This window comes from Magnolia sinica, chromosome 18, assembly GCF_029962835.1.
Source record: "Magnolia sinica isolate HGM2019 chromosome 18, MsV1, whole genome shotgun sequence".
NCBI classification, from domain to species: domain Eukaryota; kingdom Viridiplantae; phylum Streptophyta; class Magnoliopsida; order Magnoliales; family Magnoliaceae; genus Magnolia; species Magnolia sinica.
The window spans coordinates 39,890,013-39,962,101 of NC_080590.1; the positions used below are offsets into that span (position 1 = coordinate 39,890,013).

The window sequence follows — 72,089 nt, forward strand, 5'->3', positions numbered from 1 at the left end:
TTTCATAGATTTGGATCCATCGATACCAGTTACTTTATTGGTAGGAGGGGTTCATTCAGTCATTATGGCTTGCCACATCGGCCTATATACATGGCGGTGTCCACAGAAGGACTGTTGATCTAATCTATAACATCAAGATCAGTTCTCAACAATGGATAACCAAATCTGCTATCACAGATCCTTACATCTAAAGCAAGAGGTGATGTTGTACTCTCCTCATAACCAGGATGGGCCTAGATGAAAAGGCCGAGCTATTAAGTCCTAGAGGAGGGGAGGGGGTTGAATAGAACTATGCCAAATTAAAAATTAACAGCAGAATTTAAATGGATATAAATACTGATAGCAATAAACAATCTCACAATGCAGAAATTAAATACAACCTCAAATGTACGAGTATTGAGAGATTGATACAGATGTTGTTCTAAGGACAACCTTACACCAAAAACCAAAGGTTTATGGTAGGACAACTTGATTCCTAGAAAGGTCTGTGTATCAAAAACTCAAACTGATACAGAGGAATAAAGAAATAAATAGCAAGGAATGAAATCTAAGCTATTACAACATTCCCACACTTGCATAAAAGAAATTACAACATTCTCCACAAATACATCCCATAATTTTAATTCACAAAAAGAAATAAACATTCAATCCATAAGACCAGAAATTATAGTGGTTCGTTTGTGTGTACACCAACTATTTTAAAAAGACAGCCATACAACTACTCTACTCCTAATATCCTTACATAGTGGATATTAGCGTTCACTATGAAAATAGGTTTTTCAAGGTTCACCTAAAACCCTCACAATTGTGTCTTTCAAGTGGGCTTACACAATTCAAAAACCCCACACTCTGAGTTTTCTGGATCACCTCAGACAAACCAAAACAGAGAGATTTTTCTGGCACAATCTCAATGAAACCAAAAGATAGAAATTTACAATAATGTAAAATACCTGGATATTCTCCTTTAGATGTAGCCCAGAAGAACCAAATCGGAGTAGAAGTTCAATGTAGAAGTTCAATGTCCACACTCACTTATGAAATGGTTCTAGGTTCTAAATTGATTTTAAATTAAATCAAGTTGGGTTAGCTCTATTTGATTTTGATTCCAAGAAAAGGGCAAGTCTCAATCCCTTCTTCAAATATGATTGTAATAAAGAATACAAAATCAAATATAATAAAGCTAAATTAAGAGAATATTAAATGAGCACAATATAGCTTAAAAAGATAACTAACTTATCTCTCAGAGTGGCGTATTGATTTAGATTGAATTAAATACCAAACTCTAAAATTCGTGCTTTATTTATAATTGTAGAAATCGCATTCTCGATTGGTCCTGAGGTCAGCACGACTGGTCATAGGAGCAACAGATTTTTGAATTTTTGAGCGCAATAGGATAAAGTCGTTCCATGGCTAGTTGTAAGCCCTACACGACCGGTCGAGTGACCTCCACGATTGGTTGTGACCTATCCACAACTGGTCGTGTGGAACCTGATTTAGTTCTTGGACTTTGAGTCGAGGCCGCAGGACTGGTCGAGCACAGGTCGAGCACTGTTCACACGACCGATCGAGCAGTCTCCAGGACTGGTCAAGAAATTCTTAGACTGGTCGAGCCAGTGCTAGGACTAGTCGAACAAAGTCCAAGACTAGTCGAGAAACAGTCAATGCACTTATAAAGTGATCCAATTTAAATTATGTATTCAAAATGACCTACCATGGTCAATCTAAGGTCATTCATACCTTATACATAAAGTATGAACATTGAAACTTCTTTTAATTCTGTTGAAAGTTGATCTTTGATGTTCATGAAGTTCGAGTTCTTTACACATGATGAAGCTTGATCTTGAAACCTTTTGAGGCTTCAACTTGAAGTATATTGAAACTTGAATTCGTAACCTTTGAACTTAAAACATCTTGAAACTTGAGCTTGAGGTTCAAAGTAAAGAACTTTGTCTTGACTTGAAGCTTGACCTTGAATTCACACTTGATGTTGTATTCGAACATGACCAAGTAAACTTGCATTTCTTGAAGTAAAAATCTTTGTTCTTGAGAGATGCATTGTCTTGAATATGTAGATGCGCTGAATAAGACACAGATTCAAAAAGGTTTTGGCACTACAAAATTTGACAATTATAGGAGCTAGAAACCATAGCACTTACAATCATGTATGACATGAATCACAAGGATAAATAAAGAATGAAATAATGTTCTCATAAGTGATGGTGCGGCTATGCTAGCTATTTGGACAGCATGTCGATTAAGGCGATTGGCTAGATCAAAGAATCATAGCCTCAAGAGTCCTTACATGGTTTTTTCATTGGCTTGGAGGTTGGTGTGGCCGAAGATAAAAGAATCTTTGAAGTTTCCTTCGAATGTCACATGGGAAAGGTTGCACAAACTTAAAGGAGGAGAATTGCTAAAAAATAACAAATGAAAGTAAAAAAATAAAGATTATAATAAAAAAAATCTTTTAATGGAGGCACTAATGGGGTATTTATAGGCTTCCTTGGAAATCTAGTAATGATGTGTCACCTTTCGATTGACTGAGAATCGTGCCATGTGGCATATGCATTTCTCGAAAAGGTCTTGTTGATGACGTAACATAATATGGGGCTAGATTAGTCCATGTGGCAGTAACATGGCATGGACTTGGGCTAGGGCTACGCCATCAGGCCATATTAGTTCTTATCATTGCTTCCATTCCTAAGCCGCACTAACGAGCTTTCTTCATGTTTTTGGGCCATGCCATTTTTAACTTTGTTCAGAATCAACATGAGCCACACTAACCACTTGCTTAGAAGAATTTTGTACCTTTTACACTTTTCATGTCCCAACACCTGTCATATGAACAAATGAAGGTACTTCTCTCTATTTTCTAATGTGTCTAAGTGTCTACATATTATCCCCCATTTATATCTTGGTTTTATGAACATGACAATGCTTAATGTTCTATTTTACTCATGTTTGTGTTGCAAGGTGAATTTAAGAGCTTGGATTGAAAAGGGTGCTAAAAGCATGGATTTGATGCTCAAGAATCACCAAGGCAGGGATGGATCTTAGGACACCAAGATTGAAGAATTCACATGCTAAAGGTCCAAGAAAATCAAGTAAGGAATGACAAGAATCAAAGATTTGAGGTGAAGAAAAAGAATCCTGAAATCATCCTGAAAAAGCATATTCTGAAACTTTGGGCCATTTTGTGAAATTGGACAGAGTGAAGTCTATTTTAGGAAACTGTGCAGAGTGAAGTCTATTTTAGCAAATTGCTTAAATTTGAGGCTGTTTCTAAAGTTTTCCAACTAAGTGCGAAAGTTGGAGTTCCACAATTATAAATAGGACTCCCTAGGATGTTCCTATGTATCTTCTAGGGTTTAAGAAGTAGAGCAAAAGGGTAGAAAAGTCGTCGCTAAGAGTTTTTCTTCTTATTCCTTAGTTGTTTTCATGTTTTTCTTAAGAGACTTTGGTCCAATCATGTCTATGGTTGGATCAACCTCTTAGACAGGGCTAAGAGGTGAAACTTGTAGCATGATGGGATGTTTTTATTGCTTTGATTCATGTTTATGTTGAACACCATGGATTCTAATTTGATATTTAAGGAATACTTTCAGTTTTTAAAGGTTTATTGTGACTCAAATTACAGTAGATTTACAATAGCTTTGAGTATCTTTTTTTCCTAATTTGAGATTGTGAAATTAGTAAGTCTTGTTGTTCACCATCATCCCTTGGGCATGGTAGGATGATGAAATCCTTCCTAATCTTCACAATTCTCCTGCTTTCAGATTATGGGATCGGTAAATCCTATTGTTTGCCATTGTCTCTTGGGCATGGTTTGGAGATGGAATCCTTGCCAATTATCATAGTTCTTCTTCACTGAGAATTAGGTCAATGGAAGTTCAGATTTACTTTTATTGATATATTTTCTAATTGGATAAGATAAGACTCCAATTCTAATTATGTCACTTTAATCAAGCAAGAGGGCTCTCTGTTCACTATAAGTGGATCCTTGACACCTTAGTTCCCACCTTTAAATTCTTAGTTTTAATTACTTAATTCACAATTACTCTTTCAAATACTTCAGAATTAGTTTCACATCTTCTTCTAGTTCTACTTCTAGTTAATTTCATAAACGTACAAGTGTCTATTCTTGTGGATTTGACTTCGATCTTACCGAGATTATTACTATATCGCGACCCTACACTTGGGGTTGTGAACAAGTTTTTGGCGCCTTGGCTGATGAATGACGGTTACGTTTTTTGGATTTGATTAGTTTTGAAATTAGGTTAAGATTATGATTTTTCTATTTTCTATTTTTAGGTTATGGTTTTTTCAGAATTATTTTAGAAACTAACTTAGCTTTTTATTTCTAAGTTTAGAAACTTTTCTTTTTTGTTTTTAGAAACATATTTACTTTTTAATTATAGGATAGAAACTGTCCTAATTTATTTTTAGAAACTAATTTTTTATTTTTTAGAAACTTTCCTAATCCGTTTTTCGAAACTAATTTCGTTTCCTTTTTCTGTTTTTAGAAACTTTCTATCTTTAGAAACTTTCATTTTTTTTTATTTTTTTTTATTTTTTTTGAAACTAGGTTATTTTCTTAGTTTACTTTTTTAGAAACTAACTTTTCTTTCTATTTCCAGATTTAGAAACTTTCTTAATTTTTTTTAGAAACCAACTTTTCTTTCTATTTCTAGATTTAAAAAATTTCTTAATTTGTTTTTAGAAACTAATTTTTCTTTCTATTTCTAAATTTAAATTTATAGATTTGGAAACTTTCCTAATTTGTTTTTAGAAACTATTTTTTTTTTTTAGAAACTAATTTGTTTTTAGGACTAACTATTTTTTTTATTTTTAGGTTAGGGTTTTTCTAATTTATTTTTAAAAACTATTTTTTTTTAAGAAACTAATTTGATTTTAGGACTAAATTTTTGTTTTGTTTTTAGGTTAGGGTTTTTTCTGATTTATTTTTAGAAACTAACATTGTTTTCTGTTTTGTAAGATCCTAACATAGAACTCTTCAAACCGATGAACTCCTTTTAACTTCTCCTTTACTTACTTTCCATATTGTTGTAGGATTTTTCTTTTATTCTATTTTAAGATTAGGTTCAGGATTAGGGTTTCACCATGTTTATACAAGAGTGCGAATGCCAGTATACTAAGCTAGTTTTAGAGAATGCGAGAAATTGTGAAGGGCCGTCAGATGATTATGTTAGGAAATAACCTATGTCTCGAATTTTTTCTAAAACCATCATCAAGAACCAACCAGAATACAATGCTCCACCGGTTAAGAAGTCTTTACGCGATCATAGGCAGGAGAATAATTACACCCCACAGATTAAGAAAACAATATGTGATTGTTGGGGTTATCATAATTATGGGAGTGAGAACTATTATTACCCATCAGATAAGAAGAAAATAATGAGAGATTATATTATGGGTGATAGTATGTACCAACAACAAATAGACTCTCCCACCTATGACCCGTACGACTATCGTCAGTGGAAACATTAACATTAGAGAGATGAACCAACAATTGATTATAGTGACTATTCTCTTGGATCTCCTACCTTTGAAATGCAAGCAGAAATGATCCAAGAGGATTCACGTTTGAATTTCATAGACTATTAAAAACAGTTCAACCAACTTGTTGAAGGCATGATAAAATCATTGGAAGCTATTGAATTGCGCCTCGATAAGGTTGAAGAGGCTAGATTATCACAATCTCAACCCAATCTAGAAACACAATGTGAGGAAAGTGATCCTAGCTTGCAGAGAGTATTAAAATTGAGAATGAAGAGTTTGATTGCGTTAACAAGAATACAACTCAATTTCCTAAAGAGTCGATCTCGATGATTGTCCAAAGAAATGATCAAGAGACATGGTTGTCTTTCAAATATAATGATACTGACACGCCTTAGTCATATGACACACTTGACTTCAATGAGGAGGAAGATGTTAGTTTATTCGAGCCTTAACTCAGCCTAGGAAAACAGTGTGAGGAAAGTGATCTCATCCCACTTGTGAACTGTACTGAATTGGAAGATGATAAATATTGGGATGAGAATCATGAGTTTACAGCCCAAGATTCATTGGAATTGATTTTAATTATGGTTCAGGAAAGTAATCACGAGAGACAAGACATTGTTGACCATAATGATCTACTCCACCCATCTGACATGTTTGATTTACATGTGGAGGAAGAGTCCTTTCCAAGTGAACCACATGACTCTTTTGAGGCGTGCATAGACCACTCCCCATAATTTAGATTATAATATGATTAGGGAGATAGACAAGTTGCCCGAGATGACTCTAGAATTTGAAACCACTCAGTTAAGGCCACCTTCTGAGCCGTCAACACTTGACGATATAAAGCCTTTACTGAGTAGTAACAATGAACAGAATCTTCACATAAATGTCACTACTAATCCACATTCTGTTTATGCAAGGCAAGGTGAGATGTATCCAGTAATAATTGACTCTCACCAAGGTGAAGAGTAAGAAATCATGTTTCCTTCTATTCTAAGAGAAGATGAAGGAATCATTGGGTATATTATCACAGACCTCAATGTGAAAAATGAGTCTCTCTGAACTGACTATCTCAACTCTCTGAAAGATAGGTTGGCATATTTTGCAGATTCAAATGATCCCATGATAAAAGAAATAATGGATGACTTTCAAAACAATACCTCGATGGTTGTTACTGACCGAGAGAACCCTTATTCTGAAGCTCTTCCTTCTACAGATCTTGAATGTTTACCATTAAGGGAGGAAGAGCTGAAAGTTGAACCGAAGCCTGAAACTTTAGAATATGTTGAGACTACATCACCTACTGAGAATTTCTCTAAATTTTATCTACTTGTAGTCTCTGATTCACCATGATGTACTAACTCTGGAACTTTTTCAGTTACAGGTGAATCATATATACTTTGGACACCTCAGGAGATTAAAAGGAAACCTTATGCTAAAGTTCATAAATTTCTTTGGAAATTCATGCTTTATGGCATCCAAGCCTATTGCAAAGATGACTTTTGTATGATCTTGTTACAAAACTTACTGAGAAATTTATCAAGATACTAGCCAGAGGAGGAACCTTGCGGCATGACTAAGTAGCTTTCCCCTATTTTCTTAATTAGATTTATTGCCTTCAAAGAATTTAGGATTAGGATAGTTTGCTTTTCACCATTTAGGATAGTTTGTTTTTTGCTGTTTAGGAAAGTTTGCTTTCTAATGGTTTAATTCTTTTGCTAACCCTTCTTCAGATTGAGATATTTTGAAAAAAAAACCTCAGAATTCTTTCTTCAGGTACTACCTTTCTACCACTTTCCTTTTCTTTTTGTTGCCTCATTTGCATTGAATGCTTATCTCTTTTACATTGAGGACAATGTAGATTTTAGATTGGGGTTGTGGATTAGGCAGGCTAATAAGTTGTTTTCTTAGTCTTTGGGCAAAGTTGTGAAAAATTGAGAAAAAATTCTGAAATTTTTACAAATTTAAGTGATCTCGAAGTTAATCCATGAATTAGAATTACGAGATACTTAATGTTGATGCCTTATGTCTCTTGAATTTTAGTCACTTGAGAGATATCAAAATTAAGTTAAGTCATTGATCCTCGATTAGAAGTTTTAAACATTGATTGAATCATGATTTCACATATCACATCCAGCTTACACATTAAAGTGTTAGTTTGATATTGAATTATTAACTTGATGATTATTAAGCATGGAAGGTACTAACCTTAGAAATTAGTCCATCATGTTCAATAAGAAGAATTGAAAAGAAAGAAAAAAATGCCCAGCTAAAAAACAATTGTCTTTAAAAAGGCCACCTATAAAAGATCTTTAAAAAGATTGATATGGCGTGAAAGCTATCGATGGAAAAATCAAAAGGTGGAAGAATAAAAGAGGGAATTAAAAGATGAACTGTAAGGCGAGTTTCGGTTTAGGTTTATCAACGTTATCATGAAAGTGAAGAATTGAACCTTTGATTGTGATAAGTCTACACTTCATTATACACCCATGGAACTCAATGTTTGGAATTGTTCTAATTGGAGGATTAATGCTTTGAACTTGATTATGAAACTTACCAAGTACTAGAGTTTAGGAGAAGGTAATGCACAACATTAATGTATTTTAGAATTCTATTATATGGATTGTTTTTTTAAAAAAAAAATTTTAAACGCATGAGCTTATAAAAATTATCCTGTAGTTCTCGAAATATTTTTCACATACTTTGTTAGGGACTAGTAAAATGCTAGTTGGGGATTGTGTTGAGGGTCAAATATTGCATATTATCCCCCATCTATATCTTGGTTTTATGAACATGATAATACTTAATGTTTTATTTTACTCATGTTTGTGTTGCAAGGTGAATTTAAGAGCTTGGATTGAAAAGGGTGCTGAAAGCATGGATTTGATGCTCAAAAATCACCAAGGTAAGGGATGGATCTTAGGAGACCAAGATTAAAGGATTCACATGCTAAAGATCCAAGAAAACCAATAGAGGAATGAAGAGAATAAAAAATTTGAAGTGAAGAAAATGAATCTTGAAATCGTCCTGGAAAAGCATATTCTGAAACTTTGGGTCATTTTGTGAAATTGCGCAGAATGAAGTCTATTTTGAAAAATATGCAAAGTAAAGTCTATTTTAGCAAACTGCGTAAATTTGAGACGATTTTTAAAGTTTTCCAACTAGGTGCGAAAGTTGAAGTTCCACAACTATAAATAAGACTCCCTAAGATATTCCTAGGTATCTTCTAGGGTTTAAGGAGTGGAGTAAAAGGATAGAAAAGCCGTCGCCAAGAGTTTTTCTTCTTATTTCTTAGTTGTTTTCATGTTTTTCTTAAGAGACTTTAGTCCAATTATGTCTATGATTGACTAAACCTCTTAGATAGGGCTAAGAGGTGAAGCTTGTAGCATGATGACATGTTTCTATTGCTTTGATTCATGTTTATGTTAAACTCCATAAATTCTAATTTGATATTTAAGGAATACTTTCAGTTTTTAATGGTTTATTGTGACTTAAATTATAGTAGAACTGCAATAGCTTTGAGTATCTTCTTTTCCAGATTTGAGATTGTGAAATAAATAAGTCCTGTTGTTCACCATCATCCCTTGGGCGTGGTAGGGTGATGAAATCCTTCCTAATCTTCACAATTCTCCTGCTTTGATATTATGAGATTGGTAAATCCTGTTGTTCGCCATTGTCTCCCGGGCATGGTTTGGAGATGAAATCCCTGCCAATTATCATAATTCTCCATTGAGAATTAGATCAAAGGAAGTTCAAATTTGGTTTTATTGATATATTTTCTAATTGGATAGGATAAGAATCCAATTCTAATTGTGTCACTTGAATCAAGCAAGAGGGCTCCCTGTTCACTACAAGTGGATCCTTGGCACCCTAGTTCCCACTTTTAAATTCTTAGTTTTAATTACTTAATTCAAAATTACTCTCTCTCACATCTCCCTGCCAGGGTATCGGATCGGTGCATGAGTCGCGGCGTTAGAACCGCGGTGACAATGCGGTCGCAATGGTATAAGTCTCGAATAAGGCCGACTCAATTCTACAAGATACGACTTAGGGTCGTGCGCAAACGTTCATTATACATCGCGGGTTGCTGGAATTCGACGGGAAGGATCGCGGAATTCGACGGAATAGTAAGGACTAGGATACGGGTCTTACAATTCCATTGGGAGGCCTTTGATGTACTAATGGATAAGGCTGAACATGCAACCCAAAGATACAAGAAAATAAATTTCAAACCTAATTAGCTAAAAGCCCATGATAAAACAGGTTATCTAGGTCTTCCAGATCACCCTTGACTCCCGGGATGAAAGAGCCAAACCCGATCACTGAGGAAGGGCACCTTGATTCTATGGAACAGTAGAAGGATGATTTTAAAACCTTACAACATCCAATTGCTATTGATGTTACACAGGAGGGGGAGTATTATCTGGGCATGAATGGTCATGTCTATTGGGGAACCGCGGAAACACCTAGAGACAAATCAAGCAAAGTACTCGCAATCGCACTACCAAGTCCAAATAAGAACAATTCAAATTTTACATGAAAAATCCTTGCAGGAAAAAACCACGGCACAAAGAGATGAGTAATGCCGTATGAAAGCAAAAATTACAAGAGATAGTGTTACCGATTCGAACAAACATTGAATCCACTTCACAAGCCATAGTTATGCCCTTGAAACCCTTAGGAGTGAATTAGAAAGCCCTCTTTATAACCTAATCGTGATTACATCCTATATATATATATATATATATATATATATATATATACTATCACAATCGGAATAGGAAACAAATTTCGTTGTTACTTAATTCTTAGCACATCATTGATGGGACCTTCGATGCCATAAACAACCCTCGATGTCATCAAACTTACTTCGATGACATTGAGTAACAACACTAAAACGTTCCAGCAACCAACATTGGATTTTTCAGATTTTCTTAATGGAATCGAGCATTTATCGATGGCATCGTCCTCTGTTCGATGACATCGAGTGGTTTGTTGATGGTATCGACAAACCCTGTTATTAACAGATTTAAGACATCAACAACAATCTCCACCATTTATTCAATCTTCATTCATCATAACTCTTTATCCTCATATCTAATTTCATCTTATATCATAGCTCTACCATCACTTCTCATGCTCACTCTGTCTTCCATTTACTCCTTCACCAAGTCCAAAGAAGTTGCATAGAACTTAAACTTCTCCGTGGGAACCACCTTCGTAAGCATTCTGTTAGATTCATGCTCATATGAATATTCTCTAGAGTCACGCCTCCTTCCTCAAGTACATGCCAGATAAAATAGTGATACACATCAATATGTTTTAGTATGTGATTAATAAACATAAATTTTAGCTAAATTGATTGTGCTTTTGTTATCACAATTGACTGGCATGACCTCCAATTGAAGCCCTAAATGCTTTATCATTCCTCTCAATCAAACGCCTTCCTTGAATGCTTTTGTTACCGCCATATACTTAGCTTCGATCATGGAAAGAGCTACCACAGACTGAAGCTTCGACATTCAACTGATTGCTCCACCCGCTAGCACAAACGAGTAACCGAAAGTTGTCCTTCTATTTTCTACACTGGCTACGTAATCAGAATCCACATAGCATACTAACTTGTCCCTGAATTTTCAAATGATAAGATGTAGTCTTGCATACCTCGAATGTATAGAAGTAGACATTTCAATGCCTCTCTTTTCAAAAAGTATATAAATAAATAAATATATATATATATATATATATATATATATATATATATATATATATATATATATATATCTGCTAACAACACAGACTGCATGTGAAATATCCATTCTTGTACAGACCATAGCATACATCAAGCTACCAACTGCGCTCAAATAAGGCACACGAGATATAACCTTCTTTTCTTCATTTGGTTTAGGACACTGTTCCAAATATACCGTAAAATGAGTTGCGTGGGGAACGCTGACCGGCTTTGCCTTATTCATCCTATACTTCATCAATACCTTTTCAAGGTATTCTGCCTGAGATAATCAAAGCCTACTCCTTTTCCTGTATCTGTATATGTCAATGCTGAGAACCCTCTTTGTAGCCCCCAAATCTTTCATCTCGAATGTTCCTTATAACTGAGTCTTCAGTATGTCAATTTCAGACATGCTATAACTGGTGATAAACATGTCATCAACATACAATACTAATATAATAAATTTCTCATCACTTAGTGTCTTATAATAAACTGAATAAATGGCGTACCTGTAGCGCACCACCCTTTACACAATTTTAGATTAATCACAACTAAGTGGGGTCCACTGGTACTCCCGATCACACTATCCAACCTTTAGGGCAATCCAGACCGCTGATCAATAAGGCCCACCTTATAGAATTCTTATAGAGCCCACTGTGATACTTGTTACATCCATACCATACATCTATTGAACCCGTTCATGTTTCGACTATCATCCTAAAAATGCACATCTAAAGCGTGAGTAAGCCATAAAATCAGAAAACATAAATGTGTCGTCCACCATCAAAATTTTTCTTTCTTCATTTATGTGTAGGCTAAAATGTGTCAAGCACACCACACACCCTTCCCTTAACATCTCAGGGTTTTTATCTCTTATACTTTCTTTGGGAGTGTGTATAGGGTTAGGATTTTGCTAACATAAAAAAAGTCTCCAAATTGTTTAAACAAAACATAGGGTGACCTATCATTGACCTAAACCATTCATTCATTCATCCAACTAGGAGCAAGCCATGGTGCAAGAGTAATACTAATCAGATGATCATCACTGTTTTGAACGGACTAATTTCTTAAAACTGTCCGTTGTTTATGATAAATCACATGGTTAGAATCATCAAATCAAATTATTGCTTTAGATTCATCGTAAGAAATACAAAATTAGATATATCTACTAGATATTTTAAGATGATGATTGAACCTATTGTGTTTCTCTTATCAATCTTGACTGATCATTTTCATGCTATTGATCAGAAGCTTGGGATCACCTAATTAATTAGCATGATATTTGTACTATGGCTTACTCCTACCTTTTGATGAATGAACTGTCCAAATCAACAATAGGTCACCCCATGTGCCATTTAAAAGGTTTAAACGATGTAACATCCCCAAATCTTTAAATTGACGACATATGGGACGTCCCATGTAGTTATCAAAAGGTAATTCAATGGTACTAGAGAGCAAGCCATGTTGCAAGAATCACGGCGAGCAGATGATCCTAACCCCTTGAGTGGCGCCAATTTATTACAGCTAAATGTTGTTTACGGACCATAAATCACCTGGTTATAATAACCAAACGAAAATGCTACTTTGGAATCATGTGCAATACAAGGTGGGATATTTTAAATAGAAGTTCCAAGATGATTGGATCTTCTTCTTTTTTTCTCCACTCAATCTCAACTCATTAATTTTTACCATTGATTGGACGTCTAAGATCATCTGATGCCGTGAGTTTTGAACCATCGGTTAAACGTGTTATTATTATTACTGTTTAATTTTCGAAACATAATTGATCTATGACAGAGCCCACTAGTTGGAAGGCCCAGTTGGTACCTCTCCCTGCTACATGTACCGTGGGGAGATGGCGCTGCCATATTCGAGTTCTCCCAGTTTCACCATATCATCTCCGGAAGGGGATTGGGCCACACGAATAAACCAATAATCATGTGGCTTGACGTGGCCCAATCTCTTTGGGGCCCACCATGGTGTATGTGTTCTATCCATGTCATCCATCTGTTTTGCCTGCTCATTTTAGGATATGATCCCTAAAATGATGCAGGTCTAAAGCTCAAGTGGATCACACCACAGAAAACAGTAGGTATTGAATGCTCACCATTGAAAACTTCTTAGTAGCTGCAGAAGTTTTCGATTAAGCCTAGATTTGTGTTTTCCCTTCATCCAGGTCTGTGTAACCTTATGAAAATATTCGATGGAAAATAAAACATCACGGTGGGCCCTAGGAAGTATTCAACAGTGGACGTTCAATCCCCACTATTTTCTATGGTGCGGTGCACTTGAACTTTGGATCTCAATCATTTTTGGGTTCATCCACTTAAAGTGATCTCGAAAAACGGATGGACGTCATGGATAAAACACAAACATCACAGTGGGCCCCACAACCTGAGCCACGTCGTGCAATAGGGATGTCCACTTCCATATTCTCCAAGAGAAATAAAAGGAAAAGGAGAAAGTCGAAAGAAAAAGAGAGAAGTACAGGGAAATGTCCCCTAGTCAAAATGTACTGATGAAATTCCAACGTGATTTGCGCAAGTTTTAAAAGTATGAGGTGCCCAGAATTCTTTTTCTTTTTAATTCATCGGGTGGGGGGAAAGCAGTAAACATTTCCTGGCCCAAAAATCAGGCCGTCCATTTGTACTCATCAAATGGGCCACACTTGTAAGAAAAGATAAATCAGTTACAAGCGGCCTATATCAAAGCAAACGGCCGACCCAATTATTTATTGAACTCAATATTGATGGGCACGGGAATGCTGACTGTGGAACCCACCAGATGAACGGCCTGTATCTTGAAGAGGTGCCACATTGGCGTCCTAGGGGTGACTGACCTCTTCCATGTTTCCTCGAGCAGATCACTATTACTGCTGGTGGGACCCACAGTCAATGCCCGGGAGAGGGAGGCATTGGTTATATATATATATATATATATATATATATATATATATAATGCTCCTAGTTGCATTGGGACCCTTAGTACTATTGACCAATCTGAACGGTCCATTTAGTTTAGAACACATTGCAATGGCTAGGGTGCAAATATCGCACTTGTAGGATGATCCAAATCATCCTTGATTACTTTGGCCTTATTTTATGCAGCCGATTTTTCCATATAATGGATGGGACTGTGACAATTGCCTAACAAAAGTAATTCTTTAGAATGACAAGCAATCAATGATGGCACTAACATTTAGATCATGGATCGAATAGTTGGTTGGACCTATTTTTGTGCAAAAAACTCTTGACTGTCCATATTAAAGACCATTAACTAAATTGGTTAATGTTTGTCAAACCCTTGAGATGTTTGCATTGGGCCGTGGAATGTGCGCTCGACCTAACCAATAGTCCTAGTTCAACCAGTGTAACTGTAGCCCGCGAGCGCACACGACACTGTACTATGCGGTCGGCCTCATGGAAGCTCCCATGAGGTCGAGCTCTGTGGGCCCAATCATGATCTATGTCTGACATCTACATTGTGAATTTGGTGGTTCCCCTCTATGTCACGGGATCCCAAAATAAGTCATATATGGAACTCAAGTGAATCACATTATCTGAAACTGTGTGAAATCCAGGGCTGAAAGTCAGACAGGTTCAACCCAACCGACCCAACATTGGGTTAGGCTCGAGCAGGATATATTGAGTTCAATCTCAGGCTTGGGATATACAAACACCAACCCGATAAAAGTTGGGTCAGGCTTTGGTTGAGGTGTCGGGTTGCCCGACCCAATCTAAACTCGATTTATATATAAAATACTTATAATTGAGTGTGGATCATCAATGTTGAAGGCACAGAAAATTCCAGTACCATTGGGTTTCATTGGTCCACGTCATTTTCCATGACCCAAGCTAATAAGATACAACGGATTTCTCTCTTCCAAATAGATTGTGCTACACAACACAACTTTTAAAGGATTAGTTGTCCTATATTTTAGCCATTTAAAAAAAAAAAAAAATTAATTTTAATTTTTTGGTTAGCTTGTTAGTACACCCACTGTAAGTTGACACTTAACTATAAGCCAACCCCTCTAGGGAATCGATACCAAGTTCTATATTTTAGCTTGTTTGTATACGAAAAATGAAGTTTGTTGATGTATGAATTTGGTTAGCCTTCCTTGGACCTTCGTATACCTACACAAGGAAAGAACAAAGGATACCCAAAATAGTACTGGGGACCATCCGATGCCTAAACCAGGTAGGAAATTTGGGTCTAGTCAAGTAAGAGGTTTTAGGCTAGAAATCATGTGTACCTTTCACCATTAGAGATGCTTTTATTTATAGTTGAGGTGATGTGGTGCTATAGAGGAGATCTCTCTATTTAATAAGGGCGTACCATAAAGGGATTCGGATCCCAAACGCGTGGGGGAATCTTCCAAGATCCTTGGTGAGGGTCTCGGGATCCCGAGCGTATTGCGGGTATCCTCCGAGATATTTGGAGAAGATTTCAACAGAATCTCTTTTAGATAAGGTCTGATCATTCGGGATCAGAAGAGATGTGCAGTAGGAGGCCGAGGTGATTTTGGCCGACTTGACCTGGGAGCATTGTGCCGACCTGGTTCCTTTGGCGGGTGTTCAAGCTTGTTGGGCAGCCCAGTGGGTCCGGACTATTCTTGAACGATTGAGTCCGTTCTTATTTCAAGATCAAACTCAGTCGTCATTGGTCAAGGTCTTTGCATAGGGCACATATATTCGACCTGTATTTTACTTAGTGGCTAATACTGTTTTTTACCCATAACAGTAAGCTCCCTTACTTCCGTGTTTGCATAGCAGGCTCGAGAAGTAGATTGGTTTCGGTTAGGTCGGATTTTTATGCCCGAGGTGTTGATTTGACTTGTCATTAATGTTGTTTTAGGTGGGGTGCACAGGAATCAGAGCGTGTCTGCAATCATGATACTCAACGCTTGAGGTGGGGTGTTGGTGGCTAGAGATCACGTGCTCTTTCAGGGCGCCCTTTTAGCACTCGGCCTATGGGACGATGCTGCGTGGTCTACTCTCGATTGTGGAGCCGAGCCGCAAATGGTAGAGGTCCACATGTCCGGGTGTGAGCGTCGAGGAGCCGTTTCGGGTCCAGGATGTAGAATATCTTCAAAGCAGTTAGAAGAAATTTCAGCTTGTCTTGCCACCTAATGAAATTCGCACCGTTGAATCAGTCCAATCTGATCAGATCCTGGTTCATTAGTTTGATTGATGCAACACTTTCGGTATCCATTTTCACGCTTTAAGATTGTTGTGAAATATGTTGAAAACATTGAAAATTAAAAATAAAAGTAAAATTATTTCTTTTGTTTTACTAGGCTGAATCATGTAAAAATTACGTTGTCCTAAAAGTGTGATTTGCCCCATTATCAATTGTTGATGGGTTATAGGCGAATTGCTTTCAGGATAAGACAACCCTATCTAGATCATATATGTAACAATCACAAAGGGTTCACTTAGGAACTATTCAACGTGGCTGATCTTCTAGCATACTCAAACAGCGGACGTATTTGTAATATTCTTAGATGGAGATGTTTTTTGTAAGATTTGATGGATGAGGAGAGAATTTTTGGAGTTGATTGGTATTTGGACTAGAATGGTCCAGTTTATATATGCACCATGATAGTGGATCGTTGCTATGCAGCCATCAATGGTTCAGACCATTTGAAAAATGTTTATGAACGTTGATCATTAATTTGGGCCATTTCAGATCATTAGATCGAAAAATTTGATTATTGGATCATCAAGGCCCGTCCATTTTCAAATTGTTATGGCTTTTAAGGTTGCTAGCTGTTCTCAAAACGGCCGACCATTTGGATTAATAATTTGATCATTTTCTGCAGCGTATAAAACCCAGGCCCATATCAGACCACTCACACCTAGGCTCATATTAGTGCACCTACTAGCGCCACTACAACCACATTACCCACGCCATTGCTTGAGCACGCGTGCGTTCCAATGAGCAACCAGAGTATCTCAATATTTAAAACTCCGAGTAAGAATACTACACACACTTCCACATATAAACCAAAAGATTTCTTTTCTCATTTTCAACACGGACAAAAGCAAAAATTGCACCTTTTTATTTGAAAATTTTTAAAATCATTTTGACGGTAAAACAAAATTTCTGAAGTTTTGACTTTTCATAAACCAAATTTCAACATAATTTATGATGAATGAGTAATGATTATTTGTCTATGTATTTACAGTAGCACTCCCAAGGATGACCTTAAGCTAGAGTTTGTTTGCCCATTCATAATTTTTTTTTTTTTTTAATCCAATCGGTAGGAATCAATAGAAAAGGCAAATCCCTTTATAGATTATATCATTATAATTTCTGTATGTAAAGGTTGTGGGGCCCACAATGATGTATGTACCTTATCCCCACCATCTATCTGTTCTGTAGCTCATTTTAGATATAAGCCCAAAAACGAGGTAGGCCCGAAGCTCAAATCAACCACACCATAGGAAATGAGAATTGAACACCCAACATTGAGAACTTCTCAGGGGCCATAGAAGTTTTGGATCAAGCTAATATTTGTGTAGACCCTTCATATATATATATATCAGTGTGACCTTATGAATAGATTGGATGATTAGATACACATTTCTATGGGTCGTAGGAAGGTTTCAATTTCAAACGGTGAACATCATTAACCCCCATTTCCTGTATAGTCCACTTGAGCTTCCAATACATCTAATTTTTTGGCTCACAACACATACATCACTGGGGAACCCACGGATTTTATGGGCACTCCATACGTCTTTGATTTTATGCATTTGATGCTATTTTCGATACATAATTAGCAGCTATTTCCCGCTCAAACAAATACCCCTCAAAACTCATTAGTAGCTATTTAGTCTCATTTACATATGTAATTGAAAAAAACAAACACCCTCCGATTAATCATCAGTTACCGAAATGCTTGCACGGTCTAACCAGTTGAACTTAAGAGTTTCAGACACACCCACACCCACACCCTTACACACGCAGCACGCACCCATATATAGACACCTACCCACGCACACAACCCCCATCCAATTGACTCGAGCTTTCACCAATGGGCTTCTTGTTCTCTCTATATCCATGGTCAGCTGTTATGGGAGTTACGCCGTTGGCAAGAAAACCACCAGGCCCTAAATATCCGGACGATAAAAAAATAAAAAAAGAAGGAAAAGTGTCCTGTCGATACAGCTATGTATTCTTCTGAGATCCATCAACCCTGTGTATTGGATTAGCAAAAGGGGTGATGGTTCAGATGGGTGCCACAGTGATTCGTCTCTTAGATCTACTCCGACCATTAGGTATATAACTCCATGTTAAGCATAAGAAAAATCAGAATTATTTGTGATTCAGGTGAGCCATACCAAAGGAAACAGTTAGGAGAGGATACCCGCCCTTGATTTTTTATGGACCCTCTGGTGTGTATATACAATCCACTCTGACCATTAGTTGGGTCATCTGTCATTGGGCATAAAAATCAAGTGACCCGTGATTCAGGTAAGCCACACGGAAGGAAACAATTGAGAGAGGAACATCCATCTTTGATCCTTTACCAAGACCATCATCATATGACATCCATTCCAACAATCAGATGCCTCACTAAAAATTATGCCTGAGGCACAAAGATTAGCACATCCATGATTTATATGGCACACACCAAAGGAAATAGTTTGGATAGTAGGAATCCCTTGCATACCTTTCTCAAAAGTGTGGCTCTAATTTTTGGGCCCTAGGCCTAGCATGGGTTACACACCTAAGGTGAAGGAGGAGCACGGTCAAGCTAGGCTTGGGTGAGCCCTAACGTAATGTGTATGTGAAATCCATTCTGATCATCAGATGTGTCAGCTCACATTAAATCCTAAACCCAAAAATCAACCTCATCCATCATTCGATTGGACCACACAAAGTAAACAATATGTGCAAGGAGATACCACCCTCTAAACCGTTCCCTTAATGTGGCCCATATAAATCACTGGGCCTAATTTGGGGCACCATGCATAAAATTTTCCGAGGATTATGGTTGGAGTAGATTTCACATATTCATAACAGTGGACCTTGTAGAAAATCAAGGGTGGATGTCCCTCTTCCAACTTTTTCCTTTAGTGTGGCCCACCTTAATTATCAGTCAACCTGACTTTTGGGCCATAGGCCTAACCATAAATGACACAACTGATGGTCAGACTGGATTGTACGGACAATCATGGCTGGCCCCGTAGGCTGGTTGTCTCCCTCCAATGTTTTAGCACACATGACTCACAAATCTGCCTGGTTTTTAATCACTACACCTAAAATATGGTCATGCACCTGATAATCAGAGTGGATTTCAGAAACCCATCACAGTGCGGCCCACCCAGGTGCACACCCCTTTGCTTGCTACATAAAGATCATACGTTCTAGTTTACTTGCAGGAGATGCAGTTGTACACACTCACACAGCCATCAGCTGTCTCACTAAAAGTATGCCTCGAACCCAAAGATTATGTGGGGCACACCAAGGGAAGCAGTTTCGAGGGTGGGCACTCCCCACATATTGTTTCCAATCGTCGTCCACCTGAGTCAGAGATGGGTCTGATTTTATAACTTCAGGAAAAATTTAAAGGGAATGTAGAGATAGAGGGTACATACAAAAAAAACTTTAATAATAATAATAACAACAGCGATAACAAGGATAACAGTAACAATAACAACAACAACAACAATAATAATTTGGTTAAAAAAGGGATGGTTGGTCTGTAAAGAATCAGGGAGGGGGCAGTTCGTCGTCCTCCCTTTTGCTTCAGTGTTTTTTTTTTCTAATAAATAAAAGATGTTTCTTTTTCTTTTCAATTTTCTATATAAAAGATGGTGCTTGTTAAAGCGGATTATAAGAGGCTTTCTAAGACTACCAAGATTTGGTATTTTCCTTTCTTTTTTTCTTTTTCTTTTGGAAAGAAGAGAACCATCTGTGGGACCCAACCGGATGGTCTTTTGTAATTTGCACCACATATGAGACATTTTCAATGGACGCCAACAACAACATATATTGGATACCTTGGCACTTGGTTTTATATCTTACCACAACGAAATATGGCATTTCAAGGTATGACACCTACCCATGGTGAACAACCAAACAGGGCAATTCAAGGTATGTCCCTGTTTCAAGGTGACCAACCTAACATGGCATTTCAAGGTACGATCCCTCCCCAAGGTAACTTACCAAACATGGCATTTCAAGGTATGATCCCTCCCCATGGTAACTTACCAAACATGGCATTTCAGGGTATGGCACCCCCACAAGGTGACCAACCAAACATGGCATTTCAAGGCATGGGACCTCCTCATGGTGGCCAGCCAAACATGGCATTTCAAGGTATGGTACCCCCCCAAGGTGGCCAACTAAACATGGCATTTCCACCGGGGGCGCCTGCCTATGGTGGCCAACCAATGGCGGAGATGCCTGAAGAAGACCTTAGGAAAACCCCGAAGGAAATGTTCCGGTTTGCCATGAACAATCAGTGGGAAGAAGTGGTGAACATTTACAAAGAAAAACCATACACCCAATCTGCCAAGATCACCAGTTCAGAAGACACAATATTACACATAGCAGTGACCACAGATAAGATGCATGCAGTAGAGAAGCTCGTGAAGGCGGTGACCAACATGAGAATCCTAGAGCTGGTGAATGACAGGGGCAACACTGCACTTCACTTAGCAGCGGCCATGGGGAATGTGGGGATGTGCATATGCATGGCAGATAGGCACTCTCCACTGGTCGCAAAACGCAACAAAGATGGTGAGACCCCACTCTTCTTGGCTGCTTTGCATGGCAAAAAGAATGCCTTCATCTATCTCCATTCCAAATGCCCCCCAACACATGGCACTGATTACTGGAGAAGGAATGATGGTAACAACATTCTTCATGTGGCCATTTCAGGGGAATACTTTGGTAAGACTTCAAATCTGAAAGTCATTTGATACTATGGTGGACCACACACATTACATACATGTAACCCAAATTAAGTAGTCAAAGTTTGGACCCCACTTCAGATTGGTCATAAAGGAAAAAATGCTGATTGTTGGAGATCCAAGTTGATGGTCCAAATTCAACAACAGATATGACCTATCTATAGTGGGTCCTACAACATGGACGGTTTAAGTTGAATTACATGTGTTGTTTACAATTTAGAGTGCATGTGTATGGACCCAACGACTGCAAGAATATCACATAACTTCCAAGTTAATCCCTTCTGTTTATTTTCATGTACTCATACCTTGATACTATCTACTCGCAAGATTTGGCCTACCAAATAATTAAAAAGTACAAAACGACCGAGTACCCAGCTTTGGATCTTGTCAACTTTGTGAATGAAAGAGGACAGTCAGCTCTGCATCTTCTAGCAAGCAATCCTTCTGCCTTCAAAAGTGGAAGTCACCTCGGACGACTTGAGTGCCTCATCTACCATTGTAAGCCATCCTCTCTACCTTAATGAAGCTTACGGTAAGATCAAGCTCTGCGGGACCCACCATGATGTGTATGTGACATCCAAACCGTCCATCTAGTAAGTCCCCTCCATGACATAGAACGTGGCAAAACTCAGCTGTATCCAAACTCAGGTGGTCCACACCATCTGGAACAATGCAAAATCATGCTTAAAACATCTAAACTCACTTCGTGGGCCAACCTGAGTTTTGAACTGGCCAGAAATTTGGTGGGATCCCTCATTCAGGTCATACACACAATGGACAGATCAGAAGTGTAAACCACATCTTTATGGGCTCCACAAACAATTAAGAAGGTTTTATTTAGGTGGGCATCCACTTTCCACTGTTTTTTATGGTGTGGCCTACCTAAGTCATAGATGGGGCTGGATTTTGAGGTCTAGGACTATCAGAGTTAGATTGGGTACTGAGCTTAGAACAAGCACAATGTGACAGGATTTGATTGGGCAGAAGGTCGCAGTCAAAGATGGAGCACACACAAACCATGTTTGAAAGTTGTTGAGCACATATTTGAGTGGTACATCTCTGAGAACGGACTACTGTTGAGTTGAGTCAAATCCCGCCATGTCATGCCTGTGCTGAGCTCAATACAGGCAGGGGCAGTACTCAATCCTAGTCCAGACTATCAGGGGTACACACCTGATGGATAGGGTGGATGTCCAACACACATCATGGGTGGGGCCCACAGAGCTCGACCTTACCAGAACTTACAGCGGTATGCACATGTGTAGATGCTCACATCCAACCAGCAAACAATTTCCATCCTGTCATCCATGTGCAACAAGCAGCATGTTATAGAAATTAGTTTTAATCAATTGCCCAAAAGCAGTTAATCAAGCAAGGCTAAACAAGCCTTTAGTTGGACGCCATTCAAAACATTTGCCGCTTCTTTTAGTAGTAAACAGTAGTAATATTGTAATTACAATGATGCTTTTGCAGGTATTGTGGTCAAGCGGCTCGAAGAGACGCCTCTTCACCGCGTCTTTGATGATGAATCTCAAAGAAAACACATTGTCAAAATGCCAGAGAATTATACAACATGCATGCAATTCTATTTGCTGCTGCGAAGGCTGGTTCATTTCTCATTAGGAGGTTGATTGTTCTTACATAGCCACCATCTTTCACTTCATGATTTGGTATTGAAAGGTTTAGGGTTTTCAGTTTGTACCAGGGCTCTTGGTTCAGTTGCCCAAACGGTTGATATTCTGGGCCACAGAAAAAAAAATCAGCTAGATCGGAGGATTCAAGTTAGTCAAAATTGAAGGGTTAGAATTCTTCCAATCTGGGGAAGTCTTGTTAAATGGACCATCTACAGTGTTGCCCGTCATATCAAATGTTTGGATCACTGAACTGAACCATACGCCGCATTTTCCCCACTTGCATAAACCACAAAAACCCAAATGGTTGTGAACAACCTTCAGATTTCTATAATACCTCCAGCTAAGCCCGCAGCACCATGTTTGAGCTAGAAGCCTGTGGAATGATGTTGACTCCTTCCATGGGATGGACGGAGTGGTTCTGCAGCACACTTGCCAATGTGGCACACATGTGTGACATCTAGTCGACTCATCAGTTAAGCCACAAGTGCACATTACTGATTTTCTTATCCAAATGTCAACAGTTTGATGGAATGGAACACTTGTGGCAACATGTGGTCCGCTTATCAAGGAGGCCACAAGTGCACACTGAAAACAGAATTAATTTTCTTATACATGTGCCGTCCATTTGATAAGTCAACCAGTGTGATTTTTTGGCTAGGTCACAACAATGTGCCCTGCCTGATGATTGGCCCCAATCTTGTACACATGCCATGTGGGCACACTTATGCCATGAATCCCTACACCCATCTCATGGGAGAAGCAGGTACCCTGAACATCCCTCCTATAAGCCCTCTAGAGAGCGCATAGCCATGTGGCCCATGATGAAACTTTCAACCTGCATGAGCTGCTTGCCAAGATCATCACGTAAAGAAAATTAGGCATGGTAGAAAAATAAGGGTGATATAATGCGTATATATATGGCGAAAGAAAACAAATCAAAGGCCATTTATGGGCCAATATATCAGACCCCGACAACATGTCCAACCCATGGGCAAGTATATAGCATAGTTCTACAACTCACTGACTGGACCTGAAACTCACCTGAGTCAACTCGACTCGGTGAGATTCAAGCCAAGTATCTCGGGCCGCTTTTGGGACAGACTCTGTCCTTGATAGGAAAAGACTCATCGAGTTGACCCCTAAACTCTGTCAACTCAACTCACGGTGACTTGTACAAGTCACTTGCCCATTCTCATGGCATTTTCTTTATGGAAAGTCAAAACATAGAGATGGAGTGTTGAACCTACAACCAATAACAATATAACAATAATAATATATGACATATAACTAGTTTATATGTTGAATCCTAATACAAATGTGTTACTTTAATTAATTATAATATCAAGTCAATCCGAGTCTACTCCTGCCAAATCTTTGAGACAATCTGACCTGCTGGAGATTGAGTTGAGTTTTCTTCTTCTCAAGCATTTTGGCAGTCCCCTTGTATGTGTGGCCCATGGAAGGCTGTTTGATTTTCCAATCAGATGGGCCCAACATAATCATTTCCAGAAGAGAAAACAATCCACCAAACACAATGGAAGTACAGAATGCACAAAGATCATCATTTGTGCCTCTTATAAAGTATAAAACACGCAATTCAATAAATGCAGATGGATGATTAGAAAGTAGATGGAAAGTATCCAGGAAGTCATACTAATCTTATTGGATGATCCTAATCATCCAGCGAGTGGCATCAATGGATGATTAGAAAGTAGATCATCAAAGTTGGACTTCGGAGGAATCCTTATTTGATCTGGGAACAGGAAGTGACCAATGGGTTTGATGATCGGTCCACCTATGCAAAGAAAGCGCTGCTGGGGGTACTTCAGTCAACCCCAAATCTTCCCTTGCATAAGTGGACCACCAGTGAGTGCATAGGTCTCCTTTTCTTATGCAGGAAAAGGTGCATAGTATTACTCTATAAAGGATTTCTGGTTTATTAATGTGAAAACAGATTCAATCAAGATGCACCATATCCCCATTCAAGCACTCAGGGAAAGCTAGATAGAGCTTACTGTTGAAATTTTGAAATATGTAATACTATGATTGCCATCCACAATTTTGCATATCAATGTCAAATCGGTCGATACCGTCATGTTGTATCTGTATCGGCCTGATAAGAATATGCCATACAGGGCTGAATCGGGCCACCCTAAAAGAATGGGCCATCTTGGCACTAATACAGGTGCAATACCGGCCAATGGACCCATAATGGCCCAATTTTTATTTTTTGACTTTTTACTCATTTTTCTTCTTTTTTCATTTCAACTATAGAGGAACCTTATAAAGTCATTTTAGACTAGATTTTGACCTTTTTTTTGGGATGAAATCAAAAGATTCGAGTGGTATTTGACAAATCAAAGTGGAATAGACTGTTATGGGGTACATAAGGAAAAAAGAAGATGAAAGAATGTAAATCTTCACATATTTTCATGATTTCACCTTCTTTTTGTTGTATTTCAATGTAATTGGCCCTAAATTCACGAAATCACGCTTGATTTATGTTTAATTAGGGCCTTTGATTGACTTTTAATAGTTTAAACCAATAGACAACATAGTTATCAAAGAATAGTCTTATACACCATTATATACATGTCCACCATTATATACATGTCCAAGGTAGGAAAAGCCCTCCCTCCCTCCCTCCCTCGGGGTACATCAGGAAAAAAGAAGATGAAAGAATGTAAATCTTCACATATTTTTCATGATTTCACCTTCTTTTTGTTGTATTTCAATGTAATTGGCCCTAAATTCACGAAATCACGCTTGATTTATGTTTAATTAGGGCCTTTGATTGACTTTTAATAGTTCAAACCAATAGACAACATAGTTATCAAAGAATAGTCTGATACACCATTATATACATGTCCAAGGTAGGAAAAGCCCACCCTCCCTCCCTCCCTCCCTCCCATCGATGGAACATGTAATCAATTATACTGAATTTATACCATCCAAGCATCTAAATCTCTAAGAGCACAATTAGATAACTAGTTGAGCAGATGAACAATGAAGATCTAAAAATCTCAAAACTCCTATCCAAAATATATGAGAAACCATAAAAATAGACAGATGATGACATATTTGTATCTGTATTTGAAACTAATTTTCTTTTCAGTTCCCAAATGGGCGCAGCGATGTCCCCCAAACCAAAGAGACAGAGAGAACCCAGATGATGCGAGATCTGGACCAACAGGTGAGGGGCATCCAACAATATTTGTTATGCTCATTTTACATGCATGTGTGATATTTTATATATGGAAAATGATTGTGTGGTGTTAAAACCACCACAATTGTGGTGGCGTCGAGTTCAATCTAAAATATGTGATGAATCTTAAGAATAGATGGTGATAGTGGCATAAATGAACCTATATTAGAAACCAATTCTCCTTTCAGTTCCTCAATGGCCATGGTCATAGTGATGATGGACAGTCCACATCCAGTGATTGGAGTGTCCAAGTGTCCTGATGAAACTCTATGAGGGGCTCATTTCCCTATTTTATTTACTTCTAATAAGCATGTTGTCTTTTTATTTTGATGAAAGATGTTTGGGTCTAGGTCTCTCCTAGCCTTTGTGTTTCCTTGCCCATGTTAACCTTTAGACACATTTTATTGCAAGGTGGTGGTGGTAGCAGTAGTGGTAGCAAAAGCAGAAACAATCAAAGTGAAGGAAGAAGTCGCAACAACCATGAACACCCATTTCCACCTAATTATGTCACGTGCTATGATTTCTTTGAGCTTGCACTGGTGGTCCTACAAGTTCTTGGATTAGGTTAGTACTCTTTACCAAGTAATTAAAATTTTTAACTATATTTGAATATTTGAAAAAGTGTTGTTCTACTTCATTTTTTGTATACCCAGTGTAAAAAAGAGGTTGAAATAGACAAAATAAATGCAAATTCATTAAAGTAAACAAGAGAATAAATTCATGTATTTCAACTTCCACCATTCTGTTGAACGATGTTAAAGTTCAATGGACTATGTGTTCATCCCTCTGGCCCATCCAATATATAGTCAACCCCATTGATAAGACAGTCCAAATGTCACACTACTTAGATTCCTTTAGCCAAAGTTCAAAAACTTGAAATTGACTAGACATGGTGTCCAGTTGGGTCAAGGTGACTCAAAGACATGACCGAGTTTTCACTTGACTCAACTCGATGTTCAATAAATAAATTAAGGACATCTAAAGTAGGATTTGTTCATCTTTATTCATGCTATTTGTTAATGTTCTTTTCTATTTCAATTGATCATTCTTTGGGCTCCTAGAGCTCAGTCATGGAAAGAGTGCTTACTTACCAATGACTTTGACCATTTAAAAGAACTGATATAGTTATGGATACTCAGGTTTTTCCAGGATCTACTCCACCTGGCCTCACAATCCACGACGTTGGATATTTGGTTTATTGATCGATCTAACAAAACCAACCTTGCTTTTTCAACTGTCTCACATAGGGTCTTGATGTGAAGAAGATGACACACATCATGACAGAAGTGGAGAGAAGAGGTCAATAAGAACGGGTTTTGATAGAATGCAGGGGTTGGTTCCCACCATTGTAGGTGTGCATGTGATGATGTGATCGATTTGGGCCATTCACAACATAATGCGACCTATTTCATGCCATATTCCAAAAATCAATGCAGTACACTCATTAAACGAACCATACGTGCATTCAATTTGGACCGTTGGACTTTTTTCTGATCTTCTATTTTTATCAAACAAGTGTAACCTGCATAATGGACCAATATATATATATATATATATATATATATATATATATATTTAACGGTCTCTAGCATCAGTGCCATCCAAGGACCGGCCCCACATGGTAGCTATATGTTGGACCCCACATTCTATCAAAACCATACAAAAAAAGAGATCTTCTAGTCACTTCACCTTTGCTAAACCAACAATAGCCTTATTCCATGTTAACTCACTTAGTCTATTAAATCTAGCTAGGATAGGTTCCATCACAAACCAAAATTGAACCTATGACAACTACACAAGACACCGAACTAAATTAACCTAAGGTCATAACCATTGGGGGCACACTTGTTGGACACGAAACGAAACACAGAGTAGAAGTAATTAATATGTAGGGACAATAATGTGCATATGAGACCCACGAAATGGAGTCGAAACAATTGATCAGCATAGTGATTCATAATTCAACCACCATGGGAAGGAAACAAGATCTTTACTCCGTAAATCCAACAGCGTAGATGGTAACCAAAGGGAAAGATCGCCTTTGAAGTGGGTGCTCGAGAGTCCTTTTCCAATGGTCAATTATTTCATGCACCCATTTATATGAATTGGAGGCTTTAGCCTTGATGGCATCTTTTATTATCCGCGTGGACTTGTAGAAAGAACCCATCGATGGATGTCTCATTATCCACCGTCATTGACATTGTATATATGGGCTCCAAAATACCCATCACACCACGCACACGGTCCCAGAAGGAGCTGCACAAAACAAGCTCCTCAATCCTCCATGTTGCTCTCTTGTCACTTTCATTCCACACAGAATACTCCCTAGAGCTGAAGAGCTCTCTCAGCCCCTGCCTATGTTTTAGGAGGTTGTCCAAGGTGATGAAATTTGTGGCAAACTTTGTGCCCCAGGCCGCACTATAACCCCACCAAATCTCCCCCACATCCCAACTAATAGCTAGGTGTAGTTGTAGAATGTGTTCAAATTATCTTCGATATTATCTTTATCTCCAACTCAACGATGCTGATAATACTAGTGGCGATACCGATAACGTTGGTAGTATTAGATATTTCAGGTATTAGCAATGTATCGCTAAGTATCACGAACGTATCAATATCGCTAATGTAATTACCAATATTTTTAACTATATAAATTCTAGGTGTCACTTGTATTGCCAATGCATCAATATCACCAATATTTTCGACTATGTATATTCTAGGTAATGCTTGTATCACAAGTGTATCGACGATATTTCAATAATATCGCCAATGTATTGATATCATCAAAATTTTGTTTATTAGAAAAAAATTATTTCATTTTTTTTTTCATGGGCACATGGTTGTATCTTGTATGTAGTGTTCAATTTATCATTGATAATATTAATAATATCTCAATATTATCGATATCGCAACATGCGTGATATTGAGACCACAATCTTTCATTTCCTTTCCAACCATTGATGATTTCTTGGTGAAATATCATGTGTTGTTGATATTTTGCAATATCGATGGATGTTTGAATGGAAGGTTGGATGGTTAAATAGTCTGGATGGGATGGTTGGACTGATTTCTTACAACAACACATGCTTTTAAGGCCCCATTAAATGGAAACTTGTTATATATGCATTCTTTGTGCAATTTTTTATTTCTAAATATGCAAATATGTACATTTTAACATCTCCTGAAGTTTCGTTAACAATTCCACCGTTTTCCCCATGTTTCCTTGCATTTCCGGTTATCAACGATATTATTGACGATATCAATATTGTTTCTGTATCCCTGGCCAGTGAAAGTTGTAGCAATACCAATACTTCAAACACTGGTCATGGGTAAGTTTACCCATTTGTATCCCAAAATTCTTTCAAAAGACCTAGCTCTCAAAGAAGCGACTCTTTAACAGGTTAATTTTCTGCCCAAATACATCCTCATAGGATTGCAAAAAGCCTTTGACCATATGGAGGGATTCAAACTTGCCATTCACAAACAGAATTTTGTGTCATCCAAGTTGGAGATGGAAGGGCAAGCAGAATCCCCTAGATAGCAGACGCTTGAAACCAGGGCTAAGGACCTTCGAGGCTATAATAAACAGGCTCGGTGAGAGGATCTCCCTACCTGAGCCTACGAGAAGATTTGAAGAAACCCACCGCTTGACCATTAATGAGCATCAAGAACCAAGAATTTGACCAACAATTTTCAACTACGCTCACCTAATTCTCATTAAAATCGAACTTGAGGAGGACTACTATGAGAAAGCCCCAATCTAATATATTGAAAGCTTTTTCCATGTCCAGCTTCAAGAAAACATTTCCGCCTCCCACCTTTCTGTCAATCTCCCTCATCAACTCGTTAGCAAGGGCCACATTTTTCGATATGCTTTGACCTTTTTAACAAACACCCCTTGTTCTTTGGAGATAATCTGATGAAGCAGATAGTTCAGGCGGGTTGAAATTAGCTTTCGAAAAAATTTATACGTGCAATTGCACAAACTTATGCAAGCTTTTTAAGGCACTTGGCCTTTGGGATGAGACAAATAAAAGTGCTAGAGAACACGTGAGGAATTGATCCCCCCCTGAACAGATCACAGGTCACCGCATGAATATCCCTGCCAACTATATCCTAGCAGGCAGTAAAGAAGGCACCCGAGAAACCATCCAGATGCGGGGCACTATCCCTTGGAAGGTCCACAACGACATTCTTATCTTCTTCAAAAGAAGGCTCCATTAACAACTTCATATTGTCCTCAACCATTATGGCATTAGGGTTGCAATCAAGCAACTCCCCAGGGCCAAGAAATCTACGATTGAGAAAAGGTGGAAGAAATGCGCAATACCTTCCTCTTGAATCCTATTCTGGTCCACAATTCTTTCCACCAAATCTAGTTTGATACACCTTAAGGAGGATTTTCTGTTCCGTTCTATAACTTTTGCTTCGTTCTATAACTTTTTTGTGGAAGAACTTGGTGTTTGTCACCACCTAGAAACCAATTATTTTTGGCCTTTTGTTTCTAGAACACTTCCTCTTGAAGTTGCACCTTCATAAGCTCATCCTTAGTCTTGGTGAGATTGGCCTTGCTAGCCGCATTGTTGCACCTCATGACCTCCACATTAGCTTTTAAAACCAAGTCTTTAGCTTACCAAACTCTTTGGAAGATGTTGCCAAACACTTGTTCTAAATTTTCAATGCTTTCTTAAGCTTCTGTAATTTCAGAAGCACAACTATCATAGGAGTGTCAACAACTTCTTCAGCCCACCCCACTTTAACGAAGTCTAGAAAACCCTCATGGGAGACCCGCATTCGCTAGAAATGAAAGGGTTTAGAAACACGGTCCATTTCCTCTTGGATGGACAACATCAAAGGAGCATGATTTGAGCAAACCCGAGGGAGATGAGTAACCTTGAAGGAGGGAAATTTGTTAGCCCATTCCAAATTAATCAGCACCAAATCAAGTCTGGCACAAGTTCTAGAGGGACCCTTGTGGTTGTTACACCACATGAACCCGACTGCTCACATAACCCACTGTTAGGGATTGTGTTGCGGAATCACACAGAGATGGATCTAGGATAGCAATCCAAGAGCACCAAGCAAACACAAGAGAACACAAAGATTTAACGTGGAAAACCCTTTCGGGAAAAAACCACGGCACAAAGTGACAGATCTTTACCATGAAAGCATGAATTACAAAGAGAAAAGACTTACCAGACTTGAGTAATCCTCAAATCTCTCCCTTGCTCCACCATTTTAGAAACCCTAGAACCCTTTTAGAAAGCCTTAGAATACCTTAGAATACCTCTCAATCCTATTTACACCCATACATATAGTTTTAGAAAGAATCCCAAACAAAATCGGAAAGAATCATAAACGAAATAAGAAACAAATCCCGCACTTTCGCAGTTGCACGAAAAGTCCACGCAGAATCTAATTAGATTTAAGACATCAAATACAACAATCTCCACCATGTCTTCAATCTTCAAACGTGTAGCTCCTTATCCTATTTGGTTATCTCTGCCTCGCATCATAGCTTCATCAATGCTTCTCGTACACACTCTGTCTTCATTTTACGCCATCGCCAAGCCCAGAGAAGTTGCATAGAATTTGAACTTCTCTATAAGAACAACTTTGGTGAGCATGTCTGCTGGATTCACGCTGGTGTGAATCTTCTCCAGAGTTACGCCTCCTTCTTCAAGAACCTGTTGGATAAAATGGTAACGAACATCAATGTGTTTAGTACGAGAGTGATAAACAGAATTTTTAGCCAAATTGATAGCGCTCTCGCTATCACAATTAACCGGCACGGCCTCCTGCTGAAGTCCCAATTGATTTATCATGCTTCTTAATCAAACACCTTTCTTAAATGCTTCCGTCACTGCCATATATTCTACTTCCGTCGTGGAAAGTGCCACCATGGATTGAAGCTTCGACATCCAACTAATTGCTCTACCTGCTAATACAAACGAGTATCCTGAAGTTGACTTTCTGGAATCCACATTGCATATGTAGTCTGAATCCATATACCCTACCAACTTTGCTCGTCTTCTCAAACGTTAAGACTTAGTCTTTTAAACCTCGAATGTATTGAAGTAGCCATTTCACCGCTTTCCAATGTTGTTTGCTAGGGTTTGACATGTATCTGCTCACAACACCGACTGCCTATGAAATATCTGGTCTTGTATAGACCATGACATACATTAAATTGCCAACCACATTTGAATAAGGCACATAAGATATAAACTGCTTTTCGTCATTTGATTTAGGACATTGTTCTGAAGAAAGCTTGAAGTGAGTCGTGTGGGGAATGCTCACTGGCTTTGCCTGGTCCATCCCATACTTGATCAACACTTTTTAAGGTATTCTTCCTGTGATAACCAAAGTCTGCTCCTCTTCCTGTCTTTATGAATATCTATGCCGAGAACCCTCTTTGCAGCCCTCAGATCTTTTATCTCGAATGTCCATGATAACTGATTTTTCAGTACGTTGATTTTAGACATATAATGACTGACGATCAACATATAATACTAGAATAATGAATTTGTCATCACTCAGTGTTTTGTAATAAATACAGTGATCGTATTCACTCCGAGTAAATTTTTGACTCAACACGAAAGAATCAATTTTTTTATACCACTGCCTAGGAGACTGTTTCAGGCCTTACAATGACCTCATTAACCTGCAAACCTTTTTCTCTGCCCCTTTAACTTCGTAGCCCTCTGGTTGCTTCATGTAGATCTGCTCTTCCAACTCCCCATGCAAGAAAGCAATCTTGACATCCATCTATTCCAGCTCGAGATCGTATTGGCCAACCAGTGCCAACACGAATCTGATAGATACTTGCTTAACCACTGGCGCGAATATCTCTATGAAGTCGAATCCTTCTCTTTGAGCATACCTCTTCACTACTAGCCTTGCTTTGTATCTATCCTATTTCCTTTTGAATAATCACTTGCATCAGATCGCTTTTCGACCCACTGGAAGCTCCATCAGCTCTCATGTGTGATTTTTGTGCAACGAGTCAATCTCATCATCCATAGCCGCCTTCCACTTTTCTGCATCAGGCTCATCAAAAGCCTCTTGAATAGTTGACGGGTCCCCCTCATCTGTAATGAGAGCATATGCGATATTAGAATCGTCCCTGTATCTTGCCAGTAACCTATGATCACGTGGTGGGTTCCTTCTCACAGGTGGCTGCTCCACCTTCTCCTGTACCTCTGTCTGCGCATCTGTCTTTGCCTGAGTATCATCTGTGTCAATCTGGACGTTTACGATCAACCTTTCTAGTTCCTCTTCATCCTCTTGATCATTCTTGTGAAATAGGGAGCTTTCATCAAATCTGACATCACGGCTAGTGATAACCTTGCATGTGACATTGTCAAATAACCCGTAACCTTTCACACCAACACCATAGCCAATAAAGATGTACTTTTTGGCTCTATGGTCTAGCTTATCTCTCTCAATTGACGGTACATGAGGGTAAGCCTCACAACCAAATATGCCCAAATGTTAGTAGTCCAGCTTATCACCACTCCATACTTCCTCTAGGATTTTACATTCAATTGCCATAGACGGGGACTAGTTTACCAAATAGCAAGTCGTGTTAACGGCCTCTGTCCATAGGTCCTTGCCCAACGCAGCATTACTTAACATGCATTTGGCCCTCTCCAAGAGAATCCGATTCATCCGCTCAGCCACACCGTTTTGTTCGGGCGTGTGGCGCATCGTGTTGTGCCTGATGATCCCTTCATCCTTGCAATATTCATTAAACTCAGTGAAAATAAATTCTCCACCATTGACAGTCCTTAAAACCTTTATTTTTTCGCCCTGATGTTTTTCCATCATTGCCTTCCATTGTTTGAATATGGTGAAAACTTCGGATTTACGTTTCATGAAGTAAACCCAAACTTTCCTCGAATAGTTGTCAATGAATGAAACAAATCATGATGACCCCCTAATGGAAACCTTTGGCGATGGCCCCCATACGTCAGAGTGCACATAATTAAGCACTCCCTTACATACGTGTTTTCCAGATTTAAAAGCTAATCTAGATTGTTTACCTTATATACAATGCTCGCATATATCTAAATCAGAATTTTAAAAGCTAGAATCAAACAACGATCAGATAGTACCTTCATGCCCCGCTCGCTCATGTGGCCCAGACGATCATGCAACATTCGTACAGACGTGGAATCTGCAACAGCCGTTGCCACTCTACCTGCTGAAGTGTTCCCGATCAACTTGTAAAGGTTTCCGTGCCTTTGCGCTCTCATAACCACGAGTGCCCCTTTTGAAATTTTAAGGACACCATCAATACCAGTGAACTTGCACCCCATAGCCTTGAGTGCACCGAGAGAAATCAGACTTTTCTTTATATCAAGAACGTGCCTGACATCAATCAAGGTACGCTCCATCCCATCAAACATCTTGATGCTCACAATACTAATAGCCATAACATTACAGGCACTGTCATTGTCCATAAAGACCTGTCTACCATCGCATTCCTTGTAACTGGCGAACCAACTCCGATGAGGAGTCATGTGATATGATGTTCCTGTGTCAAGGATTTACTCATCTCTAAGATTGTCATGCAAGTGTTCGACCATAGACACGGACAAAACATCACCTTTACTTGTTTCTTTATCAAATGTGACAACATTGGCCTCCCTGGAAGAAGCCTCTGAGTTTTCTTTCTTTGCTTTAGGATTTGTGCAATCCTTTTTCATGTGTCCATTCATCCCACAGGTCCAGCACTTTAGTTTTCCTTTGGCCTTTCCCCTGGATTTGGATATAGGTCTTGACGATCCTGTATCTCGCTCAGTACTTATTCCCCTCGTAAACAGTGCATTGGAAGATGTTCTCATGCCGCCATTTAGCTTTCTCATAACCTTCCCTTAAAGGGTTGAGATAATGGTGTCAACACTCAGAGTTTTATTTGCGGTGCACATTGTGTCCGTGAATGGCTCATATGATGCCGGAAGAGAATTCAACAACATACATGCTTTTTTCTCATCTTTGATCACTTCCTCCATATCCAGCAGTTTGCAATCCAATTTATTAAAGTTGTTGATGTGGGCCTCCAGATCTCCACCCTCTACTATCTTGAAGGTATACCACTGTAGCTTCAAGTATAGGCGATTTTCAGAGGATTTTTTCGCATAGATATCTTCTAACTTCGCCCATACACTAGCCGCAGTTTTCTCCCTCAAAACATTGTAGAGAACCTCATCCGTGAGACATAAACAGATGGAAGCTAAAGCATTCATGTTAAGAGTATTCCAGTCTTCGTCATTCATAGTCGATTTCTTCTCCTCAAGAGCCTTAACTTCGTCTTGTTTGGTTAATAGACTAATCATCTTAATCTTCCATAACTCAAAATTATTTTTGCCTGAGTACTTCTCAATATTAAACTTGGCGTTTCCCATTGATGCTAATCCTGCAGATTCAGATCTATGCCCCAACAATTGCTTTGATACCACTTGTTGAGGATTGTGCTGCGGAATCACAAAGAGATGGATCTAGGATGGCAATCCAAGAGCACCGAGCAAACACAAGAGAATACAAAGATTTAACGTGGAAAACCCTTTTGGGAAAAAACCACGGTACAAAGCGACAGATCTTCACTATGAAAGCAGAAATTACAAAGAGAAGACTTATCAGCCTTGAGTAATCCTCAAATCTCTCCCTTGCTCCACCCTTTTAGAAACCCTAGAACCCTTTTAGAAAGCCTTAGAATCCCTTAGAATACCTCTCAATCCCGTTTACACCCATATATATAGTTTTAGAAAGAATCCCAAATAAAATTGGAAAGAATCATAAACGAAATTGGAAACAAAACCCGCACTTTCGCAGTTGCGCAAAAAGTCTGTGCAGAATCTGATTAGATTTAAGACATCAAATACAACACCCACATCCATAAGGTTCACCTTATCACATCGAAGAAGTCATACATACCACGCAAAGCAGGCTCCCTACCTCCAAGTCTTTCTGACACCTCAAAAATTGCATTAAAGTCACCATAGGCTGCCCAAGGGGGAGCAATGCTATTTCCCAAAGAAATCAAGTCATTCCACAGCCCCCTTCTCAAAACCTTGTTGCAATTAACATAGACAAAGGACATGAAAACATCAGCATCACTACCGTCTAGACCAATTTTCAAGGAGATACATTGATCATAGTAGTATGCACCACAACATTCAGATAACTCATAAACAGAACCCAAACTTTACCTGCATTTTCAGCATTTGAAGCAGCAGTAACATACCCCAACTTTTGACAGATCCTGCTTTTTATGTTTTCTGCAACCATAGGCTCCAGGACCACCAAGATGCAAGCTTTAGACTTCTTTATGATCTACTTCAGATTTACGACCTCAGCCAGGATACCTTTGTCTGAGAAGCCCAAGAGACGCTTGCTTGCACTTTTTTTTTTTTTTTTTTTCCTTTTTCTTTATTGCACTTGTCATAGATAAATTAACTACAAGTGTTACAGATGAGATCTCCTGGCATTAGTGTTTTAAATAGAGAATAGCGTGTAGCATAGCATCTTCACCCCTCAGAAGCGTGAGGCATAAGCTACATAGTGTGTAGCATAAACTACATGCTACTTCTAGATTTTTAATCAAGGTTGTGCTTGGTTGCACCAATTTCATGATATTCTACACCAAATTAGGCTGATTAATAATGAAATTTAACACAATTTCATAATATTTGGTGCAATCAAACACAACCTAAAGTAATAGGAAAGGGCAATGATTAAGTACAAAGGTAAGAAAGAGCAACGAAACTGATTTAATTTTGTTAGTTTGTTACTTATATTATTTTACTAAAAGCATTGAAAAGATTAACTTTTTTTTTTTTAATCGAAAATAGGAAAACATAACAAATAATTGGAAACATTAATTAATTTTAATATTGTAGTGAAAAATAACTTATAATGTGAGCCATGTAGTGGATAGCGTAGTCTATGTAGCGTGAAGCATATGCAAATTATCATGTAGCGTAGGCTATACATGCCTTAAGCTATTTTCATGTGCTACATAGTGTTAAGGCTAAGCTACGCAACGTAGCTTTAAGCTACACGCTACATAGCATAGCTATTTAAAACACTGCCAGGCATATATCTTTGGTAGATGACATGCTGTTTGTAGAAAAGGTTACAAAGAGAACAAATGTTAAATTGGAGTTTCGAGGAACGCCTCTATAGTATAGAGGCTTAAAAACTACTATAACCGAGATGGGGCATTTGAAATGCAACTTTAGAAAGAACAATAGTTTGCGTCCTTCCTTGTTTGTGTGAGAATGGAATTGCTACGCTTTCTGTGAGCGTGCCTACTTCCTGAGAGCTTCGTGCACCAATTAGCTACTCACACGACGGTATGAATGTTGTGCTTGTATTAATTTAATTGCAAGCACCACCATGAGGGTAGGTTTTTATATGAATGGCATGCTCTACTGTTGCTAAGAAAAAGGAAGGGAGACAAGTACGATTGGTTATGCAACTGACCAACAGATTGACTGGGCAACTGGCAAATGCTAATAAAGAGGGTCTGTGGAAAGACAAAGGATCCCATACATGAATTAATTCGCATCAAGTGGGTCATCCCTTGAGGGGAGTGAACACATCCTTTATATTGGAAAAGTCTACCTAGCACTCGTTCCTTATATGCCTACAAGCCTCAGATGAATGCTCGATAGCTGTCTCACCTGGCAGGTGGACCTATCACTGTCCGCCAGATCTCTAAATGCATAGCTAAATACATCATTTCTTTTTATTTTTGGTAATGCAATCCCCAGTTGGTAAATGCGATATTTTCTTTCTACTACTTATAATATAATGGTACACATCTATACCTTTGTATTAACAAGAGTAGGATGCAAAGATGAGCCTGTGTAAATATCAGCTCCATCAATATGTTCTGGGAGTTCTCCCCTGTGTTTGTCATAATTTTTGAATCAACACTTGTGAAGAAAATAAAACCTTATTTGCTAGAAAATTTCCCCAACTATCCTTCTCTTAAGAATTTGAATGACAAAGCCCTTCAGAAAAAATAATAAAAATAAATAAAATTTGAAGGAGATGGTCCATATCACAAGGAAGGTAGTTAAATGATCGAAGGGTTTGGATTCCAATTTGAGGTTTTTTTTTTTTTTTTCTTAGGGGGGGGGGTCCTCATCATGGTGGGGGTGTGTGGGGCCCATCATGTAAAGAGTTTGAATAATTGAAACATTACCTCAAATCCAATGGCCCTAGTCACAATGTGTCCTACAGTAGTATGCTGGGACAGGTTGTAGCGAACCTCGAGTGATCAATTACATAATAGTGTGGTGTCCAAAGGCACTTCAGAGTTTATTTTGAATATAAGTGGTAGTGTTTGTTGATGGCCTTCACACATTTATGCCAAAACATTAAGTAAAAATAATCATAGAATCCCTCGAGGCTAAGTGCCAGCTCAAAGGCCAAAGGTCCAAGACTGGCTTAATACAACTATTCTTTGGACACTCAAGGCTCCATCCATGCATAAATTTTCCATAACCTAATGAGTGGACCATCCCAACTTTGGGCTGAGGAATGTTGGACATGTGGCTCACCTGATGAATGGTCCAGATTTGAAAATTTGTTGTTTCAGTACATTCCAAGAACCCGTGTTTGACACAAGCAAATGCAGAAATGTGAATAACATTCCCTAGTTTCATCCGTTAAGCAATATTTTTCCCCTTTTTAGATGATTTATGATATATGCAACAGATGCAAAAATGAGAACATCATTCCCCCTTGTTTCATTACATAGCCAATATTTGCCTGTTTTTAGATGATTTATGATATATATTTCTTATTTTTCTAGCAAAAATCCTACATTGAATGTATGAATAACGTTATTAACCCAACATGACATGGTTTATGACTATGGATCTTATCATTGCATGTAGGGTTTATAAGAACATACAAAATTAAAGAGAAGAAGCAAAAACATACATGGGCAGTTCAAATCATGGAAGAACTTGTTTCCCAAGCTTCCTCGTGGGAGTACAATGCAACTGGTAGTAAGCCCCAAGATAGCGGATTGGGCTTGTCGATGGCAGGCATTTTTGATGGGATAGAAGCGGCTCCTTTCGGAAATGAGTTGTTTGAGGGAAATGATAAAAAAGAGGAAAAAGGAGGTAATCTGACATTATTTCTTTTATTTTTCTTCATCAAGAATATACTAGTGGAAAATAATAAATAAGAGAGAGAGAATGACCGTTATATATATATATATATATATATATATATATATATATATATATATATATGAGAAGTGATCATGTACAGGCAAAGGCACCACAGCTTGTGGTACCACACCATCCTTTCTAATAATATGCCAATTGTGTAAACATCAGTACAATTAAAATGGTAGGCCCCCAACATGAAGATCACCTGTTCCAAAAATCAGGATAGTCTGCTCATCGGATGAGCCACACCATTGGAATCAGTGGACAACCGATGGTCTGACTTGAAATACAGTTGTGGCCCGCCTAGTGAGCTGATCGGCCTGATTTTCTTCATGGCCGCGCCTCTCATTTTCATGGTACTGATTTCATACACAAGTGGCAAGTTGGCTAGCAAGATGGGATAGTACTAGAGGTTGTGGTACTACTGCTTGTAGGCAGTGTTTGAAGCATCGAGATCGCTACAAGTTTCACTTGTTAGGGATAGAAAAACAATATCGATATCGCCGATAATATCGCTGATAACCAAAAATGCAAGAAAACATGGGAAAACAGTAAAATTTTCGATGAAACTTCAAGAGATGCTAAGATACACATATTTGCATATTTAAAAATAAAAAAATTTGTAAAAAGAATGTATACACAATAAGTTTTCATTTAATGGGGGCTTAAAAGCATGTGTTGTCATAAGAAACAGTCTAATCATCCCATTTAACCATCTAATCCAACCTTCCATCCAAACATCCACCAATATTATAGAATATCGACAACTCATGATATTTTGTAAAGAAATCATCAACAACAAGAAAGGAACTAAAAGATTGTGGTCTTGATATTGCACATGTTGTGATAATGATAATATTGAGATATTATCAATATTAGCAATGACAAATTGAAAGCTGCATACAACAATGTGCTCATAAAAAAATTGAAATAGATTTTTTTAATAAACAAACTTTCTGTGATATCACTACATTGGCGATATTATTGAAATATCGCCCATGCACTTGTGATACAAGCGTCCTTTAGAATTTACACAGTAAAATTTTTTGGCAATACATTGGCAATATCGATACATTGGCAATGCAAGCGATGCATGGAATTTACACAATTGAAAATATTGGCGATATCGATTCGTTGGCGGTACTTAGTAATACATTATTGATGCTTGGAATTTCTAATACTACCGGTGTTATCGGCATCACTATCGCTGTTATCGGTATCACCAAGTTGGAGATAATGATAATATCGGAGATATTTCAATAATATCGGAGATAATTCAAACAATGCTTGTAGGTGATCAACTCTGCATGCGTGCATGCGTGTGTGTGTGTGTGTGTGTGTGTGTGTGTGTGTGTGTGTGTGACACTTGGATAAGGCTTAAATGATTATGATGATATATATGAGGTACGCTTATAATTGCATGAAGCATGAACCCAAGTGGCAATAGATTCGGGTGTGGGGGCAGGGAAGTGCTTGTTTCAACGCATTAGCAAGTACAAAAGGCTAGGAAGCGGGAGCAGGAGAACGATTCGAAGTGGGAGTGACACCTTATTAAAAGGAATGTGCAACTTGCATTGACATGGTAACGCCACCATGTAGCGGACTATTGTGTGGACCACATGAATTGTGCATCCGATCCACTCCATCCATCATGTTAGCCCCTTCATCTTCATTGTAGAACCCAAAAATCAGGTGGACCACACCATAGGAAACAATGTCAAATCATGCCTGAAACCTCTATATTCACATGGTGTGGCCCACCTGAGTTTTGGAATGGCTTATATTTTAGATGACATGTACACAACATGGTGGGCCCACCTAAATGGTGTATTCCCTTGCAACTGTTTCCTATGGTCTGGCCCACCTAAGTTTCCGTTCAGGCTGATTTTTGCTCCATGGCCTAGCATCAAAGGGCACCACCAATGGATGGGGTGGATCTTATGTTTCTAAGGGCTTGTTTGTTTTAGCACTTACATCACTAATGTGATGTAATATTATGTAAATGGGTAATGATTATCACTACCACAGTAGTCCGAAGTAAAGTTATATGTAATACCACTCTCACAACTTTAAATTTGATCTTGTATATGCATGTAAAGTACTCACCGTGATTAGATACATGTGAATACAACTTGCCCAATATGTGTTATATCCACACTATCCATCCATTTTGCAATATCATTTTAGGGCCTAAGCCCAAAAATGAGAAAGATCCAAAACTTAGGTCAACTACACCACAGAAAGTAGTGGGACAATGACGTTCACCGTTGAAACCTTCTTATAGCCTACCAGGGTGTTTATTTGCCATCCAACTGGTTCATGAGATCACACATACCTAGATGAAGGGAAAACACAAATATCAGCTTCATCCAACATTTCTGTGAACCGCAGGAAGTTTTCAATGGCAGGCGTTCAATCCCCAATTCCCCAATGCTTTCTATGGTGTGGTCAATTTCCACTTTGGATGTGCCTCATTTTTTGTTTTTTCAAAAAATGATCTTGCAAGATGGATGGACGGTGTGGATATAACACATACATCATGTTGGGGCCCACGAAACTAAGCCACGTCACCACACCTCTGCCCATCCAAGTCGGCAGCAGTTCCAACAGATTACTATGATTTGACAGCTGGTTTTATCCAATTAGTAACAAGGGGTAATGATGTGAGTTTTACACCACATTACCATGGTATTTCAAGGAACCAAACAGGCCCTAAAAAATAGAGACAGAGGATGGGTTGGATCTTATGAACACATCATGTGGACCTTGCAATAGCTCAGTCTCAATTGTTCCATGTGGTGTGGTTCACCTATGTTTCTATTCGGGCTGATTTTCGGTCTCATGGCCTAATATAGAAGGGCATCCCAATGGATTGAGTGTCCTAATGGACACACCCCTTGGGGATATGTGTGTCTGCTGTATGCATGTGGGTGTGGCGTGTGTACGTGTGTAAATAGTGACAAACCTCATTCTCAGCAATTTCTTGGGAGACTTCCAAATTTTGAGGTTTTTCTCAGGATATTATCATGAAAAAAATCTCACAGAAAATAATTTAAAAAGATTCATTTTAATTAATAAATAAATTAAAAATATAAATATATATAACAATTTCCTTAAAATTTGTATTGTTTTTTACGTTAAAATCGAAACGATATCACAATTAAGTAGTGATTTTTAAGATTTGTCGATATTTTGAAATCTCACAATAACCGCGATTTATGATATTATCGCGAAATTTTCAAAATCTCATTGATATTTGTTACATTGTGCGTGTGTGTGCATATGCATGTACTGTGTGGGTGTGTGTGGTCATGTGTACATGTGCGTGGTGTATGTGCATGCGTGTGTGCATGCTTGTGCAAGCATCAATGCACGCATATGCATACGTGTGTGTGTGTATAAACGCCGCTACATGATCATTACCCTATATAGATATTCGGAAATAATTATGATTTGTTGACTATACTATTAGTGGTGTAGAATGTAGATGGCCCACCAAGACACCTAGATAGTCCAAATCAACTAATCCAGACTATCCACTAGGTCCAACATACATTTCATGGTCTACAATTCAAACACCAACTGATAGGATGATCCAATCCATCCATAAGTCAGCCTTCTTTTTTATAACCTTCCATTTTCCAACCCATGGATGGCCACGTTATAATAAAAGTGATTCTTTAGAAACATAGCTGATCCATGATAAGCCCTTTCAATAAATAGTTCAAATTGTTCACTGGAGTATAGGACTTATTTTAAATAAACGATCTTGACTGTCCATTTTATCAACTATTGATCATAGGGTTAGAATGGTTGGATTGACGTGATTTTTGCATGGTGCCCCATTAATGGATGCTGAACTAATGAAAATTCCAGATTGGTCAATAAGATTGTCCAATTGTCCGAGTTAGGTTGCCTAGAAGCTAGTGTTGTAGTCAACTGTGTATGTTTTGCAATAAACTAAGGGAGATTAGTGAAGTAGAAAAGCAATAGTGAGAAAAACCAAAAATGAAAAACAATAAATTATTTAAAATAGAGAAAGAGCAAAAGGAAATCTTCATAAGGTAGTATAAATTATAAGATTCTTCTTAAGTTTTGATTATTTTTATTTTCATGAATCAATAATACATCACATATAGTGCTGATTGGTCATGAATTATATTTCTTCGATCATAATTTTTACCATTTTTATTGTCGAATTTATTTTTTCGTGGTGCCTACTTACACATATTTACCACCTGATGCAATGGAACTCCATGCTTGTGTGCCTTATGGTCAGCTATATGTATGACAATTGCCCCTCCATGACCCATCTTTGCTTGCTTGCCGTTAGGGGTGTGTGTGGATTGGTTGGCTTGAGGGTTAGGATTGGGTGAGAACATGTTGGAATGTGAGCATTGTCAAAGTGAACCTCTTCCATGGTTGGTTGACAAGCCCCGATAAAGAGAAAGGTTGATGCTCGGAGGGAAGCCAATCATAAAACATTTTTCTATATAATATTAAAGTCGCAACACCAAATTGTTGGGAGAGAGGGTAAGATGATTTTGGTGATGATGATGACAACAACAACTTAGTGTTCCTTTGAATAATAAATTCAATCCCAAAAATGATTTTAATATCATATAAATGATTGATACAATTCTTATACATAAATGCTACACAGAAGACATTTTGTTTATTTAACACTACATTAAATTTTGGATGTAACATAATGATGAGTTTGAATCTACAGAACAAACAAGTTAATGTCATTGTGTTCATTTTATTGTCAATATGCACTATATGAATTTACCTATAAAAGAGGCATAGTGCATCTTCCACAAAAATACTCTTATAAATGCCATTAGTTAAGGTTGCTTCTAAAATAAAAAGTATAAACAAAAAGTAATCTCAATTGTTTTACATTATTAGTTTTCTCCACACTCCTGCTATGTTAGTAAATTATGAAAAGATCTACCAAGATGACTCTGACTTGTTTAAAACCACCCATGAAACGCAACAATGGCAACAACCTCCTTCCCCCTTTTTTCTGGGTTCGTTGAATGTTATCTCATGTTCCTAAATAAATAGGTACATGTTATAAATCATTGTATTTGTTATGGAGCTTCTATAAGCCCACACGTGTCTACGATGCAGCTCGTGTACAACCCACCCCATGTGCTGGAGTGGTAGACCAGTACAATATCCAAGCCATCCATCAAGTGGTCTCACTGTGTACACATTCCTGCCCAAAAATAAAGGTGATCCATTTAGCAGATGAGCCACGGTATTAGAAACATGACTGGTTAAAAACCTTTGGGCAAGCTTTTCATAGCCGTAAAGTTGTTTTGTTAGGTGTGGCCCACCTGACTAGTGGATTGGCATGATTCTTGAGCTAAGGCATCTACATAGTGGTATCCTCTAATGGATAGGGGTCTACATCGAGTCAAACCGAGTCGAGCTGGCCTCAGCTCGACTCGGCTTGGCCACTAGCTAACCTCAGCTTGAACTTGGCTCGGCTCGATCCTCGAGCCTGACTGGCCAGCTCAGCTCAGTTCGGTTAGCAGCTCGGGCCAGTTCGAGCTGAGTTCGAGCCAAGATCAAGCCGAGTTCTCCATTGCAGCATTTTCACAAACACCTGGACTGCACCTTCAAAATCTCACTGTATTTGAGACAACAGCAATGGTTTTACATGTATTTTATCAAACACCTTCTAAGCACCTTCTAGGCACCTTCTAAGCAACATAAAAATCAAGAAAAAAAGGGTGTTGGTTTCATATACATACCTTCCTTGCCACCAGCCACACTTCTTTGAGTCATTTCATCAAACACTTGGTGAGCAACATCAATATCTAAGTAACCGAATCACCGAACTTGTTCGATCCGATTTCAATTCGAGCTGGGTTCGATCCGAGTCAAGTCGAGCTGGGGCTAGCTCGAACTTGGCTCGAACTCATTTTCGAGCTAAAAAAATCAGCTGGACTCGGTCGAACTCAGCTTCGAACCTAGTTGAATCGAGCTTTTTCGAGTCGAGTCGAGCGAGCTAACTGAGCTAGCTCGGTTCATGTACACCTCTACTGATGGATGAATTGGATCTCTCACCTTGTGCCATCAGGACATGCGTGGCATGTACATGAGCTGCCTTCCACATGAGCTCTTTTTTTTTTTTTTTTTATAATCTAAACGAATGTGAAGGGATCACTCACTCCTCAAAGTTTATATTGGATCACTAATTGAAGAAAGTCAAGAACACACTAACTATAATTTTATCTCTGCCATTTCAAGAGAGAAGATGTAGTAAACTTTTTCAAGAGAATAAGAAAGAAAAGGGAAACTTCATGGTATTAAAGCATAATTCTTAGTCTTTTTTTGTCTCTTTCTTTCAACTCTTTGCAGAAAAGATGGGAGAAATTCTACAGAAAATTCTGAACATCTTCCCAACAACAGATGACGAACTAAGACGTTATGGCAAGAATACAGTGGTCATGAAAATGGAGGATACACAACCACACATGTACAAGCTTATAATGGAAATGATGAAGGAGAATGAAGATGATGGAGGTAAAGTAAATTGATTTATATGTAGGTTAGCAAATGCGTTTTGGTACGTGTACTTAACCATTAGATGCATACTATAGAATAGCAAGGCTTTTCTTTCTTTTGACCACTTGAAAATTGTATTAAAGGGAATGGAGGAAAAAAAAAAAAAAACAACAGACCATGACTTGGCATATGATCCCAAGTAATAAAACCATAACAAATAGCACCAAAATTTGCTAATTTGTCCACCCCATAATTTTTCTCCCTATGGATGTGGGAATAAGACCCACATTTGATCCCACGTAAAGGGACTATACCTCTATAGCCATGAAAGTAAAGGGGGTTTAGACTCCTTCTAAAGACAATAGATTGCCAAAAGAGGATCTCCCAACATTTTAGGGAATGAAATTGAAATGAGGTGTTTTGTCCAAATCACATTTAACAGTTGCTTGGTCATTTATTTGAGGAACTTACATATATTGGCACAACACACCTCCGGTAGGAGTTGGTTAAAGGGAATACGATCCTAAGGCATGACCTGGGTTTGGTCCCCTGAAGAGAGTTGAACCTCGGTGAGGCATCATTGAATGGCTTAGGATATGTCTGATTGGGGTTTGCTGATCACTACATGCACAGTGCACAACATCATCTTCCTAGTATAGATAGTACATTGACAATAGGACAAGGGATCAGATCCAATACAAAGCTTTGTAGGTACCAAGAGGGGTAAAAAGGTCCAATCAAAAAAGTCAAAATCTACTTCCTTAGCATCACTTATTTGCTTTTAACATTCTATGGAAATGCTCCATGATCTATAAAAACACTATGCATGATATACATGCGCTCAAAAATTGTAGACATGGATTATGTATAACTCAATGTAAACATTCACATAGTGAGCCGCAATTCAAATGTTTTGTTAAAAACAATTATGATAAAATGATAGCTTGATTGGTGGATTATTGATATCTAATTGACAATAATCATGACTTTTCATCTTTGGCATTCTCCTAGATGGACTATTGATCTTCGTTATTGGTCCAATTTGACCGTTCATCTTCAATATCAATGAAACTACACCGTGCATCTTCAATATTTGCCTAATCTGATCATTCTTCTTAAATTTCAACCTAATCAAATTGCTCTTCTTCCATATCAACCTATTTGTGTCATTCATATAATCATATTCAATAATTACCTAATAGGTTGAACTTAGATGGACTTGGACAACGTACAACAGATTTCGATGTGCTTCGTCACAGTTCTGACAAACTTAGGCAGACTTCAACATACTATAAAAAACATTAACCCACTTCGATGGAGTTTAACAGACTTTGACACACTTCAATGGACTCTGGCATACTTTAATGAACTTTGATGGTCATAGACAGACTTCGGCATACTTCGATAGATTTTGATGAACTTCGACAAACTTCAATGAACTCGGGAGCATCAAAATCTGTCAAAGTTTATTGAAGATTATCAGTCTATTGAAGTTTATCAAAGTGTGTCAAAGTCCGTTGAATTCCATTTAAGTGGGTATAAATCCTGTCAAAGTCCAACTAATTCCGTTTAATTGGAGTGATATTGAAGATGAACACATTGATTAGGCTAACATTGAAGTTGAAGGGTTGGATTTAGTCGATATTTAAGACGTAGTTAGATGAGGCTGATGTAAACGACTAAAGGTTTGATTCTACTCATATTGAAGATGATGAGTCTAAATAGACTCATAATGAAGACCGACAGTCCAATTAGGCCAATATTGAAGATAAATGCTCTGATTAGGCTAATATTAAAGATGAATGTATCAATTAGATTGATGCTTGTGATAAGTAATTAGATTGGGAGCTAAGGAAAACACTTGTTGTACATGATGGATAGAGACTCAACAACATGCACCCCACCTAAATAAATGGACACTAGATAAACCACTCCAACACTCTCGTGGGACACCCCTAAACGTATAGTCCAACTGCAATACCAATCCTTTTGGACTGTCCAAATCCAATATCAGTGGAATTATACCATTCTTCCTTAAAATTTGCATAATCAGACCGTTCTACTATAAGGTTGGCATATAAAAACTGTTCTTTTTCCATATGGGCCTAATTAAGCCGTTTAAATTCAATATCAACCTAATTAGACTTACATGGACTCAACGCACTTTGACTACTTTGACAAACTTTAGCAGACTTCTATGGACTTTGACACAATTCAATGGATATTAATAAACTTCAATGGGCTTCAAACAACTTTGATATGCTTTGACAAACTTTGACACACTTTCAATGGACTTCGAAAGACTTCAATAGACATCAAAGGACTTCAGTGCACGTCAACTGACTTCGAAGCATCGAAGACACCAAAATCAGTCGAAGTCAAGCAAAAGTCTGTCGAAGTCCGTAAAAGTATGCCGAAGTCTGTTGAAGTCCACCAAAGCTCGTTCAAGTATATTAAAGAGAGTCAAAGTCTATCAAAATGCGTCGAAGTCAGTCGAACTCCATCTAAGTACATCAAAGTCAACTGCTATAAATGGCTACGTAAATATAAATGGAATGGTTAGTGGGCCCCACAGTGATTTTGCTGTAACTAGTGTTCGTGTTGTCAGCGAAAAATCGATATTATTGCAGATAATTTCTGTATCATTTGACTTGCGATGGTGGATTGCGGGCTACACGCACGGGCTAATTGCACCAACAAATTTTAAATACCCAAAACACCCATGTGGAGCAGCTAAGGCATACACAGTATGATTGAGATTCAATGGTTGATGTGTGCTTTATACCCTTTTTGTACATATAAAGCTTTATTTTGGATATGTCCTCGTATGACAAATGACCAAAGTGCCATTACAACAATTTTCCAAATATGTTGACAGGGAAGGAGACTCCAATCTTAGTGGCGGCAAAGAAGGGAGTGAAGGAGATGGTAGAGGAAATACTAGAAAAATTCCCTGTGGCAGTTCGAGACGAAGATAAGGATGGTAAGAACACAGTGCTCTTGGCAGTGGAGAATAGGCAGCCCCATGTGTACAAGTTCTTGGTGCAGAAATATGCTTCGTATGAGAGTATCTTTCAGAAAATGGATAATGAAGGGAACAGTGCCTTACACCTAGCAGCAATGCTAGGTCAGAATAAGCCCTGGCTCATCCCTGGTGCAGCTCTACAAATGCAGTGGGAGATAAAGTGGTACAAGGTGCAACAACTCACTTTCTCTCTCCCTCATCAATGATTTCTAAAATATTTGAAAACTAAGAAAATAACCATTTACTATTATTGTTATTGTTGTTACCATTATTCTTTAAGCTTGATGGGTTGCATACTTGCATTAAACAAGTGTAAACTATTAGGTGTCTCTTGAAGTTGAGGATGAACCCATAGGTGGGTGCATTAGTCTCTCTAGCTATCTAGCTATCAAAGTGTGTGCACATACATAACATGCATATGAACATAAATAGATACATATATTGTGTGTGCGTGTGTGTGGAAATGCTAATGTCCCAACTTCATGAGACATTAGCAGCATCCTGGAATCTTTTAATTGTTAGGTGGGATGGCCAACCATTGATCCAAACTATCCATTCATTTATCATTAGGGGCAGGCCATAATGCAAAAATCTGGTCAATCGGATGATCCTAACCCTTTTGAGTGTTGACCATTTTGTCATACCATTCGATTTTTACAAGTCATTTTCTTATACCATTTTATATTTTACAAAAGAAATACATTGGACAGTTACCATAACTGAACCAAAGTGCTTCTTTGAAGTCACAAGTCATAAGCAATCCAAGGTGAGCCTATTGCATGGATGTTTCAAGATGATGATTTGACCTATCGTATCTCTGCTTGATCTTAACTGTCCACTTTTCATACTATTAATCAAACGGTTAAGATCATTCAATCATTGTGATTTTTGCACCATGGCCTGAATGGTTAATCTGGATGGATGATTGATCACCCCATGTGTCATTTAATAGCTCTAGTGAGGTTGCTACATGCATGCCCCCAGGAAATGTTGATGTCCTAACTATCATGGGGAGGTTACTGTTTTCCGCAGAGCTTATAAATGACACATTGAACAGTCAATCATTGATTTGGAATGTCCATTCACTCCATACCACTATTGGCAGTTCATGAACCATCCAATCAATAAAATGAAAAATGGCTACTCAAAGCTGAGTAGAGAAAAAAGGGTGTTCCAATCATCATCTTGAAACTTCTAGACCCAACCATGAGTTGGTTATGATTCAAGCACATTAGTTAGATGATGCTAAACATTTTGTCTAATGCTCATAAAAATGGAAGCTACAACAAAATGGTCAATGATCAGAGAGTTAGGATCGACCTATGTGATTTCTGCATCATGGCCTTCCAAACAGTGGTATCGGATGAATGGATCTAGATTGATAGCTGTCCAATGTATCATTTAAAATCTCTGGGAATTGTGTTGAGTGGATTGGCGAAACTCTCTATTTGTGTGTGTGCATGTACATGCATGCATGTGTGTAAGTGTGTGCATGTGCGGGCAGAATAGCACAACAAATTCAAGTGTTAGTAGCATAGCAAAGCAAAAATGTGTTCCTCGTCATTAATATGTTTACTCGCAGTACTTGTGCCTCTCAGGAGAATCGATGACTACACTGTATCTTTGATGCCCTGCTAGTACATCATGTGTAAGGGTGTGCCATCACTGTGTGATGATCCACGTCTGGCATCGAGTTCTATCGACGATGTGCTTGTGGGGTTGGTATGACATACTCGTCAACTAGTAGGGTTTTGACAGAATGTGAGGCTAGGTTCCCACCATCTGGTGGCACAAATGCAAGAGATCCGGGCCATTCATCAGGTAGCGTACACTGAACATACCCTGGTCCAACATATAATACCAATCCTCTGATCACGGAGAACACACTTGAATGTGACAAATAGCCGGTTAGGAAAATGCATGGGTGGCTCGCTTGATGAGTGTCTACCATTACTTTCAGTTTCCCACTGAATACTGCCTGATGAATGGCCCGGATCTATTACATGCATGCCATCAGGAGGTGGTAACCAGGCCCCTCATGGTAGCTGCAAAGTGGGGCCCAGCACTATACATTCTATCAAAACCCCAATTAGTAAAATTTTGAAGTATTACATTAAGGTGTACGACTTGAGAGGGTTGAAGTAAACCATCAGAATAATAAATGTGTTTCATTTATTTAACATTTTTTGTCATTGATGACTATCTTTTGCATCTAATGTCCCACCAAATGAACAGTTTGTGAAGGAATCTATGCCCCGCCATTTCTTTACACGCCTCAATAACAAAGGCCAGACATCCAAGGAGGTGTTTACCGAAACGCACAAAGAATTGGTTAAAGATGGTGGTGCATGGCTAACCAACACATCCCAATCATGCTCAGTCGTCGCGGCGCTTATTGCAACGGTTGCTTTTGCCACTGCCACGGCAGTTCCAGGAGGCATTAATGAATCAACAGGAACCCCAACACTTGAAGGCAGGCCAGCATTTGAGGTCTTTGCCATCACATCACTTATCGCACTATGCTCCTCTGTAACATCCCTAACCATGTTCCTTGCCATCCTTACTTCTCGCTACCAAGAAGCCGATTTTCGTAGAAACCTACCAGCGAAGTTGATTCTAGGCCTAACTTCTCTCTTTGTCTCAATTGCTTCCATTTTGGTTTCCTTTTGTGCTGGCCATTTCTTTGTCCTCAAAGATCGACTAAAGTATGCAGCCTTTCCTGTATATGGGATCACATGCTTACCTGTAACGTTTTTCGCAGCAGCACAGTTTCCACTCTACTTGGATCTTATAAGATCTTTTCTAACATCAGTACCACGGCGGACCTACGAGGTGACTTCTCTCTAATGTGTTGTTATCATCTCTTCTTTGCTGATGAGTTTTCTTTATGTTCACTTCTCTTGATTGAGTATTGTATTAAGTGGACTATGCTTGGATTTGCTTTGCCGATGAGTTTCATTTATGTACACTTTTCTTGATGTGTTGTATTTAATGGATTATTTCCTTCGACTTGTTTCACTAAATTCTCTTGGGGGATTTGCTTCGCCAATATGTTTCATTTATGTACACTTATCTTGATGTGTTATATTTAATGGACTATGTCCTTGGATTTGTCTCACTAAATTCTATTGGGTGGGTGTCCTCTAAATTCTCTTGGGAAACTAACTGCCATCATGCCATTCGGGGATCTCAGTCAGGCCATTCCATGGAGGCTGCTAGTAGGCTGGGAGCGAAGGGAATGAAGCCCTCGTAGGATGTTAGGGCCTATTACTTTAAAAAGGGAGATGAACTAAGAGCCCACACAAGATACATGAGCGACACTGAGCACTACCCTGTATGAAGGAGAGGCAGCCGACAGGGTACTGGGTATGCTCCGCTTACTCAGAAGAGACCTTCACATGATTTAACCATAAAACCCTGTTTTCTTGACTTTTTACCTTGATTATCCTACTCTAATATATTTACAAGAACATAGCAAAAAGATCTAGCTTAATCGCAATGAACAAGTCATATGATCTTCTTAATGCAAGCCACTCTACTACATGGCTCACTTCCCAAAGTGTGTATGATATCCGTCATTCAAGAGGCTGAAAACAAATATGAGAATTCTTTATGCATTCTTTTAAGGAATTGATATAAGCCTCATCCCAGCTAATTGGGTCGGCTATCGGTTTGAACTCTTCAATAAAATATTTTGAATGGATTAAATCAAAAAATGTTTAGAGCCAACCTACAATGGTTTTAGGTCAAATAACCGAAAGACAGATCAATTCTCAAACAGCAGTTGGCAGGCAGAAGCGAATTGATTGTAGCTAACAGGCAGTTCTATAAAATCTCAAAGTAAATTATTATTTTTACATTGATAATATTATTAATAAAAGCCCGAAGCCACCATATACAAAACTACAGAACAGAACTACAGGGATCGCCAGCAATCTGGGAACAGATACACCAATTTTACAGCCTTAGCCCATTCCATAACAAGAAATTTTGCCCTTCTAAACACAGCTGAGGGTGACCCACTTTGGTTCCTAAAGCATCTGTCATTCCTTCCTAGCCATAAAGCCCAGAGTCCAGCCAACATGCTCAACCGCCAAATACTCCTCCCCCATTTCCTGATCCCCCACTGTGCCATGCTAAAAGAAAGTCTTCGATTGAATTCGGCACCACCCATAACACCCCAAAAAAGTTGGAAGAAATTATTCCACAGACCTCTTGCGAAAGTACAATGAATGAAGAGATGGTCTATTGTTTCCTCGCATTGGTAACACGTCAGACAAACATTCGAAAGTATCATCTTCCTTCTACGGAGATTATCTAAGGTCAGCACCTTTTTTCTGCCAACTCACCAAGCAAATACCGCCACCTTCATCGGAGCTCCGTAGTGCCATATAAACGTTGTCAGGCAAAATTCTTTGCAATCATCATTCCCATTTAGCATTCTGTAGAAAGACCTCACTGAAAACTTGCCAGATTTTTCTTTAAGCCATATGAGTGAGCAGTGTTCGAAATATCAGTATCATGTTATATATAGCATCCTTGGGATATAGATATGTATCAGTTATCGCACAAGATATATCGTTTGTATCAGGTAATTTATCGCACTTTTTGAAAAACATGGTGAAGCATTGGGGAAATTGTTGAATTTTTCAATGAAAGCTCGGGGATTGTTAAAAAAGACCTTAATACATACTTCTGAATCATAACATCTCAAAAAGGAAGTGCACATAATAGGTTTCCATCATGTAGGGTCCTAAGCTATGCATTGTTTGACTGAACTAATGCATCCATATTCAAATTGAATGCATAACATTTAGAGTGTATGTGATGATTATTTCATCAAACACTCCTAAGTACTTCGAAATTTGCCTCAATTGACAGGTAGTTGAAGGAAACTTTAAAAAAATAATAATATTTTAATATTTTTTTAATTAAAAAATGATTTTTATTTTTCTAAAATTGACAAGGACTTAACAAATCATTAGGGCTAGCCCTCATACATGCTTGATTTCATGTTTGGAATGCAACATTGCAAGCAATTTGGGAGAAAATGGAGAAATTTCAAATTTTCTCCAAATCAAACCACCTATACTCAAATTTCGAAATTAGAGTTTATGTCATAATAATTTCATCAAATACTCCTAAATACTTCGAAATTAGTCACAATTGACAAATGGTTGAAGGAAAATTTTGAAAAAAAAAAAAAAAACAGAGAGAATGTGAAGAACCAATGGATATCGAAATCAAAGCTCCAACTCCATAATTTTCATGCAAAACATGAAGAACCAATGGATTTGTAACTATTTAACACTGATTTAACATAATTTCAAAAAAAAAAAATGGATCAAAAATTGAAAATGCTAACCGAATCAAACATGTGGGGTATATCGGCACTACCTGTGTGTTTCGTATTGCACAGGTGGGATACAAGATATATCGGCCAATATCATCAATATTTAAAACATTGTGAGTGAGTCCACGTTCACTAACACTAGAGGCTCCTTGTCTAGCAGCTAGAGATGAGCACAAAATTTTACAACCTCAAGATCCCCTAGATTCCTTCTACATGGAGGAGCACAAGTCATTTCCTCACCCCTCTTAGAGAAGCAACTTGCCACCTTCAAATCTACATCCCTTGATATCCCTGCTAATCTTGGAAATAATACACTCAACTTATCGTCTCCTACCCGTTTATCCTCCTAGAAACTAATATTTTTTCCCATCACCCAACCGAAACACTATTCCTTCCCACATCCTATGTTTCAATGATGCTATTAACCTCCATGTGTAAGAAGCTTGGTACAAAGAATAAGATTTGACCCACCACCCCCTCTCTTCCACTCCGTATTTTCTCACAATCGCCTCTTGCCATCAAGAACCCTATTCTACCCCAAATCTCCAAACCCATTTTCCTAAAAGTGCTAGATTCATGTCCTCCAACTTTCTAATCCTTGCTCCCACTTTCCATAAGAAGTCCCACCTTAACTTTTCCATTTTTGCCAAAACAGATCTTGAACATTTGAATAATGACATGAAGTAAACTAGAAGATTCGACATTGTTGCTTTTATGAGCGTGATTTTACTGCCCATGGATAGGTACCTCGTTTTCCAAGTTGTTAGCTTCCACTCAAAACGTTCGATATCTTTGTCCCACATATGCTTCCTCGGCCGTCCAATACAGAACAGAAGACCAAGATAAGAGGTCGGAAAGGATTCCTCCCTACATCTGAATAAAGCCGCATACTTCTGAACGTCCTCTTTCGATAAGCCCGCCCCCAAAATCTCACTTTTGTTAATATTTACCTTCATAGCTGAGACTGCCTCAAAGCAGACTATAGTGGATCTCAAAGTAAATAGAACCAATATGAGGCAAGTAAAGCTAAGTGAAACCTATCAAGTTAAAATCTGTCAAAGAATGAAATGACATAAACAAGGACTAAGAAAACTTAAATTGATCAATTTTCTACGGGACAAATAAGGAAATCAAATATTAGAACATGCTTATAGGAAAATCTAGATAGGCTAAAAGTAATCAAATTTCCAGCACAATAGGGCCATAGAGAGTTATAAGAAATTAACCTAATGAATCAAAAAATCAAAAGCAATAGCAAACAAGCTAACGAAAAACATTGAGAACTACAGTAGTTGGTATATTGTAGCAGTAAACGGAAATCTGATAGTTGGCATCGTTTCAATATAGCCTTTGTCACCTGAAATCAAGAACAGACTTGGATTTAACAATTTGAGATCAACATTCTACTAGCAAGAGATATGCACAACAATTTGGAATGATAAGCTCTTGAGAAGAGCTTATGGTAATAATCTGAAAAGTAAATTTTGAAAGGAAAACGTCACATTTGAGGAAATTAGAAATCTGTGGAAAAGAATCCAACTAAACCTGTTTGTTTTAGAACACGTAATTCCACAGAAATGTTGAAAGCTCGATAGTCAAAAAGAGAGAGTTGTCCCTCAAAAAATGTGGAAATCTCCATTTAACAGGTTGTTATTTTTTGGGAAATGTAAATCACCCTTTTTCGAACCAACAGTGGAAATGCATTGATTTCCACAGCTGTCTTTATTTTCACAAATGGCGGAAAGCATCACATTTGAGGAAAATGACTTCATTTGCACAGTGGAAAAGAGGATCCCACCAATCCAACCAAGCCTACATTAAAACAAATTCTGAATTTAGGAAAATTATAACTGAAGCATGTTAGTATGGATAATATAACATAGATTTAAGAAACTGTCCAAAACACATTTAAACCTATTTGCCACTTCTCATTCCAAGAAGCATCTTCAGTCTTTTTAGGGAAAAAAAAAAAAATCAAACTTCAATGACTTAGGAAAGAGACAGCAACTTGATCTTCTGATTAGCAGCAAAAAATAAAAATAAAAATCAACATCATCCTTCCTAACATGATCCTGAAAATAATGGCAGTTTCCAAACAATAGATTGCTTCATTGAGCGCCAAGTTATTGTCATTGAACCAATAAAGTAAAAATACCTCGTACTCTTAGTCTCTTCCCTTAAAGGGAGTCACCTCTGCAATTACTATCACTATAACCGACCAGCTTAAATTCCTTTCAACCTCCATGATCATGTGTATCTTGATTAATGCATTGTTGCCCAATATCAATGGTTGAGATTGATCAACATCCCTCTGAGGAGATCGATGCATTAGAGCATTACCCAAATCAATGACTTTGATTGCCAATAAATGCCCTTGGGATGGTCAACAAGTTACCAAAATGAGCATCTAATGGTCATGATCATCAAAAGGGAGTTAAATGGAACCTACACTAACTCTTTTCTACAAAACAATGTGAAACAATCAAATGGGGTTTATGAACACAAAAGGATGGTTCAGCCATCCAAATGGGGGGATGGCCATGAAAGGATGATCTAACCATCCAAATGTGGTCTACAGCCATAACAGATGATCAAACCATCCATATGGGGCTACAATCACAAAAAGATGGTCTAGCCATCCAAATGTAGTCTACGGCAATAAAAGGATGATCTAACCATCCAAATGGGGGGTAAAACCAAAAAAGTATTCATTGAACATTCAAATAGAAGATATAGACACAAATCTCTGATTGGCCTCATGATGGTCAAATGCACATACATAATGCTATGATCTGACCGCTCAAAAGCAGGATATGGCAAAAAAATCAATAAGCATCCTCATGATGGTCATATCCACACATAGATTGTTAGGATCTATGATGGGGACATCACGCGCACACGCGCACTCACGCTGCCCCCCCTACGCACGTACGCCAGAAGGAGGGCCCCACCGTCGATCTGGATCGATGACGACGTCCAGGGAGGGCCTCCTACCTAGAAGACGAAGTTTTGATTCAAAAGAGTGGGCCCGTTAGTCAAGAAAAGTCCATCATGGGATCTCATGATCGTGGCCCACTAGTCAGATTGATTTCATATTTTAGGTTTTGCTTATTAATGTTATTTAGAACGTCATGGATGCTTTAAATTTTTTTGATTAGTTTTTATTTTGGTTTACTTCATCGCCAAGTAATAGGTTGCGCACATGATGCGAGTTTTGGGGTATAGGGTTTTCTCATAAATAGGCACCCCTTGTAGCTTTTTTTTAATTGATTGAAGATTAATAAAAATTCTACGTTTTCCTACTCTCTAAGTTGTGAAGCCTAATTAGGTGTGAAGCCCTCCCTTCATCGAAGGGTTAACTACTGTGGTGCGAAGCCACATCTATCCCGATTCACCCCCATCCATCGTCATCTCTACTACCCATCTTTTACCATCCATTCTTCTCATCTCATCTCATCATCTACACTTCGAATCAATCATCTATTGCAGCAATTCTCCTCCCCACAGCAGAATTTCAGAATCTGGCCCTACAGGGTTGAAACTTCGGCGGAGCACTACGCACAAACCGTACATCGAATCGAGCTAAGATTTGGAGGTTTTAGAGTCCATCCCTGGCCGACCAGGGCCAAGGTGGCCCTTTTCTGAATAGTGGGCCCCACACGCATGTGCGGCTGAGATCACACGCATGTGCGTTTGGGCCATTGTTGTTGTCCACACGTGCGGTACTTCTCTGGTTCGTCTCTCTCCTCTCCTTCACTCTACTTTCACCCAAAATCCCTAAACCTAATCCTAAATTATTCAAATATTCAATTTTATGCCTCTTTTCTTACCCTAGGGTTCCTTGATTTGAAATTGGTGAATCCCTTGGATTAGGGACTGATTACTATGCATGTGTGGATGATTATTTCTTATCTTTGAGTATCGTTTGGTTCATAATTTTTATTGATCCAGCCTATCATGTATAGGCCTAGACCAGCATAGATTCCCTATGTTTGGACTTTCGTGTGAGATATGGAATTTGTGTAATTGTTTCTGAACTAACTTGATCTTAATCCTGAAATCTCGCATATCATATTTAATTTTCATACCCTGCATCAATCTAATATCCAAATTCAATATATGGCCATAAATCTATAATCAACTTCATGATCATCAAATCCACATGAATACCATTAAAATATGACTATTCAAATACAAGATATGGCAAGAAAACTATGATCAACCTCATGATGACCAGTTCCACATGCATACTGCCAAGATTTAGCCATTAAAATAAAAGATACCCTTTCAAATCTACAATCAACCTCATGATTATTAGATCCACGTGCATAGTGTATTCAAGATAGGGCCATTGGACATAATTACCACACCTTTCTTTCATGAAAAGCTCATAGGCCCATATGCCCGATCTAACCATCCATATTCAAGATAAGGTCACTTCATCTCCCCTCACCCCCTTAATGAAAAGATCATATGCCTAGATACCCCATCTGACAGCCCATTTCCGAAAATCCTTTCAACCCATTGATGGGCCCAAATAAGGCATCAAACATCTAGGCTGCATTTGGTTACACCTTGACCCGTATATGGACTACGCTGATTTTCCTTGCAATGCTCGAGGAACATATGTTGATGAAGCATTGACTATCCCATGACTCCCATCATTGTGGGATTATAAAGGATGAGACCCTGGTTTTCGTGTCCTAGGCCCAATCTACTAGCTTAAGAATAGTGTATAAGGTTGGGAGGTGGGGGCCCCAATTGACCACCAGATTTTAACATCCATACCATACCTAATTCCCCATGCTAGGCCATTTATGTCCCATTGGTTCAAGGCACACCAAGATACTTTGAAAATTTTGAGGTACTTGCCATGCTTAGGCTTCTACGAAGCAAGGGGCGGGTGGGCGGAGAAGGATACCATTAGCATGGCATTGTTAACATACTAACATTTGTCAAAAATGGAAAAGCTATTCAAAATATCACCTATAGGCTACAATGCAATAGTTGGGGAGATTAACTTGCATTAACATAATGGTATCATTGAAGAACATGAAGTGGGATATGTTTCGGTCACTTCTGGAGAGACATGCAGGCATTCGATAATCCAAGACACCACACCAGGTTGGAGTAGGTACAGTTGATTCTTTACCAAATCAAGGTAACCCCTTGATGGAAATTGTTTCAAGTGAATGAGTTCCCAACAAAGCCAAGTTATATTGCAATCATTGATCCCTTTATGCAGCTCTGAAATCCAAGATGCCAAACCGGATTGGAGTAGGCATGATCAATTCTTTCCCAAATCCAATAGCCCCTTTGATGGAAATTGTTCCAACAAAGCCAAGTTCCATCAGGTTACAGTCAATCGCTCCCTTAATGCAACTTGCTCATGTGCACTAAGCTGGGCTGATGTCCACCTTTCTTCTACTTTTGGGAAGCAATCAGGTTAAAGTCTCCTAAGACCAACCATGAGACTTCTGGAAATTCACTTAATTCTTGAAAGATCTTCCCCAATAGCAATCCTAAGCCCCTAGTGAAGCCTCATGTAAACCATCAGGATGAGCCATGGTGGATGGCTCGCATTGGGTGGAATGCTACATGGACCAGGAGTAGGATCCCGAGAAGGGATCTAAATGGACAATTAAGAAATCCTGCAAGAGCCAAATTCTTAGGCTTTACAAAGGTACAGGTAAAATGAAAGAACCATGTGAGCGTTACTCTCATCATTCTGGGTTTCAAGTAACACATTGAAGTTTGGGTGGACATTGCATATATTATCCCCAAATGCTGTCTCTACATTTCCACACTGTTACTATCATAGGATCTATGAAAGCGGGAGATCATATGTATGACCCTACAAGGAAATGATACAATACAACTTGTTATACCATAATGTACTATGTATACAATCACAAAGGGGCAAGTGACATATAAAGTCACTTTTCATATTTTGTTACAAGGCATACAGTGAGTCTGTAATTGGATATATATCAAATTACAATATAGCAGGCTGTATTGTATCATTTCCCAACTAGTATGCTTGTTTCCTTGAGCCACTCGCTTCTTTGTTCTCCTCCTTGATAAGGTGAAACAGCTTTGTGCCACGGGTCTTGGGCTGACGCATTTCCTCTTGTTTCCTGGCAATGTCAGCCTATCCAACCCTTTTCACCATTCCCCCATGGGCTCCTGTCCCTGACTGAATGGTAAACACGCTAGATGGCTCACCATCTTCGTCATCATCACTCTGGTTCGGTTCTTTGTTGGGTATATCAGATTTATCCAGTGAGTCCGGGTCCTAGACCATGAGCATAGTTGTGGGACCTGTAGGCAAAGGAGGTCATGGTTTTAAGACTCGTCCGTGTCAGGTGCGACTCGGACGAGTCGACTCGGGCTTGCTACCGATCCGATTTGACACCACGAGTCGGGCTGATTACTTTTTCTAGTGGTGAAAACTACTGGACCATTGAAATCAAAAGCAGCCAACGGATTCAAACAATTCAACCAATCTGATTTTTGGAATGATGAACTAACTAACTACAGTCGGCCAACAAATTTGGCAGTTTAATTCGAGTACGGACGAGGGAGAGGATGAGAGAGTACCTGTGATGGAGTAGGTTCATGTACCGTAGACGAAGAGCACCCGAAAGGCGGAAACATGTGCCAGTTCGCTTGAAACCGTTCTGCATTTCGACCGAAAAAAAAAAACCGTGCGATCAATTAACGAGGGTTCTAGGCTTCTAGCCCAAACCAGTCTGACAGACCGGTCCGGTCCAGGTTTTTAAAATGAATTGAAGATCAACGACAGCTTACCTTTTTCTCTCCCCAGAAGAATTTCCAGAAATGTCGAAAGCCACTTTCCCATTTATCGGAATCGCATCATCCGGCTCGAGAAACATTTCTTTTTTTTTTTTTCAAACATGGTTGCTTGAACTTCCGAATCATGAGAGCTATGGACCGTTCGTCAAGTGGGTTGGGACAGGTGGGCCCTGTTCATTGTTGGCCCCACTACATGCATGGCCAGGATCTAGAACAACACCACGCTGTCACACGGAAGAAATCGCTCCATCACAGCCGATTTGGGTATTTTGGCTCGGAAATCGCGTGGGTAAACGTACCACTGGGGTGACTTTCAGGAGAAACGACTTACCTTTCATGAAATCTAGACCGTCCATCATGTAGTACACCGGTTGTTGGACATGCACGTTAAAAATCAGGATGATTCAATACTCAGGTGGACCACCCAAAAAAGTTATACCTAAAGCATAAAAATTCGCGTATTGTGGCCCACCTTCGTTTTAGAATAATGTAATTTTCCAGTAATCCTTTCATCATGACAATGCAGATCAGAAGAATGTATTGAATGGCATATAAACACCATGGTGCGTCCTTAACAAAACTAATGGTGGGCATTCGATCCCAACTGTTTCCTTTGGTGTTGCCTGCATTAAATTATTATGATCATGATTTTTGAGTTCAATGGTCCAAATGAGGCAGCATACCTGATGAACGGAATGGATCTCATGATAGTTCCTCTGACCTAGCTCTCGAGCTTCGGAAGTAACGATAAGTACCCAGCGACCAGTTTCCCAGGGAGAAAATTACCACTGTACTCCCACCTTTTATCCAGCGTCTTTTATGAAAGATCCAAAACTTACCTTCCCAACTTAGACCTTTCACGTACGGACAGAGCATTTGAGGACGAAAATGCCCTTGCTTACATATAGCTACGGTTATAATCCGTAGCCATAGGCCTACAGAAATGAAAAATTACGTTGAAAAGCAGGGGTATTTTCGTCCTCATATGCTTTGTCCGTACATGTAATTAGGGGTGTACACGGGTCGGTTCGGTTCGGGTCGAGGGTGAAACCGGAACCGAACCGTTCCCAACGGTTCTACGATTTTCGAAACCGGAACCAGACCGTTAGCACCCTAGAACAGAACGGGAACCGGAACCGGACAGTGAAAAACGGTTCGGTTCCAGATCGGTTCCACGGTTCCAGATAGAAATGGAGAGAGAGAGAGAGAGAGAGAGAGAGAGAGAGAGAAGAAATTCTGAAAGTGGGCGGAACCTGACAGAAGGAAATGTAGAACTTGACTTCTTTTGTAAATCAATGTCAGCTGGCCGCTCCAGGAAGTTTACCTTAGACTTATCATCACTACAACTATTACTGATTCCTCTCCTCAAAATTGCAAGCGCGTCAGGAGATGCTGCTGCCAATGCAGCAAAAAGAACAGCAAGCAAGTCCATGGTCGATGTAGCAGATGGGTTTCCATTCGTGTGGTAAGGGTGTTCAGAAGAAGCTTGGGAGATGTTTGAAATGTTTAGATCTAAACTTCCTGGCACAGGCAACCTTGCAGAAGAGTTTGCAGCTACGGGTAATGAATTTATCTTACTAAGAATCTAGATGAGCTGATCTTTATCAGGGATCAAAGAGCCATTGGTAGTTTTACTCGTATTATTCCCTACAACAGCTATATATCCACCCACTTTTTTGTCCGTCGTGAGCATCATCTGTATATCTGCCTCTGTCTGTGACAATCCCTTCTCAGCCATCTCTCTCTCTCACAAACCCTAGCTGCGGCGAGAGAGCCCTTCTCAGCCATCTCTCTCTCTCACAAATCCTAGCTGCGGCGAGAAAGAGGGCAAAGGCAAGGGGGTGCCGGTGTTTGGGACCAGGATGGCGAGAGAGAGAGAGAGAGAGAGGGCAAAGGGAGTGCGGCGAGAGAGAGGGCAGAGGGCAGGGAGTGCAACGTGAGAGAGGGCAGGGTGTTAAACGATTTAGGCATCTTTAGGGTTTTTTATTTTTTATTTTTTATTTTTAAATACATCGGATCGGCGGTTTGAATCCACTGTTTTTGTCACGGATCGGTTGTACGGTTCGGATCAACTGTTCGGTTCGGTTCTACAGGATCCTAAATCAGAACCGATTCGTAATCAACAGTTCAAAAAATTTGGAAACCGAAACCGGACCGTTAGCACCCTGGAACCGAACCAAACCGGACTGATCCAACGGTTCAGGTCCGGTTACACGGTTCCAACATTTAAATGTGCACCCCTACATGTAAGATCTAAGTTGAAAAGGTAACTTTTGAATCCTTCATAAAAGACACTGGGTAAAAGGTGGGGTTTACAGTGATAATTTTATCGTTTCCCAGGCGCCGCTCTTTCGGCTACAACGTGTGTATTGGGGGGTGGATTAGCTGTTACCCGTGTGACAGCTTAGTGGGTATTATCATTACCCTGTGGGTCCAACCTTGACGATTTTGATTCATATCCACACCGCCCATCTGATTTTCAATCTCATTTAAAGACGTTATCCTAAAAATTAAACAGATACAAATCTCGGGTGGACCACATCACTGGAAAAAGTAGTGATTGACTATGTAAGCCACAAAAGTGTTGGATCAAGCTAATATTTGTATTTTGATTTTATCCGGTTCTGTTTGACCTTATCAACAGGTTGGATGACAAATAAATATTATGGATCTGCTTAGAAGTTTTTTTATGTGAATGTTCAATCATCACTGTTTCTTGTGATGTTGTCCACCGGAGATTTGGATGTACTTAATTTTTAGAACGGACACCTAAAATGAGCTAGGAAAATGAATGGACGCAGTGGATATGCAACATAGTCATCAAGGTGGGTCCTATGGTAACGGTAACACCTATTAAGATGTTACCGAGGTAACACCTAATCCGCGTCCCATTTGTCAAGCTCACGCGCCTGTACAATTCAGTTAAATATAAGTCATCCTCGTAAGGAAACCATTGTGTAAATTCTCTACCAAGAATCATGTCAGCACACTGGCTAGGTAGACTATGAATTATCTAAGGGCCTGTTTGAATGCCTCTAAGTTGACTAAAACGTAAGTGAAAGGTTATGCTTGGGGGAGAAAATTTATCTGTAAGTCACATATGTGCAAAACTATTACCAAAAAACTAAAGGTGTATGGAGATGAGAAGCCACTTTCTTGCAACTAACGGGTCAATGCTCTAATTTCTTAAATGAGGGGAAGAAGGGGAAACGTACATCCATTACAGCCAACGCTCCAGTAAACTCTCTTCCTCCCTCCCTTCTTCTGCAGCAGCAGTTTCTGCCTCTCCCTTTCTCTTGAATTAGGGTTGTGCACCCCCCTCTCTCTTCGTCTCTCCCTCTTTGAATTAAGTTACATTTTTTATTTTATTTAAATCAGCCGATTTGATTAGGCCATGACAATAGGGCCCCACCTTAATGTATTTTTTTTGGTATATCTACGTCATCCATTAGTTTTGCCAGCTCTTCTTAGGTCCAAGGCCCAGACATGAAGCAGATCCAAATTTCAGGTAGACCACACCACATGAAATAGTAGTGATTGAATGTCCACCATTAAAAACTTCCCAGTCCCATCTTAGCGTTTATTTGCCATCCAACCTGTTACTAAGGTCACACATGCGTGGATGAGGGTAAGACATAAATGTCAGCTTGATCCAAAACTTTTGTAGCCCACAAGTAGTTTTATTGGTGAGCATTCAAGCACCATTGTTTCTTGTAGTGTGGCCCACTTGAGATTTAGATCTGCTTCATTTTTTATTTTTAATTTTTTGCCCAGGCCTTAAAATGAGCCGGCAAAACTGATGATGGCACGGATTTAGAATTTGGCGTTCTTTCTTGTAGCCATTGGTTTTCCAATCCATGAATGATGTGTTTAGGAGCATATAATCAAAGGAGATGTTTACAATAATTTGAATGGTGTGATTTGCGGATTTTTTGCTCGGTGGATAATTAATTATGGGATGAACTTGATAGAAATATCCATTAAATATCCATATCAATTGATTGGACTGTTCATTTGTCCCTATCCATGGGCCCATTTTTATGACCCATTACTGGATGATTGATTAAACTTAAGAATTAGCTTAAATATTCATTTAAATGAACTCAATGAAATAGTATATTTTTTGCCAACATTTCTTGTGTGATTATAATATTTTTGGAACTTGCCCTGCACCAAACATTCAGTACAACAAATTACACTTGCGGCGCTCACAAGCGCCCCTATATGTCCATGGAAGCGCTGGTAATTCTATTATCGGCGCTTGACAAGCGCCGATAAATGGGTATGTCGCTAAAAGTATTGGCGGCGCTAGATAACTTCTATCGGCGCCTTTCTGAGCGCCGATAATTGTATGTTTTTCCAACGCGAAAAAGTGCTGCTAAAAATCACTTTGAGCGCCGGTAAAAATGGTTCGTGGACACTTTTTCTTGCGAAAAAGCGCCGCAAGATTTTTACATAAGCGCCGGTAGAAGCCTTTGTATGGATTGGAGAGCCCCAGCATGGCAGTAAATTTTTTTTTTTTATTATATATAATTCAATCAAAACCTGTATTTTTTAAATATTTGAAACATAAAAATGATGCAATACAAATAAAACTGAATATTAAACAAAATTTATATTACCACACAGTAAAAAAAAAAAAATATTACAATAAATGGTCTTGAATGTAAATAAATAAATAAAAACAAATCCTCTGTATGGTCTATTCCTAGCCCCTCGTGTTGAACTCATACCTTGCACTCACAACACAATGGGCACCTTGCACTCCACCACTCGGTATAGTTTATTTATAACATTAGATCCATTTGGAGGTAGCTTCATTTGCCAAGGTAGGGATTCAGGAGATTGCCCATGGTGTACGAGACTACACTTTTTTTCCTAATAAATTCAGGGAAAAACACAATTCCTAAGAAAGTATTTGCACGCAGAAGCCTGAAGAAGGAACACTCATAGCAACACAATGTAGCAGTTGCTCCAAAAATCAGCCAATTCCATGACAAAGATCAACCAAAGAAGACCAATAAATTCAAGCATTGGGTATTACAATAAGAAAATAAATTTTGAAGCTTCCAGTCAGCATCTCACTGCTAGACTTTAGCAAGAGTGAGAAGCAAGACAGCCAATATTCCAAAACATGGTAGGAAGTTAGGGTAATGGTTTCTATTTCAGCTGTATTATTTGGGCACTCACATATGCCAATTCTGGATTCTGATAGCATGGATATGTTTTTCTAATTCAACTACACCAGTTTTTGTCATCCCTTACCTTCATATCATTCATTTCTTCAAGCAACCTATCCATGCTGATAACATTTCCACTTGTGTTTCTCAATCTAGTCGAAGGCAACACACTAGCTGATGCCATTTGCTGCAAATGGGGAACCAAACAGATCTAGTTCCAGTACGTTGCAGAATCTTCACCTGCTTTTATTTTGTAAATATGTCTTACAAATGAACCCATGTGAAGTAAATGTGTCATCAGTTATATGTGGTAACTTGTAATTAGAATGCATTGGAAATAGACAATCCAAAATACTGGAATTGTTTGCGAGATGAGATTTCGGTCTCATCACACATCCATAGGCCCCATCTTTCGTTCTATGTTTTTTGGACCCGATTGAAAACTTTGAAGAGAATGCATTGCATTTCAAACTAATTCTTGCTTAGCATGGGAACACGATTAAAAGAAACTAAAAAACAATCAAAAGAAAGCAAAGAAGTAAACATTTTTCAAGATTTCACACCTTTGCTGCATGGGAAAATCCAGATTGATGAGTTGAATTTCTTGCTATCTCACAGAGATCACAAGCAGTGAGCTTACATACCTGAAAAAGTATCACTCTTTAAGTGACCTGACCATGGATGTTTGGAAAATATACCAGGAATTGAAATCAAATAAACCTGTGTGGCGACACTATATTCCAGAAACAAGGAGTTGTTGCTCAATCCGGTGCAGATCTTGATGATATATGAACTTCCTTAGCAACTTTGATGATATATCGGCCAAAAATCCTCGCTAAATCCTCCCCAGAGGTGTCGAAAGAGAGATTTCCTGCAAGTAGCACTTGCTGCCATCCGTCTGTAGTCATCTTCTTCTCTCATTCCATCTATTCAATTTGAGATGTTACTACCATGTCGAAAGAGAGATTTTTCACAGTGGTGCACTCACCCACCCTAACACACACCACCCATATCTTGAACCAGTTGATTAGGTTAGAGATCATTTGGTACCAAGCAAAATGATACTAGAGTAAAAATGTAATTAGGGACTAGGATGAATACACCATAAAATATTATGTTATTTTGACCATCCAATCTTGAATTTCATGTAGAAACACGAATCAATGGCTTCCACAACAGAACATAATGACAGATAGTGTAATGCACATAAAATGAATGTAAAAAGTATCCTAGGAAACATGTCTTTACAAGATGTGAGCGACAAAGATCTTCCAGGCTTGCTTGTGAATTCGGATCCTCCTGTCCAAAGGCTCCATTGCAATCAAAACTCGCACTATTGTCATTGTGCTGCAGAACGATTGCCCAAATCATTAGAAAAGTGTAACCCAAATCACCAATACACATAAGATATAGAGAAAATCTGAACAAGGTCAACCTTTTCATGGGGCAAAGGCACTTCTGCATCCATGTAGATATTCTCTGCTTGCTCAAAATCAGGGTGGTCATTTCAAATTCATGATCCTCGTTTCCATCCATGGGGTCATCAAAACCACCATATGTTTCACTTTCCCCCAAAACAAGTGATTGTCTTAGCTGCAAAGAAAATACCCTGTATTGCATTTTGAAAAGCCATGAATAGGCATAATGAAACATATTGCTTGCAAATAGACCTTTTTCATAAAGTGGAGGGGATTGAGATGCTTGTACTCTTTCACGAGCATGGAGTTGTGCCTCCAATGTTTCAGCAAACTTAGGATTTATGGTACCTTCCGATCTTGCAAGAGGAAATTGTGCAGTTAGAGAATTCTGCTTAGTAGAACTTTTCCACTGCTTTCCACAAAATTTTCCTGCTTAGGAAAAACAGAGAATTTCCATGCATTTAGAGTGTAGAACAACTTTATTATTATTATTATTATTATTATTATTTTAAAAAGCTGATAAACTTTTTTTTTTTTTTTTTAAAGAAGCGTCAACAGACCTTTTTTAAATGGTTTTACTTTCAAGTCCCCGGGTTCATGGGGATTCAAAGGCTTCCATGGATCATCATCACCATCTGAATCATCCTTCCACCCCTCTTAAGTGAAAAGGGTGTTATTTGGTACTCTCGCAGAGTAAGATGGTTGATATGCAGGTAATAAATAATTGTACACATGGCATATAATAGACTATAAAAAATCATGGGCCCTGATTTAGATGGCTCTTAAAGCAATAATGTAAATCACGGGCCCTGATTTAGATGGCTCTTAAAGCAATAATAAAAATCATGGGCCCTGATTTAGATGGCTCTTAAAGAAAAAAATTATATTAATTTCTAGTTGATTGGTGGATATTTAACAGATGGTGAGAAAATGCAGCCAAACAAATTATTGGTAATAACTAATAAGAGGTGAGGATTGTTAAATCGATGGCCTATCTAAAGCACATACTTGACTTTGGACAGTTTAATTAAGCATGCCTGAATATCAACCATCACACTCCACCACAACATCAATTAAGTCTCCATTTTTCAACTGCTCCTCTATCCCACGTTGCGAACCACTTTCCTCTCTTTAGCTTTGCAAGTGCCATATGTACAAGAGGGCAATAACAAACAGCAAGTTGAGTTTCATGCAAGCCAATTTTATCCAAATGAAACCCAAGAGTTCTTGACACCACATTAACCTCAAAGCCCTAATAGGACTTTTGAGGGCCCATAGAAACACTTCAGCATTGGTGAGAAACATCCTGTGGTTTCGAAAGCTTGGAATCCTTGGGCAACTTTGCCCCCATTTTTGTTTCTTCCTTCTTTGTTTTATATTTTTTGAATGGTGACTAAAATTTTGTTAAAAAGAGGCAAAAAAGGATTAAAAAAAAAAAAAAGTATAATGAGAAATCATCCTCTTAGTACAAAGCAAAAGATATCCTTAACTACCCCAAAAGAGAACCGCTAAGCTGCTTTGAAATGCATCTTTAGATCTAATCCACACCACAACTAGCCACTTAGACTTCTAAACACCTGATCCGGCAAAACTGACATTGTTAAAAGTACTATTGTTGTGTTTCAGCCATATCATCAAAACTGCTTTTAACTATGAAAGTGAGGTGCCATATTGTCCCTTGCTACCTATCCAAGCGAAATGCCACACATGAGGAGTCTGTAATTAGTAAAAGTAGGCCTATTCAGAATTACAATATGACACACACACTGGCGGGACATGTGCATTGTTGCATAGCTGGTCCTTTATGTGGACAACTGGATGGTGTGGCTATATACAATTAAATTTCTAGAATTTATCTGCTTTACAAGAAATGCATTCCCAATAAAAACTAATTGCAAATAACATAAAGTTCACACATTAATTCTGTGTTGTTCGATCTCTGTTCAGTCCTTGGTTCACACATTATCATTCATTCTCATTTGAAGAAGAGACACACAAGTTGAAGAAGTATGCACGAGTTCAAATATGTAGCTTACCACTAAAACTTACACCATATTCATCTGCTCAGCTACATCCACACAGAACATTCTTTGTTGAGCCATTTCATCAAACAGTTAGCATGCATGAAATACAGGGAGGTATACACAGGGGGCTTTTTAGTTTTTATGAATGGGGCCATTGTAGTGACCTAAAATGATGATATTATGGTCCACGTACCAAAAATCTGAAAAGGGACCCAAAAATCTGAATGGAAAAACAAAATCTAGGAGAGAGAGATAGAGAGAGAGAGAGCCCTAATGTAAGCAAAGAACAGAGAAAGAGCAACATCGAGACGAAGAGATCGAACCTGAAGATAGGAGCCTCAGATTCCTTCGATTTCGAAAGATCGAACCTGTGCGAATGGCAGATTTTTGTTGATTCAAGTTCAAAATTTGTCAAACATTACAAAAGAAATTTGGAAAAGGAAATCATATCGTCAAGCTCGTTCTAGGATTTTTGGAGGAAGGAAGGCTCTTTGACTCCTCGATCGCTCTTGCTCCTGCTAAAAGGCTCGAGCTTTGGAATGTAGGTGTTGCTTCTTTGAGGATTGCTGATCATAGAAGCAACTCTCGATCAAGAGATTTTAGAAGTATCTAGAAGAAATGATGAAAAAGATGAAGGAAAAGGAAGATGTTATCATCGTTGGTGAGAGAGAGAGTGTGAGAGAGCTGCAAGTAGAGAGAGAGAGAGAGAGAGAGAGCTTTTAGGGTTTTTTTTTTTTTTTTCTCGGGGACAAGGGAAATGAGAAAAATGCTAACGAATTTGCTTTTTCCCTTGGACTTTAACCAGCAGTCCTTTCCCACATTAGGGCCGACCTCACAAAGGCATCGGTGATACATTTGTAATGGGGTAGTTTATGTTAGCCGCAGGTAGATAAGCGCCGATAATTGTCACTTATCTTGTAGTGATTGTTGGGTGAATATACAACCTTTTACCCGTAACTAACCTAAAGCTTATCTAAACATAAAAACTAACTTATCTATAAGTGAAGTACAACTTACATTCAAACAAAATAATATGCAAGTAACTTTCACATGTAAGTGGCTTATAGGTAAGTCACTTACAACTTAAAGAACCTACAGGCATCCAAACAGGCCCTAAACAAATGCATGGTTGAAAAAAAAAAAAAAAGAAGGTCGAAGTTTAGTCACCCGTCCTTTTATTTCTAATATCATGGCACGCCTAATGATGGACCACTTTTATCTTTGGATAGTAGCATATATGGTGTAAGGTCCACATGATAAATGGTTTGGATATTTCACCTGTCTGCCCACTGACATATATGGTTTCATGTGCATTAGTTGACTGGTACACGCATGTTGGCTTATCTAAGCTTTTGTCACCGTGCAAAGAGACTCATCATATAAACAATTTAGATGCATTGGAAGATGTCCCAATTTCGAAGGCTAAACTACTTTAGTATCATACTGCAATGCATGGGATATTTTCAAGCAAACCTCTTTTCTTTCTGTCTCTCTCCCTCTCTCTCTCTCTCTCTCTCTCTCTCTCTCTCTTTTAAAATTAATTTAATTTAATTTAATTTAATTTAATAAATACTAGTAAGGTTGACAAGGTAAGAACCAGGGCCGAACCCTGGATTACGTACTCACGCACACTACAGTGTCTCTACCAACATCTTACGCCATCTCATTGCATGTAACCATCACCGTACCCCCATCACAAGTTTACTTGCCTAACAATTGGATCAGTTATTAAGAAAGGATATGATGTGGTAAATTTCTCTGGATTCTGAAGCGAGAGAACATGCTTTTCTATAACATCTCCTTGATTGGTTATACACAATTACAACTACTTGATATACAACTATTTTGAAAATTCAAAATAAAGATAATGATGTGGGATTTTCTTCTCCCACTATTGAAGATGTTGAAACCAAGGAGTTTTTAGGCCCTCGGTGAATATATCAGCAACTTAATTTTTGGAGGAAATAAAACGTACGGTGAAGATCCTTACGAGCAACTTTTTCATTAAAAAAAAAAAAAGAAGTAAGAAATCAATTTCCACATATTCAGTATAAGCATGAAATATAGGATTCACAAAGACACGTAGTTCCAAGAAGCAAGATATATACAAAGCTTCCGCAATAAGGATTGGAATGAGATTGCTAAGGTATCCAAAGAAAGTACTCAATATGTCAATAACCTAGGAACAATAGCCTATTTATCTTGAGCGTCGTGACATAATATTCGATCCAAATAAGAGGCAATACCTACTCATAGAGCGCCTATCAGGCAGACAACTAACCCAATTAGCATATGAGAAGGCATGTAAAGTGAAGGCTTTGGATGGTCTAAGCCATGCGTGACAGTATATATTCTTGAAAATATCGCAATATATGTTTGACTGACATCCAATGATTGATAGTTGGGTTTGCATTAACGATCAAACTTTATCTACGGGAAAAGCCACATCCAGCCCTGTGGAAGGACAGGTATTATAAGGCGCCAACAGTGTCTTGATATGATGAAGAATTGAGAAAGGGCTTTCGATTGAATT

The 72,089-nt window shown here is 38.6% G+C and overlaps 1 protein-coding gene across 1 annotated transcript; it reads left to right on the forward strand.

Annotated features, from left to right (window-relative positions):
• The first annotated feature begins 20,022 nt into the window (after positions 1-20,022).
• Positions 20,023-51,814, forward strand: LOC131232462 (uncharacterized). The gene is made up of 9 exons (XM_058228697.1): positions 20,023-21,163; positions 21,511-21,681; positions 22,657-22,809; positions 25,933-26,010; positions 26,434-26,586; positions 38,937-39,167; positions 45,594-45,758; positions 48,619-48,935; positions 51,001-51,814. The coding sequence occupies exons 1-9, from the start codon at positions 20,224-20,226 to the stop codon at positions 51,610-51,612; spliced, it is 2,820 nt and encodes a 939-aa protein (XP_058084680.1). The 5' UTR covers positions 20,023-20,223; the 3' UTR covers positions 51,613-51,814.
• Positions 51,815-72,089: the final 20,275 nt, after the last annotated feature.

What these genes read in the sequence shown, in the direction of transcription:
- LOC131232462 (XM_058228697.1), top strand. Translation starts at nt 20,224, where the DNA reads ATGAGACATTTTCAATGGACGCCAACAACAACATATATTGGATACCTT. An exon ending in CCTACAAGTTCTTGGATTAG is followed by an intron (nt 26,587 to 38,936) that starts GTTAGTACTCTT and finishes CATTGCATGTAG; the next exon opens with GGTTTATAAGAACATACAAA. An exon ending in GGAGAATGAAGATGATGGAG is followed by an intron (nt 45,759 to 48,618) that starts GTAAAGTAAATT and finishes ATATGTTGACAG; the next exon opens with GGAAGGAGACTCCAATCTTA.